This window comes from Arachis hypogaea, chromosome 19, assembly GCF_003086295.3.
Source record: "Arachis hypogaea cultivar Tifrunner chromosome 19, arahy.Tifrunner.gnm2.J5K5, whole genome shotgun sequence".
NCBI classification, from domain to species: Eukaryota; Viridiplantae; Streptophyta; class Magnoliopsida; order Fabales; family Fabaceae; genus Arachis; species Arachis hypogaea.
In genome coordinates this window covers 1,817,955-1,890,043 of record NC_092054.1, presented here as the reverse complement: position 1 = coordinate 1,890,043, position 72,089 = coordinate 1,817,955, and the positions used below count along the sequence as shown (strand labels likewise).

The following is a 72,089-nucleotide window of genomic DNA, read 5'->3' as shown; positions in this document are numbered from 1 at the left end:
GAAGTTAGGTTATATATATTAGAGGGTATTTTGAAAATTTTAAATAATTGTTTAGGATTCGGTTAGTTCTATTAGCAAAAGTCCATTTTTTATGTGTAAAAATAGTAATTTTGTTTATTTGTAAGTAAATTTGTCAGCATTTTAAATTTTCATAGATAGAAATGATAGTTTATTTTTACTCAAACTTAAACTTAATAATCTTAGCTAAACAAAACAACTTAAATTTAAAATAATAACAAATTTATTATATATATCTAACAGATAGAAGAAATACAAATAATTATATTTCAAATGGTCTCTTATGCTAAAAGTTTTTTTTTTTAAAGATCAATAAGGATTAATTTTTATAATTTTTTCTTAATTTTTTTTTATAAACAATGGGGGTAGAAAACGCCTAAGAAAAAAATAGGTTACATAATCACTATTTTAGGAAACATGATTTCAACGAAATTTACAAAGAAATTAAGAGAAATAATATTGGGGGCAAAGAAAAAAATTTGAGTCAACTTTTATTAAAACTGATATTCAATGTCAAATCCAACTCCAAAAGAATGTCCCAAAACTCAGCAAATATCACTACACAGGTGGTTAAGCACTATAGGTTGCTAAAATAAAATTTTCTTTTGTAATCCATGAAGATTATTCCACTTAAATAAATAAATGATTATATTTCTAAGAGATATAATATTATTATTAGTTGATGAGAATATTTCAAAATTTTTTTATTCATATATAAAATATTTTTATAAAACATTAATAGGCTTCTGCTTATCTTAACACAATGTTAAGTTCAATGATTAAATTGCAAGTCATCATGACTTGAGTTATTAGAAAAATGTAGATTGCACGTATGTAAATAAGTTATGGATTCTGTTAACCAATTTTTTTAGGGCATAAAATTTGAAAATCCTTAAAGTTTTAAATTTTTCAGTAGATTGAACATTTTTTTTTTCAAAACTTTATTATTTCTAACAATTGATATTTTTTAAAATGTTTAAAGAAAGGTACTTCTAATAGAAATAGTTGGTAAAACTAATAAATTAAAATTGTTCTCTTTTGTCATTAGCTAATTATAATTAAGGCTAAGAACTACTTCTTTTTAAAAATTAGCTTCAAGAGAATGTTTGTCTTATATGATTGATTTAGTAGATAATTTTTATATATAAAATATATGTGAAATAGTACATATAAATTTATACTTATATGATTGATTTAGTAGATAATTTTTATAGAAATATATAATATTTTTTATTATACCAACCATTACCAAATTGCTAGAGAGATTGGAATAATAGTATAATACCAAGAAGTGCGTGGGCCTGGCTATTTCAATTAATCTATTTAATTTTGAGTGTGTTATAAGCAACAAAACTTTCCAGGTTGTAAAGATAACATTATTATATACATACTGAATCCAAAATATTTTTGGATTTATATCAAATTTTTGAGTGTCGTATACATGACCATTGAGAAATTAAAAATTAAAATGATATAATCACATAGAAATTGAAAAAAGACAAGTTTCCTTATTAGAATGTTAAAGTATATTATTAGACGTATTAATTCGTTATACTGATATACTATTACTAAATAAATAAATACTGTCACTGATGAGCCAACACTATATTATTATGCATAATATATATATAATATAACTAAGGTTTATGTACTCTATTAGTCTTTATAATTTTATCAAATTTTTAATTAAGATTTTATATTTTTTTAATTAAATTCTTACATTATATTAAATTTTATAACTAAATTTTTATCATAATAAAAATATTAAAATTAACAGAATATTTTGTTAAATTATACAGAATATTTAATTAAATGTTAGACATATTTATTTTGTTTAACAGAATATTCAATTAATTTTAATATTTTTATTATGACAGAGACTTAATTATAAAATTTAATATAATATAAAAATTTAATAAAAAAAAAAATATATATATATATATATATAAATTTAATTAAAAATTCAATGATTATAAATACCTGACAGAATAATTAAACATATAACTAAGTGCTTGTATAGAAAAAGGAAATTAATAAACACTAACATATATAGACATCGTGATCAAATTCTTTCTCTTGGTGAAAGACAATTTGAAGTATTATATATAGCCAAGAAAGAAAAACATACTCTCTATCTTCCTCTTTTATGTTTAATGCACTTTCTCTACTGAAGTATTATTTTTAAATATCTAGAAATTTTTGCTTTTAATTTATTTTTACTTGGAAACAAATATCTAAAAAAAATTTAAATTTATTTACCTGAAAACAATTTTTTTACTTTTAACACTAACTTTTCCTAAAGGCCTAAATAATGCACAAATTTTTACTCTTAATTGAATGGTCTAAAACTTGACACGTACTTTATTTGATTATATATATATATATATATATATATATATATATATATATATATATATATATTTAACTAATAATAAATTTATTTTAAATAATATAATTATTTAAAAATAAATTCAATTAGATAACAATATAATCTAATTTAGGTTACAAAAAAGAAAGGAAGAAGAAAGCGTTGATTGTGTAGTTAATTATTGTAAACGGAAATGTTTGGTAACAAAAAAAATCAGCAAAAAACAGCTATAACTTACTTTATTTAGCATTCATTAATTGTTACGATAATTAATTAATGCTAAATAAATCAAGTTCTGACTGTTTTTTTCGTCTATCTAACGTTCAACATGTACTATGTACATGCAAATGTAACATGTGACTGCACCGACACTGTACAACACAATATGTTAAAAGAAAAAATAAATAAAAAATCAACAATATGTTATAGAATTATGGGATGTATAAATTCTGTTTTTTCCCTTTGCAGATGATAGGAGGTAGGATTTTTTTTTCTTTAAAAGGAAAGTTCAACTATATTTGGCAAAATCTATTACGAGTGATGGTGTTGTTCATTACAATTTTTTTATTTAGGTATAAATATTTATAAAAATATTGAATTTAAATTTTTATCATTATTTTTATTTGTTTGATTTTTTTTATTTTTTTATTAAAGTAATAAACTTTTTCATAAAAGTAATACATATGTTTGACTTCTATCTATCTTCTCGTAAAAAATTGTTGTATATTTTACCTTTCATGAATTTAGGAAAAAAATATTTTATATTCTCAAGCGATTTTAGTTTTACTTATAAATTTTATTTTATTTTAATTTATTTTTAGCATTTTATTTCGTTTTAATTTTATTCATTTTCTTTCACTTATTTTTATTTTTTTATAATAAGACAGAATATATGTAATTTAAGTTCAGTACAATTAGTAAAAATACTAAGGTAAAAGTGAAAAATTTTATGAAAATACATCCTATTCATTACAAGTAAAGAGATTTAAGTACATTGAGTGAATTGTAAAAAATAATGGAAAATTTAAGTAGGATATAAAATATAGCTTGCTGCTGTTGTTTCAATTTTTTCTAGTAGTAAAAAAATTAATCAAAATTTATTTTTACTTTCATCCTTCCTTTTTCATCATCATTTTCGTTAACTCTTATTTCCAATCTCCTCCAAAAATGTTTTCTAAAATAAAATAAATATAATCTTTAAATATAAGGCAACTTAATTTAATTTTATTTATCTGAATTTTTTTTTTGGAATTACATGCAAAATTAGGATAATCTAAGATACAAATAAAAAACTTCAGAAACAAAATTGAAATAAAATAAAATTTAAAAATATTTTTAAAAGTTTTAACAAATTTTAAAGATAAAAAATATACTTTTTTTTTATAAAACTATTATTTATATTAGTATCCATAAATACTAAAATCTTTTAAAATTATAGAATTTTAAATTTTAACGATTTAACATTAAGTCAAAATTATATTTAAAATTTGAATTTTTAAATTTTAAATGTAAAATAAACTTTTATTTAAAAAAAATTGTTTGAAAAAATACAGGAAGCCAACTTTAGTTTAGCCAAGATTAGTCAATTTTAGAATTTAGGATTAATGGCTTATAATTTAATATTTAAATTTTAAAATAAATAAAATAATTTAAAAAGTTGACTAATGTTATGATTCTCAGCCTCAAGTATTATCTCGTCTCTTAGAAACAAAGGTTCAATACTTTATATTTTCTTAATATCAATATTTTTCTAAACAAACGAATTTTCTTCTTCTATGTATATAAAATTATTTTTCTGACATAAATTTATTTTCTCTTTTTCACTAATTTAGTAAACTAAACTCTATTGGAACAATAATGCATAAAATAAAATAAAATGATGAAAACTGTAACAACGTCCTCGTGGTTATTATTGTGGAGCCTCTTAAAAAGTGGCAGGTAATAATAAGTGGTGACAATATAGTATACTTATGGCATAGCAGCCTTTGATACTCAGAAATCACAATCGAGTTTGAGAGTATATCATCAAATCTCTGGGAAAAAAAAAATTGTCATACAATGTTGATTATATTGGGAGAGAAAAAAAAGAGGGGGGGGGGGTGTTAAAAAATCCAACAACAAACTCCCACAAAATTACTGGGTTTTTTTCTCCTCTGTGAAGCGCAAGTCCAATTTTTCTCCAACAACAAACCGGTCTAATCAGATTTTTTGAGATTTTTTAGGTGAGAAAGTGTAGCCACAAAGTCAGAGAGAAGAGAAAAAATATAATTTCTATTTTTATGTAAAACAGTAAATTTCAAATGACAGTCTCTCATTCATTTACCGTTGGATCGGCTTGAAATTTGAACTGTGTGTTCCACTCATCTTGTTCTTCATTCTGTCGGTGAAGATGTTGATTGGAGGTTTGCAGTGGGAGAAATTGGCTTCGCAAGAGAGAAAATAAGTTTTCCGTTTTTACACAGGGCAACATTCTTTGAACAGCAGTTTCTCATTCTTTCACCGTTGTATCGACGTAAAATTCTGACTGCAGATTCTTCACATCTTGTTCTTCATTCTGAATGGTGGAGATTTTAATTGGAGGTCTGCAGAAGGAGAAATAGGCTTCGAACAGTAGCTTTATTTTTGGGTATTTTTCATCTTCTTGCTTCTCATTTATAAGCTTTGGTGCTTTGATGTTTTAGCTGGTTATATGCACGTTTTTGTGTTTTGTTTGAAACTTTCTTGTACCTCATTTGATTATAATGAAACTATTTCATTGGTTTGGACGATACGTGGTTTTTACCTCTCATATTGAGAGAGGTTTTTACGTTAAAATATCGGTGTGTTCTTATTGTTGTTTTACTTGTTATATTTACTTGTTATAATTGCTGTCATATTATGTTGTGAGTGCTTTTATATTATTTTTGTATTGGACATTTGTGTCATTTCTACTGCTAGGCTGTTCAAAAATTTCGGTTCCATCTAATACAAATATAGACTTGTAGGGGTTATGATTGTGGTGTACCTGGGACACAACATGGTCTCTCAAACTTAAAAATTAGATTATTTTAATAATATCATAATACATAATTAAATGTTTGTATAAATTTTTTTATATTATTAATGTATAAAATTAAATTCTAATTAAAAAATGAAATTCAAATATATATATAGACACACAACAATTTGATGATCAAATTAAATGAGATGCATGAGAGTAAATCATCACTCGTTTTTATCAATCATTTAATTTTAATTGTTCACATATAGATTAAAATTAATTTTGATATATTGATATATGATAGAAGTTAAAAGATAGTTTATATATTTTTATATTAAAAATAATATTTTGTATTGAGATTGATTAGAGCACGTTGATGAAAAATATGACTCAACTGTTTTTAATATTATATATATATAAATTTATTATCTTGCTGGAAAGTTATGTATAAAAATATTAAAAATAAATAGTTAATGAAAACCAGAGGAAGTATCAAACTATCAATATCTGAAAATCTCTAAACTATTATATTCCCAACCATATTTTATACCGAATAAATTACTATTTTGATGAAAAAATGGCATTTGTTCTCGTCTAAAGATTATTATCTTAGTTTAATAAAATGCACAACTTTTTTTATAAATGGCAAATAATTCACACTTGATTCTTTTTTTTTTTTTTTGGAAATATTTACAAAATCATTTAAAAGGTACATAAAAAAGGTAAGAAAAAAATTGGATAACTAGACCCTTTTTCAATTTTTTATATTTTTGGTAATTAACACAAAATCATCAAAGTTTAAAAATGAAAATATCTCATTTTTTAAGTAGAATTACAAAAAATTAAATCAAAATTTGATTTTTAGAATCCATATATTTTGTCAAATTAATATTTTTAGTTGATAAAATGTTTATTTAAAAAAAATAGAGAAAAAGATAAATAGGTTCTGACTTTGTGTCCTGCAGACATTTTCGTTCCTGACCATTGAAAAATGTTTTTAAGTCTCTGACCTTCACAAAACTTGGACAGATCAATCCCTCCGTCAGGGACTGATCCGTTCAAATTTTGTGAAGATCAGAAACTTAAAAATATTTTTTAATAATCAGGAACGAAAATATATATCTACGGGACAAAAAGTCATGTACCTATTTGTCCTTTTCTCAAAAAAATATTTTGTCAATAATTAAATTCCTTAGAGCAAACAAAATAGTTTTTTTATGCCAAAAATTTGCACTTATTGCGAAGAAGCATGTGGCCCTTTAATTTCCACACTACTTAATATATATTGTCAAGTCTCCGAGACAAACACTAAAATATTAATTATAAGATTTGTCATATTATCATATAAGCTAATTAATATTTTTTAGTGTGACTGTCCTCTTAAGTCGTTAAATTTTAATAAACATCTCTTTAATCGACACTTTGCAAGCTGGTACTGAGCCTAGGAAAGAATCATTAAGACATATAAAATTACTATATACCACCGCCAAGGAATAGAACCGAATCTTATACGAATTTAAGTTAGAATTTTCTATTGGTAATATAAAAGTTAATTTGGTAATTGATTTAATTTATAATTTTTTAGAATAAAGTATTATTTTAGTTCTTAATATTTGAGTCGACTCCTAATTTAGTTTTTAATTTTTTAAACGTATTATTTCGGTCTTAAAAACTTTCAAACATTCTATTTCAATTTCAAAAAAGTTTTAAGTGGATTTATGTTGTTCTACTATTAAATTTGATACAAGTAATTTGTATATTGAATAGCATTAAATTTCAGTATATGTAAGTAAAGTTGATTCACCAATTATTACTAATATAATTTTTTTTTAGTTTTAAAATATTGATGATTGATTGTTTAATTTGGATTTGGAGTTTTTATTAAAAAAATTAAGAAAAAAAATATTTATGTTTCTTTTAATATATAAAAACAATAGGACTTGATTAATAATGTTATTAATATTTACATTACTCACTCTGTTAATTATTACTATTAAATTTAACGGTAAAATAATATTAAATTTATTTAAATTTTGTTGGGACAAAAATAAAACTTTAAAATATTAAAAACCAAATAAAATTTGATATAAATATTAAAAACTAAAATAATATTTTATTTTTTTTAAGAACTAAAAAAACAACGCAACCTAGTTTTAATAAAAAATTATCAGTATCAAATTAAAAACTTTTTGTTGAGAAAAAAAAAAAAGCGATGCTCTACCCTACTTCAATAATATATTTATATAAATAAAAAAGTGACACCAGATAACAACGTCTGGTTTTTTGGGAAAGATATATATAAAATAAAATTTTATTTAACTGAGTAATATAGTAATATACTAATATTTATTTAAAAGTATTTAATTATATATATGTCTTGTGGAATGTGCATGAAATGTGTCTTTCGTGTTTTTATGTTGAGGGTTCCCTCTCATGCATCATATATATCATATCATATATATGCAAAAATTATATCTGCTACAACGTTATGTTTTCAATATTTAACTATATTTACACATTTTTGTAGCATAAACCGAGCTATTTGTCAGCTTTAATATATATTTTTTTTCCAGTCTGAAAGAAAAAAGTGGGTCCCACTCCGAAACTGTTTTAAAATTTTCCACGTGGCATCATATGATATGTGGACAACTTTAACTGCCATTCTACCATTTTCGTTATTCAACCACCATTCTAACTTTAATTTTTGGTGCATAGTTTTGGTTTGGTCATATAGTAGTAGCCGTGGTAGTTGTTGTTTTTTGGTTTTTCAGATTTGTTTGCAAGTTATTTTTAAAAAAATATTTTTTAATAATTTAAAAAAAATTTGTAAAAATAAAAATAATTTTATATTTAATATTTTTATAAAAAAAATTTTATTTATTAATTATACTTAAATAAAATAAAATAAAAATAAAAATTATAATTTTTTTATAAAGATTTTTTTAATATTTTTATTTTTATTATTAAAAATGTATTAAATACACTAAAAAATAAAAACTTTTTTTATTAAATTTTTTTATCAATTTAATAACACCTAAATAAACACAAATATACACGCACAACAACATTAACTTAGCTTATATTTAGATATGTGTTTGAAAAAAGATAAATTGTTGCAAACCTCCAAAGGAAATAAGTTAAAAGAGTCTATATCTTTTTTCATATGGTGACCACCATGCATGTATATAGTGACATTTAGATCCATCCATATTCCTAATATCCGTACTGAAATTATACCCCACCACTACTAAAAGGTAATGATCATAGTAACACAAATGTTATCTTTTATGTATTTTTGGTATTATATATTAAAATTAGTCACTAAAATTAATTATTAATATAAAATATATATTAAACTATAAAATATATATAAAAATAAGTTAAATAATAAATATATTTTTTATATAAATATATAATAATTAATTTTAGTATATAAATAATATTTTTATTTTAATATATATTCTAAAGTTTGTGAGTGGATGAAAATAATAGTAAAACAAAACAAAATAAAATATTCTTAGTTATAGTTTTATAAAATTATTTCTTTTAAAAGTTTAAACGAACGAACGATAGGTAGAGTTATATTCTACGATTATGATGAGTCTCATCACATTGAGTAAATAATTACATGGACTTAATTAATTTGATATTTAACAATATTAAGTTCTCAAACTCTCCTACTAGAAACTTAGGATTTTACTAATAAATTATAACTCAAATGACATAGTCTTTTTATACTCAATTAAGAGGTTGCGGGTTCGAGTCTTCTATCTTTGGTAAAAAAAAAAAAAACACTAGGGTTTTAGATTATATAAGCTCGATGGCACTTAATTAAGTTATTATAAAACTTTATCCGCTAATTAGTTAACATTGTAAGGTGAACTATTTTATGGGTTCCAATCAAAAGAGAATATTTTATTTTTGATATTAATGTTTGGGGAAAAAGTATTATTATTCTCGCCGAAAAACGTTGTCATGGACTGTGGATATACAGTTGGCGGGGTAGTTTCGGTCTTCGGATAGTGGTTTAACGAGGCAAAGAGGTTAATATTTTTTGTCCTCATATTTATTTTGTCTATTATTCTGACTATAGTTTGAAGGTACAGAAGGTAAAAGAAATTTCTAGTTTTCGACCCTACCATAACGCTAGAGTTGTCAAATATGGGGTTCGAATTAGTTCGTCGCGAGTAGCGAGTTAAGATTAAAAAGAATAAATGTCCATTTCGATTCCTAATTATTTAGATGACGGACAAAGCGTCTCTCAACAAATTAAAAATTATTCTTCAGTACCTAAAAAAAATGGTTTTCGCATCCCTTGTAACTGGTTGAATAAACTTATTGAAAATTTTAAACAAAAACAAAGTTCATGGTCCACTCCTCCACCATTTCGTTCTTTCTTTGTCACCTCCGACGACTACTTTTACTTCTGGAAGGTTTGCAAATTTTATACCCTTTTCCTCTTCAACAATAACAAGACTAACGAAAGTATACAATTAAGATGTTCGTAAAAATGTCTCAATTAAATTTGATGGATCACGCGCCATCCACCTCAAAAAAAAAAAAAATTAGAGAAATCGTCATACATTAAATAGAGAAATTGGCGACAACTCTTTTAATTCCTTCAGCACCTCCCTGGAGCAGCTTTGACTAGGAGAAGCGCATGAGCAGGTCAGTGCGATGTGCCTCCCCTTCCAGTCTCGCTTTTCTTTTCACTGGTGCCGCGAAATTCGTTGAAGCGCACGTTCACACACGTCGTTGGTTTGTGAACCTTCTAGAAGCATGCAAAACAGTGAATCCTCAACCCGCTATTGTTTGGGCCTTGTCGAGTTCTATGTACGGGATCAACTCCAAGATCTCTTTCTCCGAGTTTTGCACCCTTTTCATTATGTTCAATTGGAATGACATTAATCCCAAATACATCACTTCAAAAATCGAGACCACCTGCACAATCTGCACAATCGAAGAGAGTCTTGACGGAAGATTTGCAAACCTTCCAGAAGCAGAGATAGCGCCGGAGGTGGCGAAGAAGGGAGGAAAGGGTAAAGGGGTGGGGTGGACTATGAACTTTGTTCTTGTTTAGGATTTTCTGCAGGGTCGATTTGTCCTAATTTTAGAGGAACAAAATTCTTACTCCACCTTTTACTGCAGGTGGCGCTTAGTCCATCGTCCAAATGATTAGGGACGGAAATAGACATTTACTCTATTAAAAAAAGATATTGATCTTTAAACTGAGATGAAGAAGTAACATGAATGATTATATTTTTAAATAAGATCTTTTTAAATTTGTTTGATTTTTATATTTATCTTCTTTTTTTCTTTTATTTGTCTTATTGTCACCGGGACATCGCTTGAGTCACCAATCTTAGCGAGGTTAACAACCCTACTATGGTGACATAGTTTAGATTCACCAATGTTGGCAAGGTTAACAACCCAACTATAGTAAAAATAGTCATAAACTCACCTTGGTTGGCCAAACCAAAAATACACATCTTCCTTTCAAAGAGCCTAAAGAAAACCAAACCAAGAATACACCTCTTCCTCTCAAAGAACCTAAAGAAAAATAAACACAGAGTTTATTTCATATTCAAATCAACTTCAACTCTATTTCATAAATAAAAGGTACATGAGTTATTTATACTAGTAGGAGAAGGAAAAGTCTTCATAACTTAGACGATATGAAACTAATACATAACACAAAGTTCACTATTCTAAACAATATGAGACTTATATTCCCTTGTTACAATTAACTAATATAATTAACCTACTAACACTATTTGCTCTCGCGTCACTTATGCTATTTTTCTTTATTTTTAGAATTTATCAATAATTGAGTTCTAAATATTTTAAATATAAAATTATAATATCATGTTATAATATTATTTTTTTATTTTTTTAATATTATACATATATTCATATAATGCAAGTAGTTTCATATTTCATGAGAAACTCAATTCTGCACTTCAGCCGAGTCATCAAACTTATCTCATCCCCCAAAGAAGTCGTGGAATTTTGTACATTTTCATGTCAAATTAATTAAAATACAAAAGTCTAGTTAACAAATTACAATAACAAGTCTTCAAGTCTAGAATATTAAGAATAATGCATAATATAAATTCATCAACTTCGATTATTGGAACATAGGATCGTTAAGTCACGATCATCATTTTCTCTGTGTATTACTATATTGTGTGTCTTAATAATATATAAATAATGTGATTAGTTTTTATTGTTCAAATGTTTATATATTTAAAAAAACAAAAAAAAAATAAAATAAAAAAGACAAATGATGAGCCAACTTGTAAATGTTTGTTCCTTGGGATCAAATTCGCTTAACTCGCGAGTTATTGAAATTGATAAAATTGACTCACTTTAAACGAATCATATTTTTACTTACTCATCAACTCGTATAAATCGATTAACCGAATCAATTGTGAATTGTGAATTCTAATCTCCGCGTTTTTAAACATGACAATTCTTTAAACCGCTGATAATTAGTTTTGCGACGATTTATAAAACTCTAAATAAACCGCAGCTAAATTATACCTCCTTTATAGTTAAAGACAAATTCGTCACAAATAAGAACTTGAACTTCTATCTATATCTCTTTAAAAAAAATAATATTAGATCAAATAATTATTATCGTTAACCAAGTTAAGTTGGTTTAGTGGTTAGTTTATTAGTCTGCTCAAACAAGTATCGAGAGTTCGAACATTGCCTTGTGAATGCAGTAATCTATTGGTCATCGACAAACCCTTAAATAGAGCTCCAATCCACAATAAATTGGTCATTGTCCTGCCGGATCAAAAAATATCTTGAAAAACTAAAAAAAAAAAGGTTGTCGTTAGGCCAAAAATTACTATTAACATGCACTAGTGTAATTTTAGTTTCTTATAATTTCTTTTTTTGTTGCCCACGGTATCCCCTAACCCGACAGGTCAAGGACTAATTCATCGCAAATCAGAGGTCTATTTAAGAGTCTGCCGCTGGCCAATGCGTTGCTGCATATATAAGACAGAATTCGAACCCCTGACACTTGCTTAAGCGGACGAATAAGCTCACCACTCTACCAACCCAAGTTGGTTAGTTTCTCATAATTTCTTGATACAGTATTTTAACATAAGAAACTCTACCCATTACAAATCTACGAAGTGATGTTGTTATGCATGGAAATAAAGGCCTTATAGTAAAGCTAGAAAAATAAAGGAAAAGTATGAGGAACCAATGAAATATTTGTACAATATATACAATGGAGGTTTAGGGAGTATTAGAGATATAACCATTAGTGTTACTTTTTTTTATCAGCTGAAGCTTTTGGGATGAATGGTATCATGACATGGTATTAGAGCTCTAGATCCGAAAGGTCAAGAGTTTGATCCTTGGTGAACCCAAAAATCAATTTAAGTTTTTGGGAAGATGTTTATTATCCCTAGTATTCGAATGATTATTCTAGATAGTACGAAGATGTTTGACTCCCTAACGGGACTCAAAAATAAAATAAAAAGAAACAAAAAACAACAACAAAATGCACAAGAATGAAGAGAAGAGTGAAGAGTGAAGAACAACCAAACTATGTAGCTCCCAACTCACTTTCGTTATAATAAATTTTAGTTAGTACATAACAAGGAACACGCGAACCACGCTCGGACTTGTCCCTCTCTCTCAGCTCATGCTCCCGATTCTTGACACGTGTCAAAAACAGGATTTCAACGGTTGAGATTCAACTTGCATGTTTAGCGAGTATAATAAGGATATATATTGCTACTGCTCATCCCTTGAAACTCATCAATAATCAGTTTTGTTTTTTTATTTTTCCCTTTCTTTTTTTATGTCTTCTTTCTTCATCTTCATTGCCCCCTTTTTTTTTTAAATATTATTTACTTAGATATATATAAATATATCATATAATTGTGCATTGCACGCATTACTTCACACTACACACCCCACACTCTATTATACTATCATCTCTGCTCTTAGCTACATAGAACCCCAGATCAAAATCTTAGTTTTTATTTTTATTTTTTTAATTTTAATTTGTTGATCTTGTAAACCCCACTTCTTTTCACATCCATTCATTCTTCCTACAACCTTATCTTCTTTCAATAACCCAACTAATGGAGGAGTCAGGGGAAAATTGGCCTTCGGATTCTGATTTGGTAAAAGCAAATTAATTAACATAAATTTAGTGCTTATATGTGTTATATATGATATTATTATATGGTATGATATATATGTATGTTATGCTATATAGTATGTGGAAATTAAATTATATTATTGTTTTGGTGATTATTTGAAATATATATGTAAAAATAGGAAATGGGTGATGATGACAATAATAATGATTATTGTTATGATGATGAAGAAGAATTGGGTTGTGATGAAGAGATTCAATATTTTGCTGAAGAAGAAGCTTTAGATCCTATTATGGATGAGACCCAAAGGAAGAAGAAACAAAGGGAACTTGAAGAGAGATTGCTTGCACTTTCAGCCACCATACCCAGTAGTGGCTTCAAGAATAACAAGGTTAGAAACTTTTTTAATTAAAATAATACTTTAATTATTCAAATTTAATTAATGGGTTTTATACTTTTATGTTATTTCAAAGAAAAATATACTTCTAATAATAAGCTCTATAGGATTTTCTGATTTTGTCCTTAGTTTTTTTTTTATCAATTATTATTTGACTGTTAAATAAATTCCTGAAATTCAATGTTAATTTATTTATTTGTTAGAATTTTAGTTATTCAATTAGCCAGCCATCCAATCTTGTACAATGTGGCTGCTTTTTGGAAAAGGTAAAATAAAATAAAATTTATTGGAAACATTTTAAGTGCACTAGAAGTACCGGTGTTCTCGTTGTTTTAATCGTTGATTTGAATTATAAAAAATATATATAATATATATTAATTGAAATTAACGGTTAAAACAATTGGTGCAGCCGTGATTTATTATCATGAAAATTTATTATCATGAAAATTTATGTATCTTAGTGCATTATTCATGTTTTACATAAGAGTGAAAGTCAACTTGCTAAGATATATATACTCATAAATGGATAAATAATTAAAAATATATAAATGATTATATCTCTGATAAGTTAGTTTTATATTATTTTTTTGGATAAACAAAGATCGAATTTTAAATTTTTAAATAATAAAAATTTTGATACAATATTATAAAATTACTTTTTTAAAAAAAAAAATACTCTCACGGTTCACACCAGTGATTTATTATATTTTTTAATGAAATTGCTTATTAATTGCTTTTACTTATCCAAGAAGCAATTCAGGTTGTCTTTATTTGAAAATTTCTAACAAATAATTTTTTTAACGAAAGAATAAACTTCAACGTATTTGTAAATATTTTAAAAAGTATAAAAAATATTAAGAAAAATAGTTTTCAATTTTTTTTTGGGAAAAAATGTTTAACATTCTAATTTCTTATTGAAATCAATTTTGAATATTTATTTTAGTTGTATAAAAAATCAAGTTATACAATCACATTTTGTATGCGGTATGCCCCATTCAAGTTGTCGTGATTTTAATTTTCTCTTCTTTCAGTTTTTGAAGTTACTTATGGATCTCCTCCACCTATTCAATTATTAGTTTTAGATATACGTCATCAAATTATTGAAGATTTTTTTGTTTTTAAGTTTGATTACTTTATAAAATCTATAAAATTATAATTGACTATCTAATTTACAAAGAAATAATTGGAGCAATATTATTATTAGTAGTTTTTGTATTTTTTAACAATATAATCAAAGACATTGCAAAAAGAAAAATGTTACTATCAGTGAATAAAGAAGAAAGACACGGGTACACTCTTTAGATCCGACGTCGTTTTCAAAGACGGAATATTATTAGATTGAATCAAGGAGACTATTTGAAGATATTTTATCTTTGAATTCTTAAAAAAATTGATATGATTTAGTATAATATATATACATATATTTGGTTCTCAAAAAATTATTATGTGAACTCACAAGTTTTTTGTTAAAAAATATAGGGTACTAGATCCACAACTTACAAAGCAAAGCATTATTATAAAGTTTTGAAAAAAAAATATAACCATCGTTTATCCTATCAATTTAAATTTTTAAAAGAAATTTAATATAATATCAAATTTTTTTAAAATAAAAAATATAAAATTTCAGCTATCTTAAATTTTTTAAAAAAAATGTGATTTCTACCGTACAAATAGTAAAAGTCGAAACCAATATTTTTATATTGAAGTGGTCTTTCATCGATAAATGCTAAAAGACCATCAGAATTTATTATTTTTGTCATTATTTAGTCGTCAATACAATTTATTTAATTTAGTAATTCAACAACATACTTTATCTCATATTTTTAAACACTGATAGCTAACTGGTGATAAAAAATAATAAATTCTGATGATTCTCTATTATTACGCGTCTTTCATCTATCAAAACCTAAAAAGATCATCTTCACATTTTTTTCCATTAAATTATAATTAAAAAGATAAAATTAAAAAAAAAATATTTTCACAAGTTAAATATGCAACGAAGTTTTTTTTTTTTCTTTTTCATTTTAAAATGAAGGTTCTATAATAATCATTAATTAACATGAAAAATTTTATGTATAACGTTGTAGATGGACGATAGATCAATCCTTGACAATGCTAGCAACTACGTGAAACAACTCCAACAACGTGTGAGGGAGCTAGAACAAGAAGTTGGTGGTGGATCCAACAACAACAAAGGTTCCACGTCTTATAATAACGAAGAAGTAAACTCTTATAATAGTAATAATAATAATTGTGATGAATTCTATTATGGAGAAGGTGGTGGCAATAATATTAATCTTCCTGAGGTCAAAGTAAGAGTGTTGCAAAACGAAGTGCTCATCATAATCCATTGTGAGAAACAAAAGGGTTTGATGCTCAAAATTCTAACAAAGCTTGAGAATCTTCATCTTTCGGTTCTCAATAACAGTGTCTTGCCATTTGGGAAATCAACCCTCGACATAACCATTGTTGCTCAGGTAATTAACCATTATTATTAATCACCTTATTGTTTTAGTGTTATGTGTTATTTGAATATATTAAACTTTATAAATATTTGTTTTTTTTTACATTCACTAAGCAAATTATTTTACTAGAATATTTTTCATATTATTTGTTTTATTTGGTTTAGGTTTTTTCCCCTAATGAACGGTTATTAATTAATTATAAACATATTATTGCATTTTGTCTATTAATTTTTTTCATAATATTTAGTCAATTATTTATTTATCGAGGATTTTACATCACTAAACGCTTAAAAAACGATACTTAATCAAATGTCGTGAATCTATTTAACGACGGTTTAAAACTGCTGCAAAATCTTTAAAAAACAATTTCGTTAAGTAATTAATAAGGGGTTTAGCCAATAACAAGCCAACAAGTATTTTTAAATTGCACTCCGTATTAATTAATTATCATTAATTAATAATTATTTAAATTTTATTTTTTTTAAATTAACTGATTACAAATTATTTACTTATATATATTTTTTTACTAATAACTGCATAAGTAACTCAAATTCTGAATGAATTGCTATATTAAACTATTTATAAATATATGTGGTGCAGATGGGAGATAGATACAGCATGACAGTGAAGGAATTAGTGAAAACCCTGAGATTAACTATCTTGACACAATAGTCATCAGTTAATTATTTATATATATATTTGTATGTATGAGATCATGCATTCAGAAGTATTACTTATGATTATTTCTATATGTTTATATATGAGACATCCAAATTCAAGTTGTGGTTTCATTCAATGGAGACTAGTTAATTATTCATCTTGTAATGTTGCTCAAAAAATGCTACATATATATACACTACTGGTTTGGTGAGAACTTTTCATAAACTCAGCTGAAATAAAAACCATATATAATATAATAACTAGGATTTTTTTATACATATATATTTTCATATATAATTTTTACCTAAGATCTCCAATTTTTCTAAGTTGATTAGAACACGTTTATGGCTGCTGATGATAAATAATTATCCAGCACCATTCCCAATACAAGAAAGAGAATATATAATTATATACAATGTCATATCAATTAATTATATGTTGGTAGGAATACTTACCAAATTAGTTAGTGGATCCCGCTGGAGACTATTTGTACAATATAACGGGCTATTGGATTATAAAATAAACATCTCTTATACTATTTAGAATAACTATTCGAATACTAGGGATAATAAATATCTTCTTAAAAGTTTAAACTGATTTTGGGGTTCACCAAGGATTGAATTTTTCACTCATGATTGAAATCTTGACCTTTCGGATCTAGCGCTTTAATATTATCTCATGATACTACTCATCCCAAAAGTTTCAGCTGATGAAAAAAGGTAACACTAATAATTATATCTCTAATACTCCATAAACCTCCATTGTATACATTGTACAAATATTCCATTAACTCCTGATACTTTCCTTTAGTTAAAATCGTATAAATCGGAGGTGACTTGTTGATTGACTTCCAATTTTCATGGTATTTAATTTGTGAATAAATATTTTATAGATATTTTATTTTAATAATTTTAAAATATATTTATAAAGTACTAAATAGACTTAATTATTCTATCAATTCTAATTATTTTGTTAAATTTATAATTGCATTTTTACAACTTGTTTAAATGTGACATATTTTTAAAATATTGTTTTTTGTATTTGATATACAATATTTTGTGAAATATTATAAAAGCAAATATTTAAACATATTACAAACTAAAGAAGAGTAATATATATACGTAAGGCTTTTATTTTGAAAAGGAAAACAAGATCAATGTAAATACCCTTAAAACATTTGTTAACATACAAGTTACAATTTTTATTGGAAAAATTTGATAACCACTTTTTTCCAACAAATATTTAGTTAATTTTTTATTTTTTAACCAATATAATGTGCTTTTCAAATTGGATTATACATTTTTTAGATCGGATCACACATGAAATATTATTTGATCAAATAAAAAATGACTTAATTTAAAAGTTACTTATCTCTTAGTGAGTTTTTTGGGCTGGATTCATATTCTTGAGTTCAAATATGTATTTTATTTATTCATAAAATAAAAAATAAAATTTTAAATTATTTTTTAATATTTATTTTAGATTAATTAGTTTCTAAAAATAATAAATTAGTCTTTAATATTTTATAATATTATATATATCTAATAAAATAAAAAAATAAATCGTATTGTAATACTTTTAGAAATGTGACAAATTTTATATTTTTTAAAAATAATATGATAAAGTAATTAAATTACCTAAAATTTGAAAAGACAAAAATAATAATATATCTTCTTATATTATTTAAAACTAATTTATCTAATTTTATTATAAAATATCATGAACTATTATGTCAATACTATTTATTTATTAACTACTAATTTGCTTTAAGCAAAATTATTACATACTAATTTGGAGTATTAATATTGCATGCTTATTTGCTAGTTAAGATAAAATAAATTCAGTTGACATTAAAAAAATATTATTTTCATCAATTATTCTTTTTAAGTTGTTCAAATAAATTTAAACAATGTCTTAATTATCTTTTTTAAAAATATAAAATTTACGTGTGCAGTTACTTTGTTCTAAAAATACAAAATATTTTATTCATTTTCTCATTGCAATAAAATAATACCTGATTTGTAAAGAAAAAACTACAAAAAACAATATTTTAATAAAAAAATTTATATTTTAGATACAATACCAACAATAATTGTAACATAAAAAGATAACGTTAAATATAAAAAGTGAATCTAATATTAGACACCGTGTTTTTTTTTTTCTACCGAAAATATAGAGACTCAAATCCACAACCTCTTAATTGAATATGGAGAAACTATACCATTTGAGCTATTGCTACGTATTATTTAGCTTATGAATAAAATAGAATTTCTATAAATTCATATGTATATTTACATTTGTACCTTATAATTCTCTAATTATATAAGGGAAAGTATGAGGAGCCAATGGAATACTTGTACAATGTGTACAATGGAAGTTTATGGAGTATTAGAGATATAATCATTAATGTTACATTTTTCCATCAGCTGAAGTTTTTGGGATGAGTGGTATCATAATATAGTGTTAGAACGCTAGATCCAAAAGGTCAAGAGTTCAATCTTTGGTGAACCCCAAAATTAATTTAATCTTTTCGAAAGATGTTTATTATCCATAGTACTCGGATGGTTATTCTAGATAGTATGGGGGATGTTCATTTTATAACTCAATAACCCATTGTACACATTGGTACCGATACCTAATCAATTAATTAAGACAATACTAAATCAGAGGTAATTTGTCATTGTATTTAATTTTTTAATAACTATTTTTATTTTAATAATTTTGTAATATATTTATAAAATACTAATTAAATAGACTTAATTATTCTCTCAATTCTAACTATTTTACTAAATTTATAATTAAATTCTTATATTTTTGTTTTTAAAAAATAGCATATTCTTAGGGTATTCTTTTTTGTATTTAATATACACTATATTGTTAAATATTATAAAAATAAATATCTAAAATTATTATAATTTTTATAAGAAATACTAATAGGAATTTAATTAATATTTTATTAAAAATAATAAATTAATTATAAAATTTAAAATCGTAAAATTTGATAAAATTACAGTGAGTGATAGAATAATTAAATCTATCAAATCTATTAAATATACTGATAAAATTATATCAGATTTACAATATATTTTCAATTAAAAGTTTACTTTAACTAATTAAACCTATAGAATTATCCACATAAATTGGTGTAGAATTGTGCATTAAAAAATATTTTAGAAAATGAAAGTTAAATTAAATGAAAGAGACAGTGACAATAGCTATGTTGCGCTTGGCAATAGTTTCTCTTCCATATTTTTATTTACTTTTTTACTGTTACAAGTCTCCTCTATAAAAAATATAATTTTTATTATATTTATAAAGATTAAGATAAAACATTTTTTATCTCTTGAATTAATTTTTAGTGTTAAATTAGGCCTACTCAATTTTAATATATATGTTATTTGGTAAATAATTTTAATACATATTTTATAGAATTATCTTTGATTTTTTTTTAGTGTTTAAAATTATTTTTATTTTTTTTTAGTCACCGATACGGGATAGGCTGGGAGAAACCAACCCGTACCAAACACAGAACGAGATGGGTACAAGACTAATGAAAGTTCGACTCTCTTGACTAATTTGAATTGGTCGAGTGACCAACTCACTCATTTTAAATATCGGAAGTATGAATTTTACCTTGTGTATGCAGTAATTTATTGACTAGTGACAACAACGAACTAGTCCTTAACCTGTAAGACTAAGAGATATTGTGAAAAAAAAAAAAAAAAAAAACACTCAACTCCTTTTAACACATATCCCATGATAAATTAGCCTTACCCTGTAGAATAGAGAATACGTGAACAACAAGAAAAAAAAGGCTCAACTCCCTTTAACACGTATCCCCTAATACTAATAGCATTCAAATTTAGGGCTGCACACGGATCGGATCGGATCGGATATAGGCTAAAATTCTATCCGATCCGCACTGCTCCCATTGGATCAGATCGAATATCATATCCGCGTTTTTTTAGGTCGGATCCGATCCGATTCTATCTGCATATTTGCGGATCGGATCGAATATCGAATATCGTCGGATATATCCGTGTAATAAAAAATTTGTTTCAAGGCCCTGTTTTTGGCTGTTTTTGCAAAAGATGTCTATAAATATCATAAAATTAAAAATTAAAAATAAAACAGCAACTCAGTAATTAAAAATTAAAAATAAAACAGCAACTCAGAAATTAAAAATTAAAAATAAAATATCATAAAATTCATTACAACACTTAGTGAAACAACACACTAAATCATTATTTTAACATACTAAAATATACTAAAACAGTAACTTAGCACTTCAGCACACTAAATCATACTAAAATAGCAATCCCATCATACTAAAAATATTAAAACAGCAACACTAAATCATACTAAAACAGCAATCTCAGCATACTAAAAATACTAAAACAGCAACTCAGCAAGTTCCAATTGACATATCTCTTTCAGTCTTCCAATTGACACTATATATCAGCAAGCATTCATTCATGTTAAGAAATAACAAGTGAGAAAAATTAGTAAAACATGTTAGAATAATAAATTATTATATACTAATACAAGCACTATTGAATACCTAAAATGGTTGATGAGATTGCATTTCACTTTGAACTTCAGGATCTCCGACACTAGTAACTCCAGAAAATTCTATTCAATTCAACAATAATAAAATATGTCATGGTATGTCAATGCTCTAAAATGAAAGACGAAAAATGAATAATAATTAAAAAAATATAAATGAACCAATTCATTATATACCTGAATCAACAGCGGCATCTCCTTCGTCAAGCTCAACCAATATCTTAGCAGGCTTCAACCAATTTTGAGTGCAAATTAATGCCTCTATAGTGGTGGGACTCAAACAACTCCGATAAGGATCAAGGACACGACCTCTCGTGCTAAAAACTGACTCAGATGCCACAGTAGAAACAGGAATGGCTAATATATCTCTAGCCATAGGACTGCACACGGATCGGATCGGATTGGATATAGACTAAAATTCTATCCGATCCGCACTGCTCCCATCGGATCGGATCGGATACCATATCCGCGTTTTTTTAGGTCGGATCGGATCGGAAATCGGATATATCCGTGTAATAAAAAATTTGTTTCAAGGCCCTGTTTTTGGCTGTTTTTGCAAAAGATGTCCATAAATATCATAAAATTAAAAATTAAAAATAAACAGCAACTTAGCAATTAAAAATTAAAAATAAAACAGCAACTTAGAAATTAAAAATTAAAAATAAAATATCATAAAATTCATTACAACACTTGGTGAAACAACACACTAAATTATTATTTTAACATACTAAAACAGCAACTCAACAATTCAGCACACTAAATCATACTAAAACAGCAATCTCAGCATACTAAAAACATTAAAACAGCAACACTAAATCATACTAAAACAGCAATCTCAGCATACTAAAAACACTAAAACAGCAACTCAACAAGTTCCAATTGACATATCTCTTCTAGTCTTTCAATTGACACTATATTAGCAAGCATTCATTCCTGTTAAGAAATAAAAAGTGAGAAAAATTAGTAAAACATGTTAGAATAATAAATTATTATATACCAATACAAGCACTATTGAATACCTAAGATGGTTGATGAGATTGCATTCCACTTTGAACTTCAGGATCTCTGACACTAGTAACTCCAGAAAATTCTATTCAATTCAACAATAACAAAATATGTCATGGTATGTCAATGCTTTAAAATGAAAGACAAAAAATAAATAATAATTAATAAAATATAAATGAACCAAATTATTATATACCTGAATCAACAACGGCATCTCCTTCATCAAGCTCAACTAATATCTTAGTAGGCTTCAACCAATTTTGAGTGCAAATTAACGCCTCTATAGTAGTGGGACTCAAACAACTGCGATAAGGGTCAAGGACACGACCTCCTGTGCTAAAAACTGACTCAGATGCCACAGTAGAAACAGGAATGGCTAATATATCTCTAGCCATGCAAGAGAGAACACGATACCTCAAAGTCTTTCCTCTCTACCACCTCAATATATCAAATTCACTAAAATCTTCCACCACTTCATCTTCCAAATACATATCCATTTCATTTTTCTTCAACTCACTTAATTTGATCCTCTGAGTTTGCTTCCACCTGCTCATAGGATCTTCAACCGTAATACTATCATTCTCACTCATCTCTACACTAGGATTTGTTGTAGTATCCGAAGAAATGCTAGCATCTTGAGTGTTTTCAGGGGGTCGCAGATTCCATATGCTATATTGCTCAAATAATTTAGCAATGATATCCTTTAATTTTCTAAAGATCCTTGAAGATTTCTCACCTTGACCATACATCTCAGACAAAGTAAACTGAATATATTCCAATTTATACGGCAGATCAAAAAAAATAGCAACAAGTAATAGATAGTTCAGAGATGGCTTGTTCGCTGAAGTCAAAGGAGTAGAAGTATAAGAATGATTAGAATTATCCCAATACTTATCAAATTTAGCCTTCATCGTTGATGCCATTCCATTCAACACCAAATCATCACTCGTAATCCATTTATTCAAAGTGCATAAAATCTTACACAATACATGGAAAAAAGTATTTGAAGTGACATTCAAAGAACTAGAGAATGAAAGTGTTGCATGATAGAAAATTTGTAAAAAACGTATAAAGATACGAGCTCTACTCCAATCTTCATCTCATGGAGGCCCCCCATCATCTTCAAGGTATCTCTCAAAATGAGCATCTTTCCTAGCAAGACGAGCAAATGCCTTTTTAAATTTTTTGGCCACTTCCAACATCATATAAGTAGAATTCCACCTCGTCGGCACATCAAGAATAATCATTTGTCGACTCGTAATGTTTGCCTCATGTGCACACCTCCTAAAGGTTGCTAACCTAGACGGAGATGACTTCACAAACTTACAAGAAGTTCTAATCCTAGCAATAGATGACTGTAGATCTTTCAAACCATCACAAACAATCAAATTTAAAATATGGACAACACATCTCAAATGAACGAATTTCCCACCCAACATAGTACAACCATTCCATTCTCGCATGATTTTAACCAAAGTATTCACAGCAACACAGTTTGCACTAGCATTATCCATAGTTACAGTACAAAGTTTTCGAATACCCCAATTTTTTAAACATTTCTCTAAAGCTTTTCCTATGGTAACACCAGTATGATCAGCAATCAAATTAAAAGACAAGATCTTCTTATTCAATGCCCACCCATCATCAATATAATGAGCTGTTACACACATATAGTTCATGTTTTGAACAGACGTCCAAGTATCAGTAGTTAAAGACACCATCTGATGATTCAGCTCCAAAAGGGACTTAAGTTTGGTTTTTTCCTCTACATACAACTGCATACAATCCCTAGCAACTGTTATACAACTCGGAATCTTAAATTGAGGTTGTAATTCACCACAAAAACCTTTAAAACCTGTATTTTTCACAAACCTAAATGGAAGCTCATGAATTATCACCATCTTACAAAGTCCAAGCCTACACCGATCTTGATTAAAGTCTACTGCCTTTAATTTTGTGGTTCCTCTAAATTAGAATTTGTGAACACAAGAGTTTTCTGTTTTTCATCAACATAATTTTTCAGGTTCTTCGCACAACTTCCAATATGTTTTTTTTAGGTTAGAGGTCCCATCCCTACGACTATGACATTGTAACCATTTCAAACAATGTTTACCTTGAGTCTTAGTTTCCTCATCATTTTTTTTAAGTGGTCCCAAACAATAGAAAGGGGTCTATTAGACTTTTTTTTACCTGACTGGCCAGATTGTGCTGCTGTTGCCAAAGAAGGAGCATCACTTGAAGCTGGATTGGTAGTTGTTTCCCTCCCCTTGTTGATTCTTCTGGTGTAGATCCAACGACACTTGGTGGAGTAGGAATGCTCCCAACTTTAGACCCACTTGCATTGTTAGTAAGCCCTTGTTTATCAGCCATTCTAATTTTCCAACACAATCCTACAAATAAATAAACCATATCACTATATTAGTTTACAGACAATAGACCCTCAGTGCCATATGACTGCAATTAAATAAACCATCTTAATTTTCAAACAATTAAACCATATAAACCATATATCACTATATCAATTTACATATCAGATTATGAAGGAATACGAGTAGCCGCTCAACAATCTATGTTGTGCATCATTGGGCAATCTATGAACTATAAATTAGGGTTCTAACTACAAGATTTTCATCATTCAAACATAGCTTCAAGTAACTGGTCAGAGAACAATATATGCGTCAAAATTTAGGTACGGATTTCATTTTTCTTTTGAAAATTTCAACAATCTAAAAACATAATAAAGTAGCAAAAATTTAACACACAGAAATATCACAAATAAGAAAACACCTGAACAGATAAAAATTTTAGCGAAAATATGCAGAGAGCCAGAGAATGAAGAATATGATTTAGATTTTAGCAGCGGAAACAGATTAGGGTTTAAGGGATTTACAGCTTTGCATGTGCGCTATATATAGTGGGAACCAGATCTTTGCAGGGAAGAAGAGGAATGAGAGAGATCCTTCACGTTCAAGGAGAGCAATGCGGGAACCAGATCGGTTCCAAGTTCTGGGAGATCGTGTGCGAGGAGCACGGCATAGATCCAACTGGTAGGTTCGTTGGAAACACCGATATGCAGAGAGCGCGTCAATATGTACTACAACGTGGTAGAGCCGGTTAGAGAGGAGAGGGAGAGCCTGAGAGAGGTGAGGAGAGTCTGAGAGTATGAGTGAGAGTCTGAGAGAGGTGAGGAGAATCTGAGAGTATGAGTGAGAGTCTGAGACTGAGAGGAGAGTCCAAAGTCCAGAAAGTGAGAATCTAAGAGAGGTGAGGAGCACCGTAAGGTAACATTAGGGATTTAGGGTTAGGTCAGAATAACATTAGCTATTTATATGATGTGCGGATCTTTCGGATCTGCAGATCGGATTCGCGGGTATCACTTCCAAATCCACGATCCGATCCTACCACAGTGCGGATCAGATAATATCCACGAAATTCGGATCGGATGCGGATAATTACTGCAGGTATGCGGATATTATCCGATCCTTGTGCAGCCCTATCTAGCCATGCAAGAGAGAACACGATACCTCAAAGTCTTTCCTCTCCGCCACCTCAATATATCAAATCCACTAAAATCTTCCGCCACTTCATCTTCCAAATACCTATCCATTTCATTTTTCTTCAACTCACTTAATTTTATCCTTTGAGTTTGCTTCCACTTGCTCATAGGATCTTCAACCGTAACATCTCCTTCATCAAGCTCAACCAATATCTTAGTAGGCTTCAACCAATTTTGAGTGCAAATTAACGCCTCTATAGTGGTGGGTCTCAAACAACTGCGATAAGGGTCAAGGACACGACCTCCTGTGCTAAAAACTAACTCAGATGCCACAGTAGAAACAGGAATGGCTAATATATCTCTAGCCATGCAAGAGAGAATACGATACCTCAAAGTCTTTCCTCTCCGCCACCTCAATATATCAAATCCACTAAAATCTTCCGCCACTTCATCTTCCAAATACCTATCCATTTCATTTTTCTTCAACTCACTTAATTTTATCCTCTGAGTTTGCTTCCACTTGCTCATAGGATCTTCAACCGTAATACTATCATTCTCACTCATCTCTACACTTGGATTTGGTGTAGTATCCAAAGAAATGATAGCATCTTGAGTGTCTTCAGGGGGTCGCAGATTCCATATGCTATATTGCTCAAACAATTTAGCAATGATATCCTTCAATTTTCTAAAGATCCTTGAAGATTTCTCACCTTGACCATACATCTCAGATAAAGTAAACTGAATATATTCCAATTTATACCGCGGATCAAGAAAAACAGCAACAAGAAATAGATAGTTCAGAGATGGCTTGTTCGCTGAACTCAAAGGAGTAGAAGTATAAGAATGATCAGAATCATCCCAATACTTATCAAATTTAGCCTTCATCATTGATGCCATTCCATTCAACACCAAATCATCACTCGTAATCCATTTATTCAAAGTGCATAAAATCTTACACAATACATGAAAAAAAGTATTTGAAGTGACATTCAAAGAACTAGAGAATGAAAGCGTTGCATGATAGAAAATTTGTAAAAAAATGTATAAAGATACGAGCTCTACTCCAATCTTCATCACAAGGAGGCCCCCCATCATCTTCAAGGTATCTCTCAAAATGAGCATCTTCCCTAGCAAGACAAGCAAATGCCTTTTCAAATTTTTTGGCCACTTCCAACATCATATAAGTAGAATTCCACCTCGTCGGCACATCAAGAATAATCATTTGTCGACTCGTAATGTTTGCCTCATGTGCACCCCTCCTAAAGGTTGCTAACCTAGACGGAGATGACTTCACAAACTTACAAGAAGTTCTAATCCTAGCAATAGATGACTGTAGATCTTTCAAACCATCACAAACAATCAAATTTAAAATATGGGCAGCACATCTCAAATGAACGAATTCCCCACCCAACATAGTACAACCATTTCATTCTCGCATGATTTTAACCAAAGTATTCACAGCAACAAAGTTTGCACTGGCATTATCCACAGTTACAGTACAAAGTTTTCGAATACCCCAATCTTTTAAATATTTCTCTAAAATTTTTCCTATGGTAACACCAGTATGATCAGCAATCAAATTAAAAGACAAGATCTTCTTATTCAATGCCCACCCATCATCAATATAATGAGCTGTTACACACATATAGTTCATGTTTTGAACAGACGTCTAAGTATCAGTAGTTAAAGACACCATCTGATGATTCAGCTCCAAAAGGGACTTAAGTTTGGTTTTTTCCTCTACATACAACTGCATACAATCCCTAGCAACTGTTATACAACTCGGAATCTTAAATTGAGGTTGTAATTCACCACAAAAACCTTTAAAACCTGTATTTTTCACAAACCTAAATGGAAGCTCATGAATTATCACCATCTTACAAAGTCCAAGCCTACACCGATCTTGATTAAAGTCTACTGCCTTTAATTTTGTGGTTCCTCTAAATTAGAATTTGTGAACACGAGTTTTCTATTTTTTATCAACATGATTTTTCGGGTTCTTCACACAAGTTCCAATATGTTTTTTTTAGGTTAGAGGTCCCATCCCTACGACTATGACATTGTAACCATTTCAAACAATGTTTACATTGAGCCTTAGTTTTCTCATCATTTTTTTTAAGTGGTCCCAAACAATAGACGAGGGTCTATTAGACTTTTTTTTACCTGACTGGCCAGATTGTGCTGTTGTCGCCAAAGAAGAAGCATCACTTAAAGCTGGATTGGTATTTGTTTCTCCTCCCTTTGTTGATTCTTCTGGTGTAGATCCAACGACACTTGGTGGAGTAGGAATGCTCCCAACTTCAGACCCACTTGCATTGTTAGTAAGTCCTTGTTTATCAGCCATTCTAATTTTCCAACACAATCCTACAAATAAATAAACCATATCACTATATCAGTTTACAGACAACAGACCCTCAGTGCCATATGACTGCAATTAAATAAACCATCTTAATTTTCAAACAATTAAACCATATAAACCATATATCACTATATCAGTTTACAGATCAGATTATGAAGGAATACGAGTAGCCGCTCAACAATCTATGTTGTGCATCATTGGGCAATCTATGAACTATAAATTAGGGTTCTAACTACAAGATTTTCATCATTCAAACATAGCTTCAAGTAACTGGTCAGAGAACAATGTATGCGTCAAAATTTAGGTACGGATTTCATTTTTCTTTTGAAAATTTCAACAATCTGAAAACATAATAAAGTAGCAAAAATTTAACACACAGAAATATCACAAATAAGAAAACACCTGAACAGATAAAAATTTTAGCGAAAATGTGCAGAGAGCCAGAGAATGAAGAATATGATTTAGATTTTAACAGCGGAAACAGATTAGGGTTTGAGGGATTTACAGCTTTGCATGTGCGCTATATATAGTGGGAACTAGATCTTTGCAGGGAAAAAGAAGAATGAGAGAGATCCTTCACGTTCAAGGAGAGCAATGCGGGAACAAGATCGGTTCCAAGTTCTGGGAGGTCGTGTGCGAGGAGCACGGCATAGATCCAACTTGTAGGTACGTTGAAAACACCGATCTGCAGCAAGAGCGTGTCAATGTGTACTACAACGAGGTAGAGCCGGTCATAGAGGAGAGGGAGAGCCTGAGAGAGGTGAGGAGAGTCTGAGAGTCTGAGACTAAGAGGAGAGTCCAGAGTCCAGAGAGTGAGAGTTTGAGAGAGGTGAGGAGCGCCGTAAGGTAACATTAGGGATTTCGGGTTAGGTCAGAATAACATTAGCTATTTATATGATGTGCGGATCTTTCGGATCTGCGAATCGGATCTGCGGGTATCACTTCCAAATTCGCGATCTAATCCTACCACAGTGCGGATCGGATAATATTCGCAAAATTCGGATCGGATGCGGATAATTACCGCGGATATGTGGATATTATCCGATTCATGTGCAGCTCTATTCAAATTTAAAAAGACGTGCTTTTTTTTTTAGACGTGTCCGGTTTGAAAAACCAACCGAAACCAATCCTAAGCCCATAAACAATGATCCCGCAGCCCACTATCTACTCTAACCCCAATTGAAATTATATTCCCTCCACTGTAGCTAGTAATAAGGCAATTGGATTTAAAGGATGAGCTTCTTAGGTATAATTTTAATAATCTCTTCTTAATATTCATTTTTTTTGGTCAAGCTCTTCTTAATATTCATAAGGATATAGTTACTGATTAATGGCACAAGGCCCAAATTGGCTGAAATTATGGGCCCAAATGTAAATTAAACGAAATAGTCAAAATATATACATAATTCATTTCAAAAACCCAAAAAGTATAACTAAAGTAGTGAACTACGAGGGATTTCTAGTTTGCACACTTTACAAAAAATTCTTTTTTTTTTTTACTTTAATATTTGATTATATAAACATTCAAAATAAAGAGGTTCGCCAACTAACTTGGACTGGTCGAATAATAAGTTTATTTGTCTACTTAAGAAAGTATCATGGCTCGAATTTTATTTTGTATATACTGTAATTTACTGACCAGCGATAGACTTTTAGATAAAATTTAGACCTATAACAAATTAATGCTTGATCTATCAAATTGAAAAATATCGTAAAAAAAAAAAAAACTTGACCGGTTGTTGACAGCAGGCGATGGCAGACGATTGACTTTTTGTCGGCAGCAGTTAACCGGTGGTACATGCAACAGAACCTTCTAATTACTACAAATATGAAGTATGAATACGAAATCGCCAACATTTAGGGGTGAGCACGGATCGGTTTGGTTTGAGTTCAAGGTAAAATTAGAACCGAACCAATTAAAATGTAATTGGTTTGGTTTGGTTTGGATTTGTTTTTTTTGTGTATGTACCCGAACCAAATCAAACCGATTAAGAACGGATTGGTTCAGTTCGGGTAATTGGGTACCCGATGACTTTGAAATTCATAAAAAATTTCAAATTTTTATCTTAAAAATTCAGCAAATACAATAAACATGTAACATCAATAGAAATAATCCAAACATGTTAAACACCAAATACATTAAAAATTAAACACATTAAAATCCAAACATATTAAACACTAAACACATTAAAATCCAAACATATTAAATACCAAACATATTAGAAGCTAAATACAAAAGTGTAACAGAAATATATATTTTTTATTTAATTAATATATGATCAGGTTCACGGGTTGGTTCGGGTTCCGCACCACCAGAACCGATATCCGAACCAATCACTAGAAATAGTCATTGATTTGGTTCGAGTTGGACCCGATTACCCGTTGGTTCCAGAACCAATTTAATTGGTTTGGTTCGTATTCAGACGGGTCGGACGGATAATCAGGTACCCGCTACCCGTGCTCACCCCTACCAACACTACCGTGGGATCGTCATCTTCTATGGCACAACACCATTCCTCAAGGCTCAAATCCTTTCTTTCGTTTTTTTTTTTTTTTTTGGTTCAAATTATATCCCAAATTCTATACGTGAATGCTTGTATATGGGTTTTTTTTTTTGGGCTTAGCTTTCGACTATTTGGGCTACATTGTTGTTTTCTTTCCAAGATTTTGTATCTGACCCTAAAAAATTTGCAGTCAATAAATATTTTGAAATATTAAAAAAATATGTATTTGTATTTACTCTTTTAAAAAGTTTGAGGAGTTTTTAAAAACAGTTATAAATATATTTTAAAAATTAACTTGTATTTATTCAAATTCTTTTTAATTTGTTGAAGGTTTTTTATTCTCCTAATTATAGATACCAAAAATATAAAAGAATTTTGATGATCAATAATAATGTCTTGCTAATAAAATATTATATTTTTAAAACAAAAATATTTAAAGTTTCATACATTAAAAAAAAAATTAAAATTTTCTTATTTATAATATTAAAATCCATTTTCACTGTAGAGAGGAAATAAAGACTATATCCATATGTCAGGATTTTTCTAAGTTACCCCACCAATAATAAATCACATGTCTTTCTCTTATGAGTTGTCTCTTTCCATCTTTACTCTTCATCCACACATACATACCTCTCCCCTAGCTTGAAGCACCGAGTGAAAAATAAATAAATAAATTAAAGTATTTAATAAAAAATAAGAGAGGAAGAAAGAAGAAAAGAAACAGAAGCTACTTCAGTTTTTTCCTAACATGGAAAATTGGCTCTCTCATTTGGTAATTATTTTCTTCTTATTATTATAATAATAATTACCATTATAGTTATGCTAGTTCTAAATGCTATTATTATTTTTGTTAAAATTAATTTGCATTTTTTGTTCTAATTTTTTTGTGGAAGGAAATAAGTGGTGGTGGGAGTGGCTCAAGCAGTGTATCATTTGAAGAGATTTTAAGCTTCAATGGTGGTGATCATAGCTCCAATAATAAGGATAATAATATTATTATTATTGGTGATGAGGCTAATAAACAAGAGAAGAAGAACTCCAAAAGGGGTAGTTTAGGGAATAACAATAATAATAAGAGAACAACAAAGAAGGCAAGAAATTCAATAGAGGCATTGGATCATATAATGTCTGAGAGGAAAAGGAGACAACAAATGGCTGAGAAGTTCATAGCACTTGCAGCTGCTATTCCTGGCTTGAAGAAGGTAAGTAGTATTTTTTTTTTTTTCACTTAAAATCTCGATTTAACTCTTAAAATTTGATAGTATTACGATTTTAAAGGAGTTAATCGATTTTATAAATTATTATAAACATTTATTTTTATAATTATCCATACAAAAATGCTATATAATCAATAATTTATCAGTCTTTAATAAATTTTTGAATTTTAAATATTAATGATATTATGTGATGATAAAAATGTTAAAATTTATTATATTAAAAAATAGAGAAAATCCTAAACAGCTTTGACAATTATTTTGAAAGACAACGAGACTTTTAAAAAAAGGATTTGGATCTTCTAAAGTTTGAATTTTACTTTAGAGAGTAAAGTGTGATTTTTTACCTTTGAATAATTTCTCTTTTATATTTATTCTTGGTCCCACCTATAAAATCAATGGTGAGAGATCACACTTTACTCTCTAAAATAAAATCCAAATTTTAGAGATCCAAATCCTAAAAAAAAATATCCAATCCGGCTCTTGAACTTTACTTTTATGGGACTGATTAGCTCTTGTATCAGTGTTTTTGTTTTTTTGTTTTTTTACACAGAAACTAATCAGTCCCATAAAAATAAAGCTCAGAAGTCGAATTGGATATTTTTTTGTTAAGGGTCTCGTAGTCCTTTCGAGGTAATTGTCAAGGACGGATTCGATATTCACTCTAAAAAATATATATTATATTGTTATTATTGTGATTTGAATAAACAATAAATATCACTAATTTACAATTTTAATTAAATAGATTAAAAATATATTTTAATCTTGTAAGAGAGAAAAAATATATATTTTGAAGAAGAAAACAATGACATTTTTTCTCTATATATATTTATTCTATATAGATAGACAAGGCATCTATACTTCAAGAAGCAATAAATTATGTGAAAGAACTTCAAGAACGCATAGCACTGCTTGAGAAAGAGAGCAACAACAAAGAACAATTGATTGTGAAAAAATCACAATTTTGTTGTTCTTCTCTGCCGTGTGACAAAAACAATAATGACAACAACATTGGTGGTAATGAAATGGTGCTACCAGAAGTGGAAGCTAGATTGTTAGAAAAGGAAGTACTAATTAGAATCCATTGTGAGAAACGAAATGGAATCATGTTGGAGCTCTTGGCATTTTTGGAAAATAATAATCTCTCTCTGGCTTGTAGCAGCTTCTTGCCATTTGGAAACTCTACTCTCAATGTTATCATCATTGCTCTGGTATGGTAATAAATAATTATTTTAGTTTTTAATAAATTTTAATTATGAAATTAATTTTTTAATATTTTATTTAATTAAATTAATTAATTAATTTTACATCAAATTCTTCTATTAAAAATTAACAAGTTTTCTATTAAAAATTAACAAGTTCAGGTTAGTTTGAATTAGTTTTTGAAAAAATATTTATTTTTTTATTTTTTTTTAAATTAACTGAAAAAAATTATTTTACATTTGAATGGATTTTTTTAAAAAAAAATTAAATATTAAAAATGTCTTTTATTTTTGTTTTTTTAATAAAAATACTTTTTTTAAAAGACGAATCCAAATAGATTTTAAATTGAATAAAAATATTTTATTTAAAAAAAAATTTCTCTAAAAAAGTCAATCTAAGTTTTTTTTTTTAAGTCTTCAAGTAAATTTGTTCATATAGACTAATTTAGTAATTAAAATTGGTTAGAAATGAAAGTGTCCAACTAAATATTTTCTAAGAATTGATTTGAAATATTACTTAAAATTAAATTTATTAATTTGACTCAAATAAGATTAATTCCATTATGAAAATGATATTATTTAGATTAGGGCTGGCAATTCATATCCTATTTGCGGGTATCCAACGTGGTCTAACTTGTTTGGGTAGGGTAGACTACCCTACCGCTACGGGTAGGGTAGGGTACGGGTTTAGGGTGTACCCTACCCTACTCTACCCGCACCTCATATGTAATACATACTTTATAAAAATTAGGTATATAGTGAAGGAATTGAGAGTTGAACCAACAACCTCCTTTATGTAATGACTTATAATAAATGAACAACCACTAAAACTAGTTAGTTAATTTAGTAATTTAGAATTTTTTATGTTATTAATATGTATAAAATTCGAAATGATTGAATTTTATATTTACTTTGAAAAAAAATTTGATATTTCTGCGAGTATGGTAAGGTAGGATGGGTTTAGAATTTTAGGATGCGGGTAGGGTTAGGGTTGAGAGATTCTCAACCCGCGGGTAGGGTTAGGATAGGGTCCAAACCCTATCCTATCCTACCCATTGTCAGCCCTAATCTAGATGCTTTATTTATTATAAACTTAATATATTGCAAGTCATTTGAGTTAGATAATCGAGTATGTTGTAAGTTGTTGTGAATTTTATTGCAGATGAACGAGGAATTCAACTTAACATTGAACGATCTGGTGAAGACGTTGAGGGAGTATCTTTTGAAGTTTATGAGATGCAATAATAATAATGGTGGTCCATGCTAGTGTATCAATAATCAAACCAATTTTCTTCTAAAACTGTCTTTTATTATCGCCTTGTTTGAGAAACTAGCTAGTAATTGTCAATTTTAAAAATGAGGGGAAGGATTTTATAATCTTTCTCGAATATATATTGCTTTTGTTACACAAACAAAAAAATATAAAATTCTAGGCTTAACTATTGATTTCTGATCTCTAATTTGCAGTTTAAGATAAACATAATTTTTATTTAAAGAAAAATAAATCATAAATCAGAACCTCACTCGAATGGATAAATTATTAGATATAAAATCATTTATCTTATCTCTTTCTGTCTATTTAAACTTTAAGAATGAGTAATTTTATAATATAATATCAGAATTCTGTATCTAAAATGTTTAGAGTTCGATCTTTGGTGAATCTAAAAAAAAAATAGTATAATGCAAATAAAAAAAAAGAATTCCTATGCAAAAAAAAAAAAACAAATCCAAAAAAGACTCTTACTTAAGAGAACGTATTAGAGATATAATTATTTATATTACCTCTTTCTATTAACTTAAACTTTTAAAATAAATGATTTTATGATATATATATATCTTTATATATAACATCAATCTTTATCAAGTCTTCTAATAAAATAAAAAGAATGCTAGAGAACTCGTAAAATTTATTATTTTTGGCTAGTAATAATTAATTATTAATGTTTAAAAATATGAAATAAAAGTATATGGTTGGATTAAAAGAATTTGACTAATAGTTAAAAGTACTAACAAAAAACAATAAATTTTGTTTGCTCTTAAATTTTTTTCATAAGATAAATATTGTGCCATAATTTTTAAAAAATACAAAATTACAAAATAAAACTAATTATTTATTCTTCCAATATGTAAAAAGTTTTTCTTTCTCATAAATTAGTGTTTGGCTAAGTCCTGATCCTTTGATACCAATTTCTTCAATCACTTGAGTACCCAAATCAAACGAAACCAATTCATCATCATTCTTTCTTAATAATATATGACCCTTACTCCCAATTCCCATGACACCCTCAATAGAACTTAAGGGTCTAAAGATGAATAATTTGGCCCATGATTCATTTACACCAACTTCACCTAAAATTGATATATCAAATTAGTTTATATTGACTAAGACAAGTTGTACCGTCCAAGAACTTGTAAACGTGGTGGCACAAATCTAGACACATTAATATTTAACCCCTCTCATAATATTAACCAATAACTAACCAAGATAACCCTACTTGTTGGTGGAGATAAAATGTGTTTTTTGTTGGTGATATAGACAGGGATGGCAACACTATCTAAATTCGTGGTTAATCACTTTGCCCCTATTTGTTTGGGACGAAAAACTACTCATTCTGTATCGAAGTGGATTCTTAGGGATGGATTTAGGTTGAACCCTTCTTTACTTATTTCGGTATATATAATATATATAAAATAATTAATAATATTTATCATATTTATTTTTTTAATTTATATTATATATGTAATGATAATTATATATATTTTAAAATTTAATTTTATTATTAAATTTTAATAATTATAGAAATAGATAAATACCTATAAAAATGAATTAGTGTTTAACTTTTTACTATACACAAGTAAAAACAGAATAAGTTCAATACGAATTATTGTAGGATAAAACTGGGTTGGATAGGCAAAAATCTACCCCATTACCACCGGTAGATATGGGTGATGGGTGGCTGTTCCTTCTTTTCCTCTCTTGCTCACCCAAATTAGAACAGAATAAAAGGTGTTTTGTGTTAGCCCTATTGGAGGGAACATTGAGAAAGAAGAGGTTGGGCCACCATGGCCCAAGTCAGTGCCCAAATGGATGAAGGACTTTGTTAGCAAGTAATACCTGTATAGCTTGATAAAAAAAAATAGACTGTCCAAAAAAAAAAAATAGCACTTGCATAGTAAATTAATTTAGATTAGTCAAATAGTTAACTCATTTGAATTCTTGTTTATGTTATAGGCAAGTGATTAATTTAGATTCGTGATAAATTAATCTTTGACCTGTCACCTGTCGAGTTGTGGGATATTCTGAACCACCAAAAAAATAAGAATCATCAATCTGCTTCTCATCACCACCCACTAACTAACTTCAGGTGATAAAATGGAAATGGACCCATTTTTTGTTGATTCAAAACTTCTATATCTATCATAAATAAAGTATCATGTAAGATACATGTGAATGCTGCATAGAAAAAAAAGAAAAATCATATCATCGAGGTTTTGGGGGTAAGTTTATATGATATAAAAGAAATTGCTTCATTTATTGCAATATATGTTAACAGATAGCAATAATTGTAATTGGTTTGTAGCACATGTTGTGCAACATATTTATAATAAGATTAATATAAAATATATAGTTACTAAATAAACATTTAGTTTACGTAACATATATTTGATTGTCTTATACAAAAAAAAAATATTTAGCAAGTTTTGAAGATATTCTTTTCATTTTATTAGTATTCAGATTGAATGTATCTAATTCAATTCGAAAAATTAACTCATAACAAAAAAAATATCTCGTATTTATAAATTATTTAAAAATTTTATTCTTCGAAAAATATAAAACTTATAATAATCATATCGGTTTTTTTAGATATTTCATCTGATTCGTTAACATAATAATTTAGATATATCTATAGATCGAAATCTAAATCAATTAACATGTGAGATTAGCTAGAAATTAGGCTAACATGTATACTACCCATGAATTTTTACATATTCGTAACTATTTAGCTACGAACATAATAATTTTATAAATACAAATAATTTTATTAGTTACAGATATGTTATTCAATATCATTGCTATTGTCTTATATACTCTTTTTAATCTGAGCGTTAGAATGTCTTTGTAGGACCATCACTGTTCCTTAAAAAATTGACGTATATTTTGTTTCATTCGAAAATAGACGAATTCAAACACTAAATAAAACGAACTATATCTTAAAACCAGTTATGTAAGTAGGAATATCATCCAACTCTCAAAGTGCTTACAATCAATAATCGTTATCAAATCATTCCTTTGGCATTGCCACTAAAATAATAAGATAATGATCATTCCTATCCAAGTACTCCTATAGACAAGAATCATCAACACCAAGTTATTCTATTCGAATTTTGCTCCTTTTCTATCAATAATCTCCAATCAACTCTCCTAAAAACACAATTTATTTGCATTTTCGCGAGTTGAATCTCTAGTGGTCCAGTGCTTTGTAGGAGGTTCATCAGCATGCATGTTTCTTTCAAATTTTTGTCTCCAAACCGTGTTATTCCTTTGTCTTTTGTCCATCTTAAAATATTGAATTTAATTTTAATATATTATTAAAAAAATTATTTTACATATACATCTAATTATATAATATTATTTTTAAAAAAATAATTACATTTTATATTAGTTATATAAATAGTTATCTAAAAAATAGATACAATTAAATAATTATGTAAAATATTTTACAGTGTTAATACATTAAAATTAAATTCCATCTTATAATTATGTAGAGTTTTTTCTTTTTTCTTTTTTTTTTTTCAGAAGTCCTCATCGGATTTTGGTCGAAGTTGATCTTTGTATGGACACCTCATTTTATATTAAACATGTGAAAAATAAGGTTCAAACAACCTAAACAGTTACCACTCGTATTACGTTTTACGATTTTTTATCATATAAAGTTTATTGCTAATTGATTGCAGTAATAGGAACACGTTATAAACTGAAGACAAAATGGACACTATCGATGGAATTTTCTTTAATTTGTTGATAGAATGGAAAACACTATCGATGACTCCAGAAAAACCACCTTAGATATATTTTCGACCACATAACCATTGTAAATAATAAACATATAGATAAGTAAATAATAACGAATAAAAAGCATCATATATAAAAATCATGCTTTATATTGTATATCAAAGATGTTTTATATTTGATAATCTTGCTTTATATTTTCAAAGTTTGTGTTGGCTAACCTGTAGCTAGGGTTATAAATAAGTATGATGGGGTCTACAATTTGGGTTGGTCGAGTGGTCAACTCACTCGTCCGCTTAAACAAGTATTAGGGGTTTGAATTCCGTCTTGTGCATACAGCAATCTATTGACCAGCGGCAGACCCTTAAATGAACTCCGATTCGCGACAAATTAGTCCTTGACCTGTCGGGTTGGGAAATACCGTGGACAACCAAAAATAAAATAAATTCAAATTTAAGTTATTATAAAAGTCTAAATATATTAAAGACTAAAATCTGATTTATTAATTATATTAGTTTTATTGACTAGTTAGATTTATCTGGACCCAACCTAAATCTTTTAAAATATAAATAATAAATATATAAATAATTTATTATCATTAATAAAGTTATTAGATATTTTAAATTTATTATATTTTAGTATAAATATTATTGTATATTTTAAATATCTTTTAAATTTATTATATTTAAAATATACTTATGAATATATAATTCATGTTTAATAAGTTTGATCTATACATACTAATTATTGGATTTGAACTCATGACTACCATTATTTGAATCCATGACTACCGTTATATAAAAGTAATACTCTAACCGCTTAGTTAAGTGGGTTATTTTTTATAAAATATAAAAAAAACGAGAATATCCAATAAATAACCTACTAAATTAAGTTTTTTTATATTTATTATTCATGCATTTTTACCTAATAAATTAAGTTTTTAAAAACTAATTTTATGATATTTTATAAAAATTACATGTAAATAATCTACTAATCAAAGTCTAAAAAAAGGCTATTACATGAAATTTCTTAGTATATAACAAAGATTCTATATGTAAAAGGTCATATTTTGAAAAGAAATCATTCATCAATGTGAAAAGCAATTTTTTTTTCTGTTTTTTATGTTTTTATTTCTTTAAGAAAGTGATTCGTAGGAACGGTGACATCTAAAATTTGATAGCAATAAGGAAAACGCCAGCTAGAAAGTTATTTTCGTTTTTAGCATAGTGTCATCATATGTTCTTCATTGCTTTTTATCTTAAAGAGTTATTAGAGCCTTTCATATTATCGCGAATTATCCCCTTAAAAAATGGAAAGAAAAATAAAAGTGCATATTAAAAATAAATTAATAAATTATAAATTATTATTTCTTAAAAATGCTTTTTTAAGTAAAATAACATCTGTTTTTTTTAGTGAATACTATATCCGCCTTCTGACAATTATCTCGAAAGGACAACGAGGCCCTCAAGAAAAAAAAACACCAAATTCGGTCCCTGATATATTCTTTTTGGACTGATTAGCCCATGTGCAAAAAAAAATAATATTGATATTTTTTGGCACAGGGGCCTCGTTGTCCTTTCGAGGTAATTGTCAGGGGTCGAATTGAAATTTTTTTTTTGTTAAAAGCCTCGTTATCTTTCGAGGTAATTGTCAGGGGTTATTTTAGGTTTTTCTTTTTTTTAGTAAAAAATTGGAGAAAAAGATAATATATTCATAGACTAACTATTTAGTTATATAATTTTAAAGAAAATTATAAATATTACACTGGGTTAAATTACATAATAAATAAAAAATAGCCGTGCGTAATAAATTAAACGTCATTGACCTATTGGTTTATGACATCATAAAAAACACTGCTAGTTTTTTAGTTTTAACTTTTAACTATCTAAAACGACATCACTTTAAAAACAAAACAAGAATAAAACGACACATATCATCGTCAAATTGTCATGGATTTTGTCATTTTTAATAAAATAGTTTACAAAAATAATAATTGGTAATAAAATTACTTCCTTGTCACAACTCACCACACATCAGCTTGAGGTGGTAGATAACTGGATATCTTGATCATTTTGTCTTTTATTATTTACACTCAATGATATCTTCTTACTTTAATTTATGTGATAATTGTAATTTACTCCATTATAACATAATATTAGAATTTTATATTTAAAAAATAGTGAAAACTCAGGTGCAGTCGACTTTACGTGAAGTTGATACTTGAGAGCTGTTAGATGATTTGATTGATTGGACTAAATTTTCATCTAACGGCTTTGAGGTATCAACTTCACGTGAAATCGACTTTACCTGAGTTTTTACCTTAAAAAATTTAAAATTCAATCTTTAATAAATTCTAAAAAAATAGCATAAAATAAGAAAAGTCTATAAAAAACTAAACAAATCTAAAAAAAACTCTTATTTAAAAAATATTAAAAATATAATTATTTATCTTGTCTCATCTTATTAATTTTAACTTTTAAAAAAAATAATTTCATGACATTCTCATTTTTTCTAATTTTTGCTTTTGATGATTATACGGAGAGGGGCTATTGGGCTTATAGTCAATAAATAAAACTTTATAACTTAAAAAATATCCATTGTGTGTGTCTATATATATATATATATATATATAAAAGTTACAATAAAATAGAAATGAGTGGTTATAGGTATTTATTAATATGTTTGTCCTCACTCTATTTTAAAAATTCTTTTTATAATTTAATAATATTTAAAATAAAATTATTTATATTTTGATAACTAATTTTTCTCAAATTTTGGTAAAATTAAAACAGCTCGACTAGTATAGAAATTAAATATTAAACTTAAGACATGAGAAGTAGAAGTCTTTTTTTCATTAATATATATAAAATAACATTAAGTATAAATAATATTAAGAATAAGTTTAGATTGTATAGTTTAATTATTAAATAAAAGAAGGACATTTTGGAAAATTAAGTTAAACTACAGTCTAAAAGAGTGGCACTACTAAAAAGTGGAATGGCAATATCAATTTTTCACAAATTTTTAAATTGGTGGAGTTCGGCCGCTTTAATAAACAAAACAATCTGTGGCGGTTTTAAACTGACAGAAGATGTAACGAAAAATTTATAATATAATCATTTAGCCAACATCTATAATAGAACTCAATAAAATCAGAAAAATGTTTGATGATTAATATTGATTATTATATTTATTTATCCTCTCTTATTTATTTTTTAAAGGATATAACTAGAAAAATAAAACTAATTATATTAATTTATTAAATGAAATTGTGTTTATAAAAAATAATTTTTCAAAGATAAATACTTAATTAAGAACGGAGAAAGTGGTATTAGAATTTGAGAGCATACAAAAAATTTAGGGTAAGTTACTGTATTAAATCAAAAATATTTTAATATTATATAGATCTCTTGAAATATAAATGGTTATCTAAATGTCTTAATTTTTATCTCTATATAAATCGAAATTAATAGATTCGATTTAACTAAATATGTACTAAATCGAAGTGAATGGATTCAAATTGCATGTATTTGAATGTTATATATAAATTGAACCTAGTAAAATCGATTTAGATCCCTAATAAATTGATACAAATGGATTCGATTTATATATACATAGTAAATCAAATCCATTCAATTCGATTTATTCTTATACCTAATTTTTAAAGTCATTATAGTTGATTTAGTATCCATGGCACCATTTATATAAATGGAATGCATTTAGTTCGATTTAGATATTTTTTACGTTTATAAATACGAATTCAACGTGATTTTTTCACTAAAGTAAGATTCAAATATAATGCTCTTTTATATAATTAATAATTTAAAAATTAAAAAATTATTTTATTCTATGCATTAAAAAAAATTAACAAAATATTTATTATTATTGTGTATTGTATAACTATCGTCTAACTAATTATTTAGTTGGCATAGTAAATAATAAATATTTTGTTAGTTTATTTTTTTAATGTATAGAATAAAATAATTTTTTTAATTTTTAAATTATTAATTATATAAAAGAGTATTATATTTAAATTTTACTTTGGTGAAAAATTCACGTTGAGAAGTGTGTAAATCTAACCAAGTGAATTTGATTTATATAAATGGTGCCATGAATACTAAATCGATCCTAACGGTTTCGATTTATGTAAAAAACTACGTATAAGAATAAATCAAATTGAATGGGTTCGATTTACTATATAAATATAAATCGAATCCATCTGTATCAATTTAGCAGAAATTTTAAATCGATTCACTAGGTTCGATTTATACATGACATTTAAATGCATGCAATTCAAATCTATTAACTTCAATTTAGTACATATTTGACTAAATTGAATCTATTAAATTCAATTTATATAAATATAAAAGTTAAGACATTCAGATAGCTATTTACATTTTGAAAAATCTGTCTAATATTAAAATATTTTTGGTTTAATACAGTAACTTACCAAAAATTTAAGACTAGAAAAAATTGTGTCCAAATTGATGGACAAATGATGAAATTACTACGAAAAAAAGATGAAAGAAGATAAAATTACTAAAATAATATTTCAAAATTTATATTACTGATATCAATAACTTTAAAAGATAAAAAAAAAATAAATGTATCTCTAAATAAATTAAAAAATATGATAAAATAACAAAAATAATATTTTTATAACTAAAAAATGACTTTGACATTTGTGAAACGGTCTATACTTTGATTCAAATTATTATGAAAATATTAAAGTAACTATTTACAAAATGAATGCAAAAAATCAAGACAAAATTTGATTTCTATAAAACACTTTTTTATTTTTAAAATTATTTTTCAGTAATCTAAAAGAATTCATTTGATATGAAATTATCAAATTTTAAAAATAAAAATATTTTTATTTTTTAATTTAATTTATAAAAGATTGTAATAAAATTTAATCTTTAATTTTTTTGTAAATATATATTAATAACCAATTATTTCATTTTTATTATGTTTTAAAAAATTTTCAAAAATTTATTTATTATTTATATCTTCTAAAACTATTTTATTAATGATATAAACTTTTAAATATTAGTTTAGTAATTTATTCGAATAAGACATTATATATAGGAACATTACAGTATATATTGATAGAGCCATGTGAGGCTATTAATTAATTTTCAGTGTTCACCAATCTCTATGAAACCAGCAGTTCCCGCATGGCCAGGGAACAAGACATTATTTTAGGAGATTAGGAGATTCGCCTTATTGTGAAATCCATGCTACAAAATCAGAAATGTTTGGTAACTAAAGAAATTATCTTATTTAGTATTCATTAATTATTGCGATAATTAATTAATATTAAATAAGATAAATTCTGACTATTTTTTTGTCTATTTAACATTATCCAAAAATATAGTCAAAATAATTGAATTATAAAAAAATAACATAGAAATCATAAATAATTACAAAAATACAAACATCAGTAATTAATTATGCTTTTATTACATAAATATATGAATTTTTTATAAATATTTTCATAATTTTAGTTTATTTAACTATTGATTTTCTTATTTTTTTATTAAAGATATCATAATCTTATGGTTCAACTCACAAAACATAATTATATTATTGTTGTTTATAATACAGTCCGTCAAATATAATTATTTTTGTTATATTAATTATTAAGAATAAATTTAGAAGCTAACTATCAAAAAAAGAGCCCAAAAAATATTCTAATAACCCTAATTCTAACCTAAATTATGTTCGCTCCTCTACTTTCCTCTCAAAGCTCTTAGCCTCTCAAGAATATGATCTCCTTCACTCTTCACTCAACACTGCAATCATTTCTATCGTTTCGTTTATCACAAAACAATCGTTTTTATTATCTGTTTGTTGTTATTTTTTTCTTTTTATCATTTTTTATTGTGTCGTCGCTCTTTATAATACTTACGTCTTTTGTTTCTTCTTTCTATTTATCTTTTTTGACGTGATTATGCTTAAAAAAAAATCAAGAAGATTTGATGTAAAATCGAAAAAAGTAAATTAAGTACATAAAATATAAAATAATAGCGTCTCGTCTATCACAAAACAATTGTTTTTATTATCTATTTAGCGTTATTTTTCTTTTTTCATCATTTTTCATTGTGTCGTCGCTCTTTGTAGTACTATCATCTTTTATTTCTTCTCTTGTTTATCTTTTTTGACGTAATTGTACTTAAAAAAAAATCAAGATTTAACGTAAAATCAGGAAAAAGTAAATTAAGTACCTAAAATAAAATAAAATATTTAAAAGTTAAACTTAAATCGAAATTCTAATTCCTATATATAGCTGCCACACTCTGATATGCTTGTTACAATAGTTATTGTGCTTTTGTTTAGAATTTGATAACTTTTCTTCTTCTTTTTTTTTTTTCTCTTTTATTTTGGTCCCAAAGCATGATGTTGTTTTGTCTTCTACATTTTTTTATGGAAATATTTGGTAAGAAAAAAAAATTAGTTAAAAACAGTCATAACTTGCCTTATTTAGTATTTATTAATTATTGTGACAATTAATAAATACTAAATAAGATAACTTCTGATTGTTTTTTTTTTTTTGTCTCCCTAACATTAACCCTAAAAACCGTCCGGATTTCAGTTTAGTTTGATTCAACGCTTATAACCCTAACAAGAGATTTGGTCTCCAGTCTCCACCATGCAATCTTGGCCTTATAGCATGCTCCAAGGTGGAGTGGGAACAGATCTAGAGAGGCTTTGGCCGGTTTAATTTGTCCTTTTTTTTTTAAGTATTCTTTGTCTTTGGAAGTGTGTGAGAATTTGTGACGCTGGATTGTGGGGGAGGGAAGCTAGCTTCCAAGTTCCAAGATAAATATTAAATTAATATTCAAACAAAAACTTACAATTGAAAATAACATTTTTCGAGGAAAAAAACAAAAGAATTTTATCCATAGATAGATTGAACGATACTTATAAAAATTGAAGAAATCAGATAGATATACTAAATCTATATCAAATAAAAAATGAAATACATTTAATTTTATATTCTGAATTAAACAAATAATTCGTGTCTCTATCTGTAATCTCTACTTTTTACTGATGATGAAAAATATTAAGTTTTTCTTAAAGCACTTTTTGAAAAAACACTTTTATAATTATTGTACATATAAGTATTAATAATTCCCTCCAATTTAGAATATATCTCACAAATAATATATAATAATTTAAACTTCTTTGGTTAAATTATCTATCATTTTTCTATTTATTAAAAAATAGTTACAAATTAAATTTTTCAAATATTTTATATTCTTCATTCAATATTAAACATAATATAAATAATATAATAAAACTTGACATATATAATAATTAAATTAATTAAATTTTTCTTATATAGCATCTGTCATTTCAAGAACTAGTCACAAAATCACAATAACAAATAGTATATTGTGTTAACATTTCAATGTATACTATGTTTCTTATCTAGACTAGTGTAGAAGATGAAGTAAAAAATACTTAATAAATAAAGATATTATAATAAATTAACTAGCGTAGGGTGTCTTTCTAATTTGTATATATTAATATATAATTTTATTTCCTATTGTTTAGTAGGATTTAGTGGAATTAGTTGATTTGTGAATTGTAAAAAATCAAGTATAGTTATAGAAAAAGAACAAATGTAAGAGAGATTAATAATTTTTATCACCCCAAATTCTCTTCATAACATGTATATATAGATGCATAAATATAAGGGTAAAAAATAAAAATAAACCAAGGAAAAAAATAATTTACGTAAATAAGCCAAAATGAAAATTGCTTCATGAATCCACCAATGCACGTTTATATATAGTTCGAACCAGCGTGGTTCGAACTCCATTTCTACATAATTCGAACCAGTTTGGTTCGAATTATACACAAACACATACACACATAATTCGAACCAGCTTGGTTCGAATTATGCACAAACACACGCACACACATAATTCGAACCAGCTTGGTTCGAATTACACACACAATAATTCATGGTATAATTTGAATTATGCTGTTAAAAAATTAATAATTTATTAAAAAAATTTATTAAAAATTTATTAAAAAAATTAATAATTTAAAAATTAAAAAAATATATATTTTATTTCATACGTTAAAAGAAAGCTAACAAAATATTTAATTACGAGACTTCTTTACAATATTAATGAGCTATCAATTCGAATTCCATACAATACTTTTCTGTCCATTTTTAATAGTTCATGAATATTTTTTAATAAATTTTTTTAATAAATTTTTTTAAATTATACTACAAAAAATATTTTATCCTATGCAAAACAATTTAAAAAAAATGGCTTAGAAAATGTTAGGAGTACTATAAAAATTTGTAATGTTATAATAACTTAGGTAAATACATGCATGTACTCAAATTTTAAATAAAATATTCTACATAGTCAATAATAATTTAGAAATGAAAGAAAATATTTTATTTCATACAAAATAATTAAAAAATATATTTTATTCTATACAAAATAATTTTAAAAAATGGCTTAAAAGATGTTATGAGTACTATAAAAGTTTGTAATATTCTAGTGATTTAGGTAAATATATGATAAAAATATTTTTTCTTTAATTTCTAAATTATTAGTGACTATGTGGAATATTTCTTTAATGTCTTAAGTCATTAGGACATTACAATTAGATTGTATAGTTTAATAAATAATATTAATTATATAAAAGAGTATTAGAATTTGAGAGCATACAAAAAATTTAGGGTAAGTTACTGTACTAAACCAAAAATATTTTAATATTATGCATATGTTCCAAAATATAAATGGCTACCTGAATGTCTTAACTTTTATTTTTATATAAATCGAATTTAATAGATTCGATTTAGCTAAATATGTACTAAATCGAAGTGAATGAATTCAAATTGCATGTATTTAAATGTCATGTATAAATTGAACTTAGTGAAATCGATTTAAGATCTCTGTTAAATTGATACAAATGAATTCGATTTATATATACATAGTAAATCGAATCCATTCAATTCGATTTATTCTTATACATAGTTTTTTAAAGTCATTATGGTCGATTTAGTATTCATGGCACCATTTATATAAATGGAATGCATTTAGTTCAATTTAGACACTTCGGAATGTTTATAAATACGAGTTTAACGTGAATTTTTCACCAAAGTGAGATTCAAATATAATACTCTTTTATATAATTAATAATTTAGAAATTTAGATTCATGATATTTTTTAATAAAATTATTTAAATTACATGGTGAGATATTACATGATTCGAATTACGCATAGGGAAGTTCAAATTATTCTGATTCAAATTATATGGTGAGCAATTCGAATTCTATACAATACTCTTCTGCTCATTCTTGATAGCTCATGAATATTTTTTAATAAATTTATTTAAATTATACCACAAAAAAATATTTTATTCTATGCAAAATAATTTAAAAAATGGCTTAAAAGATGTTAGAAGTACTATAAAAATTTGTAATGTCCTAATGACTTAGGACATTAAAGAAATACTCCACATAGTCACTAATAATTTAGAAATTAAAGAAAAAATATTTTTATCATGTATTTACCTAAATTACTAGAATATTACAAACTTTTATAGTACTCATAACATCTTTTAAGCCATTTTTTAAAATTATTTTGTATAGAATAAAATATATTTTTTAATTATTTTGTATGGAATAAAAATATTTTCTTTCATTTCTAAATTATTATTGACTATGTAGAATATTTTATTTAAAATTTGAGTACATGCATGTATTTACCTAAGTTATTATAACATTACAAATTTTTATAGTACTCCTAACAATTTTTAAGCCATTTTTTTTAAATTGTTTTGCATAGGATAAAATATTTTTTGTAGTATAATTTAAAAAAATTTATTAAAAAATATTCATGAACTATTAAAAATGGACAGAAAAGTATTGTATAGAATTCGAATTGATAGCTCATTAATATTTTAAAGAAGTCTCGTAATTAAATATTTTGTTAGCTTTTTTTTTAACGTATGAAATAAAAATATATTTTTTTTTAATTTTTAAATTATTAATTTTTTAATAAATTTTTTAATAAATTTTTTTAAATAAATTATTAATTTTTTAACAGCATAATTTGAATTATACCATGAATTACTGTGTGTAATTCGAACCAAACTGGTTCGAATTAGTGTGTGCGTGTGTTTGTGTGTAATTCGAACCAAGGTGGTTCGAATTATGTGTGTGCGTGTGTTTGTGCATAATTCGAACCAAGCTGGTTCGAATTATGTGTGTGAATGTGTTTGTGTATAATTCGAACCAAGCTGGTTCGAATTATGTGGAAATAGAGTTCGAACCAAGCTGGTTCGACCAAGCTGGTTCGAATTATGTGTATGAATGTGTTTGTGTATAATTCGAACCAAGCTGGTTCGAATTATGTGGAAATAGAGTTCGAACCAAACTGGTTCGAACTACATATAAACGTGCCTTGGTAGATTCATGAAGTAGTTTTTATTTTGACTTATTCACGTAAATTATTTTCTCCCTTGGCTTATTTCTGTTTTTTGCCCTAAATATAATATAGGTATAGGTATATTATCAGTTAAATAAAAATATTTTGATATATATTTAGAATAACCTAATTATATATATTATTGTTTCTCATAAATACTTAAATAAGTTATTACTTATTGAATAAAATAAAAAAATGGAGACGGATCAATAAATTTAGGTTTAATATTCTGTCGGTCTTATAGTTTTACCAAACTTTCCATTAAATTTTTATATATATATTTTTTTAAATTGGGTTTCTATACCATAACAAAAACGTTGGAATTAACGAAATATTTTATTAAACTATATAAAATATTCAGTTAAGTGTTGGACGTATTTAATTTGTTTAACAGAATATTCCATTAATTTCAATGTTTTTATCACGACATAAATTTAATTATAAAATTTGATATAATATAAAAATTCAACAACAAAAAAATATAAAAAGCTAATTGAGAATTTAATAAAATTATAGAATGGACACAATAATTAAACCATAAATGTATTGTTGTTAATATAGTCAAATAATGAATGTTACTTTAAATGATAAACAGAATTATCAACTTCTTGAATGATTTGAATACAATAAACCTAGAAAAAACATGTACACGACTAATAATAAAGTGTAATAATTCTCCTAATTAATCATAGATCGATCGATATGCGATACAGCTTGTTGCATTGAGCCTACCATTGGTCCTCTACTGTATGTCTTCATTCAGTTATTTTTCTTTTGGTGACACACTTTACTCATATTTATAAAAACTAAATATTTATCATGTGACCATAATTACGGACACTCATCAATAATAAAGATCAAACAAGACATAAAAAAAAGTGAATTATATGGTAAAGATATAAGTTTACAGATTTTTTTTTTATGGAATGAGAGAGAGATTGAAAAAGCTAGGACCCACATTTTGAATAATAAAATAATAAAAAATAACTATAAAAAAATTTATATTTTCTCTTTATACAACTTTAATCTGTATAGTAGAGTGTCCCATAAAAAAATTTCTAACTCTATCACTTTGTTTAATTATGACCGAAAATATTTGGTAACCAAAGAAAATTAGCCAAAAACAGCCATAATTTACCTTATTTAGCATTCATTAATTGTTGCGATAATTAATTAATACTAAATAAGACAAGTTCTGACTATTTTTTTTTGTCTACCTAGCATTACCCAATTATGACAACATTCATCTTATCTTCTATATTCTTAACATTAAACTCCTAATTATCATACAATGTATATCATTTTTCAGCTCATTAAATACATGTAATTAAGAGATTAAAATTAGAGGTAATTAGAAATTAATTAAAAATCTATAGTATCAACTATTAATAAAAATAATAAAAAAATCAGAATAAATGATGAGCTTATCAATGACGAAAATATCCTACTTGATGAGCTCAAAAAGGACTTTTTCTTCAACAATTTATGAATGAAATTTGTGCTCATAAAAGTTTAGAATGGGAATGAAAAAGTTGAAAAAGATAACTGTTTTTTTCTATGATCGAATGTGAGAAAGTATATGAATGGCAATATTTATAATGAGCTATTTAAATGAAAATGTTAAAAATATTTTTTTATGAAGATGTTTTATATAAAAGTGTGTTTTATTTATTTGGCCACATTTTAAATAAAAACAACACTTTTATAACATATCAAAATCTAATACTTCAATTCATTATCCAAGTGTCAAAAAAAAAATTTTTACATAAAGATAATTATAAAATTTTCATTGGAGTATCCATCATATTTATAAACAATAAAAGATAGAGACAATATATTGCCTAACATTTTTTTCTATTAAAAAAGGGAATATATTGAGAAAGGAATGACTCAAATGGCTCTTAGGTATATTTAGATTGTGATAGGATAATCTTATTCGCATTTAAGTGTAGTTTTTAATTTGAATAATCATTTTACAAGTCCTACTTTAAAATTTGGAAATAATTAAGACTCTATACAATTGTCTTAATATAAAAGAATAAATGATCATTTGTACCCATAAAAAATGATAACGTTGACATATGTATCTATGATAGATCGAAATTAATCTTGTACCCACGAGAGTTGTCCTCCGTGTGACAAAAATACCCTGTTTTAGTTAAGTGCTTGCTTCGTTATTATCCGAACCTACATGGCACCCCAACCCTCTAAAACCCTATCCCTCTTCAATTCCATTTCTAATTTCAACCACCTATTCCTCTTTCATGACGGCAGCTTCTTCCTCCTCTGTCGCCACTGCTGCTCTTCCGTTATCGCTTCATCCTCGCGCTTTCCTTCCCAAATCTCAACTCTCCCTCTTTTTTAAACCCCCTTCATCAAAGAGTGAGAAGCTCTAAACAATCACAAAACATCTATGGGGATGGAAAATACTATGCCATACTTCCATCAAAAGCAAGTTTTGGAATTACTTGGCACTTTTTATCCAGAAAAAAAAAGCACAAAGTGAATATGAATAATATTACTCTCAAGAAAAGCACTTGAACTCCAAAAGCAAAAACTCGTGTATAAATAAAAGTTGGTTCGGAACAACACAAATACGAACACATATCCTACTACTTTTTCACTACTCTAGCAAATAATAATGGCTTTGCTTAATATCTTTTCCATCTTCATGCTTTTACCCTCGTCATTTGAGGCTTCACTTTCATCAACATCGAAACCCAAGACCTGAACTCTATGATTGCACAAGCTTGCATGAACATCAAAAACCAAAACTCAAGCCTCACCAACATCCAAAACGAGCTCATCAAGATCGGCCCCCAAGTCCCACTTCCGTGTTGAGCGACGCACTCGGTGAGCAAAGTTCACCATGTTCTCTGTGAGTAACTGCGAGCAACTAGACATAGAAGACTGTAAGGAGCTTCTAGACTATTCCGTTTCGGAGCTGGCATGGTCTTTGAGAGGGATGAGAAGAATCCGTGGCGGAGATACAAGCGCGTAATAAGGTTGATAGATGGTGTTGATTTTGCAGAAAGTCGAGCACCAGCAATGGAGAAGAGTTTGAAAAAGAGGGAGAGTTGGGAAAGAGAGCGTGAGGATGAAACGAAGGTGCAAAGGGACAGAAGAGCAGTGGTGGCGGCAGAGGAGAAGGAAGCTGCCGCCATGAAATAGGGATGGATGGTTGAAATTAGAAATGAAATTGAAGAGGGATAGGGTTTTGGAGGGTTGGGGTGTCACGTAGGTTCGGATAATAACGAAGCAAGCGCTTAACCAAAACAGGGTATTTTTGTCACATGAAGGACAACTCTCGTGGGTACAAAATCAGTTTCGATCTATCATTGGTACATATGTCAGTATTATCATCTTTCATGGTATAAATGGTCATTTATTTTAATATAAAATTAATAATAAAAGTGATTCGATATGTTTAATTAAATTGTTATTTAATAATTTTTAATTATTAATTTTATATAAAAAAAATTACATGTGGATTTACACCTTTAAAAATATCTATTGGAGACAAAATTATAAATAATTAAATAAGCTTTAAAATAAACTTTAAACCAACTCCAAAATTATAAATAATTAAATAAGTTTTAAAATAAACTTTAAACCAAGTAAGATATGATTTAGTAATTTACCAATATATTATTTATAGAACATTTATTAAGAATCTCATCATGTCTGTTGTGGGGTCCACCTAATCTATATCATTAATGGATCCAACGGCTGAGATTAAAGTCGCATGATAAACGAGCAATTTCTTGTCTTTTTCCCACACCTACACAATTCACCATTCACACAAAATCCCACAACTTCAAAGAGTTAGTGTCTTATATTATATCTCCATCCCCCTCCATTCTTATATATGACCAAAACTCATTACTCCATCATTAAATTCTCCTTCCCACAAATTAAACACATCACGTCCCATTAAAATTCTTCCATCATTAATTCCTTGTTTTTCCAATAATGGATGATTTTTCATGGGAGCATTTGCATCTTCAATTGGTAAGTCTATATAAATCATAAATAGCACTCTTTAATAATTAATTACATGCCATCACACACATATATATACATAGATAGTAATTAATTTTTAATTATTACTTTCTTTCTTTTTTTTGTAGGAAATGGATGATGAGAATATGAACAATAATAATTTCTTATTATTAGAAAATGAATATGGTGATGGTGTTGATGATGATAATAATGAAGATGATGAGTTCTTAAGAGAAATCCTAATGTTGCAACCATCTTTCTCTTCTGAAAATAGCGAAAGTGATAATCATAATCATCATGATCATGATCATCACTCTCTTCTTCATCATTCTTCTTCTTCTTCCACTCTTCTCCAAAACACCGTTGGATCATCATCACCGCAAGATCTGACGGCTGAGAATTCAAAGAAGAATAACACTATGAAACAACCTCGTAGATCATCATCATCATCGTCACTACGTTGTTCTTCTCCGAGGAGATACATTTTGTCATTTGATAACTCAACCATGACACCAGCTACACCAAATCAATTACAAGAAGATCCTTATTATGCAAACAATAATAATAATAATAATAATAATAATAATAATAAGAACAAGAAGAACAAAGATCCATCATCATGTGATTATTCTTCTCCAAAAAGGGTGGTGCCGATTTGTACAAATAGTGAGAATAAAAAGGAGGAAGGTGCAATAACAACAAAGAGGGGAAGAAGCTCTTCACAAACAATGGATCACATAATGGCAGAGAGAAAGAGGAGACAAGAACTCACTGAGAGGTTCATAGCACTCTCTGCTACCATCCCTGGCTTGACCAAGGTACTAATCCATTCTTTTAACATTTTTATTTCATTTTTTTTCTTAATTTAGTTTAGGTAAAAATTTACGTGTAATTATTTTCAAGCGAGATTTATAAATTATCTGATAATTTTTAATTATTAATTCTATATAAAAATAACGGTATGCTAATTTTTATTTCTAATTCATTACAGTAACTTAATAAAAATTTACGTACGATTATTTTTACGTGAAATTTATAATTAAAAATTATTTTATTCAAATATGTTAAATTATTTTATAATTTTTTATTATTGATTTCACATTAAAAACAACTATGAATTTTTACTTCTGATTTATTGTAGTGCCGCATGTTTTTAAAGAGTTTTGTAAAACTAAAATTGGCTCTTGAAAATATTTTAGAAAAATTTTAATTATTAAATTCTTATTTCATAAACTAAAATTACTAATTTAATGAGGCAAATGTCTTAGGAAGAAAATTTTGGTGGGTCATTTTTATGCTTTTACCTGCTCTCTTTTTTTTTTTCTTTTTCTTTTGTGTGGAGAAAAACTTTGACTTATGAGCATGTATAAAATTAGATGTGAGATACTATGTGTCTACTGTTATCTCATTTTTATATTATTATACTTAACTTTAACTTTATTTCTGATTTAATAATAATATAAGAAATTTGAGTCGATACTACCTCTTGAATTCGAAATTACTATTTCTTTTTCTACTAAGAAAATTGATGGGACTGTCATTTGTTAGATAGTTTTCTTTAATCACTATCCAACAATTAATGGGATCACTACTAATGAGTGTGCTAAAAGAAGTGTTTGTTTTTTTCTTTTAAAAAAACGTATCAAATGTTGTGTTGAAATGTTGAACGATTCATTTATTTTTATATATTATTATTATTATTAGGTTTAATTATTCTATAACTTTTTACAATTTTATCGAATTTTCAATTAAGTCTTTATATTTTTTTTAATTAGTTCTCTATATCATATCAATTTTTGTAGTTAAATTTTTACCGTAATAAAAATATTAAAATTAATAGAATATTTCGTTAAACAAAATGAATATGCCTCATACTTAACTGAATATTCTCTAGAATATTCAGTTATTTTCAATATTTTTATAACGATAGAAATTTAATTACAAAATCTGATATAATATAAAATTTTAATTAAAAAAATATAATGACATAATTAAAAATTAATAAAAAATAGAGAACGATAAAATAATTAAATTTTATATATTATTATTATTATTATTATTATTATTATTATTTTACTAGACTAGAGATTATTGATTCTCAGCTTTCAGTACCCAGCCATGTCCACCTGTTAACCAACCTGGCTAGTTTAGCATGCATGCACACACACCTACACATGCATTTTGTGTATATAATATTAGAACACCTCTTGCCCAAACATGATGAGTGTCACTAGTGCTTTTAAAATATTACTATACTTAATTAATAAGTTTTATTAAATTAAAATAAAATCAAAAGTCACATACTTTTGTCAATCATATGAAAGGCAGAGTTGTCCTTGAACATTATTATTAGTGTTAATTTTATCAAAATCAAATCAAATCAAATATAATCAATATGCAAGCGTCACCCAACCCCATATAAAAAGATATGTACTTTGTCTCTTCTTGTATTATTAAATATATAACTCCTACTAAAGTTGTAATTAATTAAGTAATTCAAACCTAACCCCTCCATAACAAAATACTTTGCATACACAATCATTGTATTATTATTATACTTAAAATGATGGTTTGGTTGACACTAATTTTGTTGCTATTTTTAATTATAAATTTTAAAAGTACTATTTAATTAAAGTCTATATTAGTACACTTTTATAATTAGTAGATTCAGATTTTCTCTGAGTCCCATATGACTTTTTAATGCGCCACTAAAAGAGGACGTGGAACTTTTGGAATTAGCAAGCAGTTGAAAAGGAAGATAGCTAGGGACCCAATGTATGCATTATTATTATATGGAGATAATATTGTTTTTTAATTTGGTTGATAAATTAAATAATTCCACTAGTTGTGTTATGAGCTCATTACTACTACTTCATTATGTATATTATGAATAATTGAATATTATATTATTCTATTTAACAATTAAAAGGTAATAAGTCAATTCAATAATTAAAAAAAAATAAAACTCACCTGCAGTAGTAGTTATCTTCGTATGAAATTGATAGTCGAAAATACTATAGGAAAAGAGAGCTATTTTAACATAATTTTTTTTAACAGTCATAGTTAAGTATAAAAATTAATATATATTTTTGACAAATATCAAATTCTCTATGTTTTTTTGATGAATAATTTGATTGTAGAAAATTATTCCTCAATTTTGACACTCATTTGTTTTTAACTTACTCTATTATTCCTTTTTTTCGTTGAGTTCCGTTAATTTTGGCATCACAGGATCACACTGCTCTGAGTTTAGGATCATACTACTCATTCTTCATCTTCAAAATCTTAGTTTATTCTTCAGTTTTAAGATCTCATCTCATTCTTTGTTAAAAAATTTTATTGAGAATTTTTTATGGTCAACAAGTGTCAAAATAAATAATATTTTTGATGGTTAAATAAGTATCAGAAAAAATATATTCTCAAATTTTTTTAATAAATTATTTTTGACGGCCAATATTTATCAAAATAAGATTTAAATTTTTTTTACAATTACTTATATGTTCAAAATACTATTTTTGACAAAATTTTTATTAACATATTTTCATAGTTAAAATAGTGTCAAAATTTGTTTTTTTGACGAATTTTAATTTTTTTTGACACATAATAATTCTAAAAAATAGTCTATATTATTATAGTAAAACTGATAAATAATTTAATAAATTTGACTAAATTATTATTTAATAATTATTAAATATCAATTTCATATGAAGACAAGTGTACGTGAGTTTTTACGATTATGATATTTAATTAATTAATTAATTTGAATTTTTTGGTGATGAAATTGTGATGTGTAGACAGACAAGGCATCAATACTTAGAGCAGCCATAGATTATGTGAAGCAACTTCAAGAGCGGGTGCAAGAATTAGAAAAGCAAAACAAGAAGAGGAGCAGAGAGTCAGTGATATTGGTGAAAAAATCGAAGAACATTAATAATGAAAAAATATTATTAGAAGAAAGTACAATAATATCAACAAGTGAAACAAGAAGAAGTGAAGATGGTGGAACAGGCCTCCCTGATATTGAAGCAAGATTTATGGGGAAAGATGTTCTGATTGAGATTCATTGTGAGAAGGAAAATGGCATTGAGATGAAAATACTTAATCAGCTTGAAAATCTTCATCTTTTTGTCACTGGAAGTAGTGTTCTTCCTTTTGGCAATTCTGCTCTTGGGATCACTATTATTGCTAAGGTATGCATACATGCATAAATTACGGTGAAAACTTAAGTTCAATCAATTTTACGTAAAGTTAATAATTTTATTTAATTTTATTAATTTTATTAATTTAAAAATTTGTAAATGAATTTTTGAGATAGATAAATTTTCAATAGTTATGTCATTTTAAATTATTTTTTTTAAAATAGAATTTTCTTTTGGAATATTTGCTTTGTATTTGATGCAAAATGAATTATGCAATATTTTAAAGTAAATATTTTAGAATTATATTGCGCTTTTTCTAAAAAATAGTAATTAGTAAAAATTTAATTAAAAATTTGATAATAAGTTAAAATGAATAATAGAATAATTAAATCTATAATATATATAGGATATTTTACTAATTTGTAACAATTTTATTTTATTGTAAATAAAAGGAAGAACAACCCAAAATAATAATAATAAAAGACTAAACAATTAGCCTAGAGAGTAAAACATACTTGATATCAAATTTACAAATAATGGTAGTAAAAAATTGAATATCATATAGCTTAATTTTTTTAATAAATTATTATTAATTTAAAATTATATTAATAAATTATTATAACGCGTGATACATGCAGCATATTTTTTTTTTATCAAAAAATGAAATAATTCTAATAATTGATGTATGCTATTTGTATTAATTAATTTTCAGATGGGAGATTCGTGTGAAATGACAGTGAATGATGTGGTCAGAAATCTTAGGGAAGTGTTCTTGAAGGCACATCAAAATTCACATGGCATTTAAAAAGTGATCCGTACTAGTGTATCAGACAACTCTGCAGCATGTTATGGTCGAACAGAAGTTTTGATTTCGTTGCTTTTTTGAGTTCAAGCACTTTCCATGTTCATAACATCTATCTATAAATAAATAAAAGTAAAGTACACTTTGTAATAAATTATGCTGTGGTTTGATTCTTGTTATTCATTTAATTGATATTTGACTGTTTGTCTTCACTGTATTATATCATTAAATTTTTTGGAAAGGTAGGAAGATTTTTAAGTATACCGTCGTATTGATGTATCAGTGATTTTCAACCGTTGATCTTAATTATATATATTATATATATTTTTTATAATTAAAATCAACGGTTAAAAATTACTGAAATACCTGAAATATCGGTATGACGGTATACTTGAAAATTTTTCGAAAAGGTATTATATTATTACAGAAACTATTTTAACGAAGGTGTCAAAAATATTTTTTTTATGATAATTTTGGTTTAAAAAGTATGACATACTTATTTTGTCACACTTTAAATAAAAATAAGATTTTTATAATATATGAGAATCAAGCCTTAAAATTTATTATTTAATAGTCAAAATAAAATATTTTTATATAAAAATAATTATAAAATTTTTATTAGAATATTTACCTTATATTATTTGCCTATATATCTTGATTTTAGTTATATATATAATGCATTTTAATAACTTTGTAACAATTGGTAATTAGTAATGAAAATCAGAAAATTATTGATTCTTAATTGAGAAGTTTAATATAATTCAATTTTCGCAACACTTTTAAAATCAAGATAATATTTTTTATCTATTTCACAGTATTTTAAAATTTTAAAAATAAAAATAAAAAATATTATTAAAATATAAAAATATGATTTTAATTTTAATAATATTTAATTTTTTAATGAAAAATATTAGAAACTTAATAAAATTTATTTTTTTATCATTATTTTTAATCATTAGTCTAATTTATTTAGTCTAATAATCTAATAACATATTTTTAGCCTATATTTTTAAATAATTTAATAAATAATTATTGAATAAAATAATAAATTTTATTGATCTTCTGATATTTCTCAAATTATATAACTACTGTACGTATTATAATGATAGCATTATTAGACTACTCCACCTTAATATTTATCTACCAAAACATGAGTAATAATTTGTTAGTAGGAGAAATAAGGGGAAAAAATGATAAAAAGAATATATGAGTCACACATCATTATTATTTATGTTCTCTTATTATATATACAAACAGAAGTAACATTATTTGTTGTTCGAATTGTTTTATTTTTCGTCTTTTGTTTTTTTTGGTCTTGGCATTGTTTAATTATATATACACCAAAGAACGCATTTAAGGGATTTCTTTATATCATTGAGTGACACTAATGGATGCCAATACATTATAATTCAAATGGCATAATTTTTTTATATTTATCTAAAAAATTACGAGTTCGAAACTTCCTATTTTCAATAAAAAAATGGACCCGACAGCTAACTTTTTTGTTAGTTTATTAGCTAATCTGTTTAAACAAATGTTAAAGATTTAAATTTTATTTTACGATTTATTAGTCAATAACAAATTTTTAAACAAAATTCGAATTTGCAACGGATTACTTAATTTTTAATATGAGATTCAAAAAATATGGTGAGAATTTGTCGAACTTAATTTTATGGTAAGTTTTTAATATTTAAAATTATTTCTCTAAATTAGTTAAATTAATCTTTAAAAAAATAGATGATAAAATTAACATGATTAATTTTAAATTTTTTAAAGACAATTTTATTTAATTTAATCTTTTACAGACCAATTTAATAAATATGTGATCTTTTAAAAATTAATTTGACTATTTATTCTCATAATGAATCTCATTTTATAAAGGGTCAAGTCATATAATAAAACGCCAAAAGGTTGAGTATTTTAATGCATGTAACAGTATAACTCTACATAAGAACTGAAGATATAAAGTTGGAATTGCCAACACTTTGCTATGACACCCTTTTTGTTCTGGGGGCCAATAAGAAAGTGAAAATATGTGTATTATTGGATATCATGATTATTAACTAAATGAAAAAGTTATCAAATTGTTAACATGTATGTTATGGAGTGAATTATAACCATCACCATAAATCAGAATATCAGATGAAGTTATAATACTGATCCTTTAAGAAGAAATTAAAACTCATGAAAATTTGAGAAAAGAAAACAAAATGAAATACAAGTATATACGAATTATTATTAAAGAAAAAAGTTTAACTAGATATAATTATTTTTACGTCTTTTTTAATCTGATTTTATAATATGATATTAAAATGTTAATAATTAAAAAATTTAAGGTGTGTTTGGTTCACGTTTTTTATTTTTTATTTTTTATTTTAAATATTTTTTATTTTTTAAATTTTATAAAAAAATAAAAATATGAGATAAAATAAACAGAAAATAAAATTTTATTATTTTTTACTATTTTTATTTTTTCTTTCACAAATTTAAAAAAAATACTAAAAATAAAAATAAAAAATAAAAACTTAAAACAAAGGCATTCTTATAATATAATTCTATGGCAAGAGACTAATATATTCTGTTGGTATCTTAATTCTTACTGTAATAAATGCTTTTCTCACAACATATTAATAGAAGTAGAACACATTCATTCCCTGTTTTGTAAAAGCAATTATTGCACATAAAAAAAAACTATTGAAAATTGACTTTATGTTGTGTCAATTTTGACCGAACGAACGTGTATCTGTGCATGTGACGGCTGTTACATTAACAAACAGTTGAATTCATCACATTTTCTTTTCAAAATTTTGTCATTTTATCTCTACATTCATCACCATCAATATATTACCTAATCCCATCATGCATGGGACACTAGAAAAAGCTGAAATGGGTAAAAGCATAAGCATGATTCACGTTGCAACTTGCAACTCATAATTAACATATATATATATTCCGTATATTATTTCCAACATGTGATTAATAATTAAAATTCACTTTAATTCCATCTTTATTCAATATTTTATTTAGATCTCAAAATCCACATCATCACTAATAAAAAGGGCTACAAGCTAAGGCTATTTGTAGATAAGATATAAAATTAGTAGATTTTGAAAATGAGTTAATTAAAATAAGAATAAAATATATATTTATAGTTTATGGGATGTAAATTTGACAACCGTAAACGAAGAATCTATTGGCCGGTCGTACAAATTAAGTAATAAAAAATACAAATTAGCATCATAATTTGTGAAAATAGGTTGAGAAAACACTACGAGAAACATTGTTAAAATCGACGACAAAATCGACGGTTAAACTATCGATAATATTAAAAATTAACAGCAAAATAGACGGCGAAAATTGTCGCTATTAAGCTTGTCGTTTTTTCAGAATTTGAATAAAATCGACATCATTTTCGTCTATAATATGAGTTTGAAAATTTTATCTTCTTATTAAAATCGACAATGTTACTGTTGATATTATTATATAAAATCGACGTTATTTTTATCGATATTTAATCCAATAAAAGTTGATATTGTTGGTCCCATTTTGATAATAATATTACTTCTGTTTTTTATATGTTTATATGAGAATAAATGCAAAAATCTATATATAGAGAGAGTGATATTATGAAAAAAAAAATATGATAAAATCCTCCCACTAGATCAAATACCGACATCAACCAATCTGACGAAAACATGCTGAGCCAAATATTAATAAAATATAATCAAATAAAACATGAATTAAACGAATTAATGAATTTAAGACAACGATTCATAAAATATAGCAATAAAAGTGGTAATAGGACTACGTGCTTATTTGGGCATCATTATTTTGATAAAAAAAAGATATTTTTTTAATGAAAAAATATCTTTTTTTATTTTCTAGCGTGTTTGGCAAATTTCGAGTAGTAAAAGTAAAAGTAATAGAAAAATCAGAAAAATATCTTTTTTGTGAAGCTATAATTTATATCTTTTTTTAAAAAATCTTTTTTCCTTAAAAAAAATATATTTTTTTATGTAATAAATAAATAAAAAAGTACTTTTATATTGTTATATCCAAATATAATTGATAGATAAAAATATCTTTTTACATGAGATACCCAAACATAAAATTGTTTTTACTTTTTCATAAAATTTTTTATAAAAAGATAACTCGAAAAAAGATTTTTTTTTAGAAGGTCACCTAAACAAGCCCTATAACAGAAATTTAATATGTGCATTATCTAATACAACTTGTAAATTATTATGGATAATGATAAATTGACTGTAACTTTTTTTTTTGAATGACTTCAATTCTATTTTGTGATAATCAGAATGCATTTTATTGCCAATTTGATATTCTATGAGAAAACCAAATTTCTGAATGTCGGTTATATATTCCCCTCTTTCTTTTTCATCACATGTTTTAATTTTTATACATTCTTTTGAAAATAATGAGTCATCATATAAATATAATTCTATTGAAAAAGGCTTTTTCTTTATGTTTTCATTTGTCAATTTTGAATATGTTAATAACTTTTGTGGGTGTCATCAAAACTAAATAGGCTTTTTTATCAATAAAATAGAATAGGCTCAATTTTTGAGAGAGGTGAAATTTATAATATATTATTTTTAATTTACATCTTGGTGGCTTTTAAATAGGGTCTGATATTATATTATAATTAAAATTGAGTGAAGTGAATTTAATTTAATTCCAAAAATTAATTTAAAAAATAAAAAATATCTCATACTTATAAATTCTCTAAAAACTTTATTTTTGACTGATAAAAAGATTTGTAATAACAAATGAAAAGAAGAAAACATAACGAAATATAAGTATATATAAATTATTATTAAAGACAAAAATGAATTTTAAACTGAATAAGAATCTCCTTTTTACTTTCAATATATAAGGGTAAGGTTGTTAAAAAGATAATATAACCAAATTAGTTGTTCTTTTATATAAAACAGTTTAAACTGAATTTTAAAATTAAATTTTTCTTTTGAATTGGTTTAAACTAGTACATCATATTATAACCTAATTTAAAACCAACTGACTATGTGAAAAAGTAATTTAATATTGTTTTTGAACTATTTAAAATAATTTGGTACAAATTCAGTATAGTTTACAAAAAGAATTTCACTATAAATACTCCCACTTACAAATATAAATGATTAATAATTATAAAATATTTGTGCTTTTTTCCACAAGATATAGAACACGTTTATTCTCTGTTGACTAAAAGTAATTGGTGAATTCTATGGTGTTGAAGAAGTTAATGTGGCATAAGTTTAAAAGTGACACATATTTCTTGTTATTATTGTTTTGTTTAAATTTGGCAGACAAATGCATAAAATTTTAGATTTTGTCTTTTTCAATTAAATACATTGATTTTAATGAAGTGTTAATTATAGATAAATTTTTGTTGTATTGAACTAAAAAATATATTTTTTGGGCTATAATGGATTGCTACTAAAAGAATATATTTTATTGTGTTTACTTTATCAATAAAAATTAATTTTTATTAAATATTTTAAGTATGCCATAAATAATGTTAAATACTATAAATAATAAATATTAAAAAAATAAACATTTAAATTCAAAATTTAGTCTCTAAATTATTATGTATAGCACTGAACTTTTCTTACATTTTGTATAAGAAAATAATAGGTGTTATTTTTATTTTGTGAGAGCAACTTCAAAAATTTTTATCATTTGATTTATAAATGGTTGGTTTTTTTATATGGAATTATTGTTGTATTATTCTCGGTTATGAAAAAGTGGTATGTTTTAATTTAGTATAGAGGTAATCACAAATTAGAGAGTTCGATTTGTATTTTAAAAATTTTAAAAAATTAAAGTTCATCAATCGGAGAGTTAGATTTGTGTAAGTCCATAAATCGGAGAATCGGTTTTGTGTACGTAGTTCACAAATCAAAGGGTCGGTTTGTATTTTAAAAATTTTAAAAATTAAAATTCACAAATCGGAGGGTTGGTTTTGTGTTTTAAAAAAGTTAAATTTCACAAATCGAAAGATCAGATTTGTGATCTCCATATAAAAAAAAATACACCAAATTTCATACGTTATTGAAAAACACTATTATGAATTCAATATCAAATTAAAAAGCGTTTATGAACTAGTAAAAAAAATTCTTTAGTCCATCAATTATTTTTTTAATTAATTTATAATATTTTGATTTATAGTATGAATGATAATTTATTTAAAATTATAAATATAACAACAAAGTTAAATTTAAAAAGATGAGGAAAAATAACTTAAAGAATAAAACTGGAATCTGAAATATAACTAAAACTATTTGGTGCGTATGAATATTTTTTAAAATGTTCCATCTTTAAAATTATTTGAATATTTAAAATTATTTGGTGAGTATTTTTTGGTGACTAATTATTTGGTGAATATGAATATTTATTTATGTTCCAGTTTTACGTATGAATATTTTCTCATCTTTTTAAATTTAATTTTATTGTTATATTTGTAATTTTAAATAAATTATCATTCTTACTATAAATCAAAATATTATAAATTAATTTAAAAAATAAATAATTCATGGACTAAAGAATTTTTTTAATTAATTCATAAATCAAATGACAATTTTTTTTAAAGCTACTCTTACAAAATAAAAATAACACTTAATAGTTTCTTATGCAAAATGTAAAAAAAATTTAGTATTATATACAATAATTTAGAGAATAAATTTTGAATTTAAATGTTTATTTTTTTTTAATATTTATTGTTTGTAGTATTAACATTATTTATCGCATACTTAGAATATTTAATAAAAATTAATTAATTTTATTAATAAAGTAAACACAATAAAATATATGTTTTAATAACAATCTATTATAGCCCAATATTTTTTTGGCCCAATACAACAAAAAATATATCTGTAATTAACGTTTTATTAGAATCAATATTTAATTAAAAAAAGACAAAATCTAAATTTTTATGCATTTATCTTATCACATCTGAACAAAACAATAATAATAAGAGAGAAGTATCACTCCTAAATTTATACCACGTTAGTTTTTTTCATGTGTGGACAAAATTTTATTTCTATATCATAAAATTCACCAAAGCAATTATTGTAGACAAAGAAATTCTACTGAAGATTACATAGATTGATGTTGTGTCAACTTTTGAGAGTGTGATATGGTTGTTATATATCACGGCTGAATTCACATTCACATTTTCTTTTGAAAATTTTGTCCTTATACATTCATCACTTTGGATGCCTAATATATCCCACGAGCATAACATACCATATATTATTATTTCCAACATGTGATTAATAATTATAATTCTCTTTAATTACATCTTATTATTTAATGTTTTGTTTACCTCTCAACATTAACATCATTCTTTAAGCAGTGTTATAAGGCTATTTGTTGACGTGTGAATATAACCACTATCATTGCTTTAGCCTTTAAGGTAAGATTTAAAATTAGTAGATTTTGAAACTGAGTAAATTATTTAATGCTTTATTATTTACCTCTCAACATCGCTAAGAAGTGTTATAAGGCTATTTGTTGGCTTGTGAATATCTCAATGATCCTTGCTTTTGGGTAAGATTTAAATTAAAATAAAATCAGTAGATTTTGATGAAAAAATAACTTACAATAACAATAAAATGCTACTATAGTTTATGGGATGAAAATTTGACGAAGACAAACGACCGATGTATTGGGTATAGTACAAATTAAATATAAAAAAAAAAAAAAGCAAGGATCATATTTTATGGAAAGAGGTCGAGAAGTGTAAATATTGTCACTTTTTATTAGTATCGCTACTTTTATTTTCTACATATCTGATAAAATATTGACCAAAATTCTCACACTAAATTGAGTACCGACATCAATCAAATTGACTACTACCAACTGAGCCAAATATGATGATAAAATATAATCAACACATGAGTTACACTAAGTAATCAATTTAAGATAAAAATTCACAAATATCAACGAATATAAAGAAAATCTCATGTTTTAAAATATTCAAGGTGTGATATTGATATTTTGATGAATTAGAAAGGATCGAGATAGAAAGAGAAAAATAAGTTATTCTCATTTTAAAAAGAATAAAAAAATTTTTAAAAATATTTGTTAAGTTATTATACCTTATATATATACTATGTACTCTTTATGTATTTTTACCATAAAAAAATTACAATAAATAAGTCTACATCTACTATTACTATTAGAAAAAATCTAGAGGGCCAACACTTTTTTAATAATCTAAGTGATCTCCCACTATTAGATGTAATCTCACACCATTAAAAATATTATTAATAACCAATTAATAATTACAAAACACAAAATTTGATAGCCCCTAACACTCCTCTTATTATTATTATTATTATTAAATAAATGTTTAATTACTCTGTTGGTCTCTATAGTTTCGTAAAATTTTCAATTAGGTTCCTATACTTTTTTTTCTTTTTAATTGAGTCCCTACACTAATTTTTTTTTTCAATTAAATCCTTCTTAATAGTAATTGGCTTAATTTTATAGGGACAATTGGTATAGGGACCTAAATAAAAGGAAAAAAACTGTAAAGACCCAATTAAAAAAATTTGGTACAAAGACTCAATTAAAAAAAATATATATATATAAGGACCTAATTAAAAATTTTACAAAATTATAAGAATCAACAGAGTAATTAAACCTTAAATAAATTATTTTAGTGATTATACATATTATGCACTTATTGCGGAGATAAAAAAACTGATTTACAATGCCCTTCCATCTATTGGAATTAAGGAGTAAGATTGCCCTCCAATTTTTAAGGATATCCTTAGTGAGCACAAGATTGATCTTCCGATCACACTCCTTCTACGAGGATCTCACCTGGTTAGCATTTATTCATATGAAAATTTTTTTGAAAATATTTGTTAAGCTATTTTTATATTTTATATATTATATACTCTTCATGTATTTTCATTATAAAAGAATTATAACAAATAAATTTATATTCACTGTTGATAAAAAATATCTAAATAACAGAATAAAAATTAGTTTATCCAATTGTTAATTTTATTTATGAATAAATCTCTCAGTATTTTAATTTTCATAAATAGAAAAAGTAAAGTATTATTTTTCGTAAGTTTAAAGACAAATTTTATTCATCAATCAATAAATAAAATTATTAGCATTAACAGCTTTTTATGTATAAAAAGTAACTTTTTTTTAATATAAATGACGTAAAAGTTTATTTGTCAAAATTGAATAGGCCTTTACTTCTGTTTTTATTTGTCAAAATTGAATATGTTTATTTTTTTTTAAATGAAGTTTATCCATAACAGAATAGGCTTGATGTGGCCATGATTGCTAATAAAATTCTCAGCCCAAGTTTCAGCAGAAAAAAAAAAAAAACCGGCAACTATGAACTATAATTTCTATTTGTTAGTGGGGATTGTCTATGGTGGAGAAAATTAAAACTGGTCGTTAAGGTAGGTTTGTTTTGAGGTAATGAGACAGAGACTGAGAGATTGAGATTCAGTATTGTATTTGTTAGTTCAGAGATGGGTACTAAAATTTTTGTCTCTGTCTCTAAAATTTCAATATTTCAGTACCTCCAAAAAATAGGGACACAGAGGACTGAAACTTTTAGAGATGGAGACTGAAACTTTAATAACATTTTATACCTAAAATACTTTCATTTCAATTAGTTAATTCCAATTTTACCCTTTATGCAAATTAAATTAGAGTTTCATTCTTGTTTCAATTCCTGTCTCCCATTTTGCACCAAACAGAATACTGAGATTTATTTCAATCCCTGTCTCTTAGTCTCTGTCTCTCAGTCTCAATCTTTCTGTCTCTGTCTCTCCACCAAATGCTACCTAAAGGATCTAGGCTGTATATTCCAATTTAATGTTTTTTATTGGTACCATATAAAATAGTATAAATTTGTAAAATGTTGCTTTAAAATTATGCTAATTACAAAAGGATCTTTTGGATTAAGTAAAAAACTAACGATTTAGACAATTTTTTTAACATTACATTTAAAAAATATCAAAATATTCTTTATGTAATAATTTAAAATTACTATAATATTTTTATAGGAATAAATAACAAAAAATATTAGATAAATAAATTAATTTTATATTCAAATTTCACCAAATATTTTTTTTCTTCTTATGTTTTCTTTCTTCTTTTCCAACTGATTTTTATTGTGGCAATAAACAATTGAATCAATTTTGGTGAAACTTAATTACTAAAATAACTTAGTTATGTAGCAATTTTATAATTAAGTCAAACTAAATTAGTGTAAACTCAATAAAATAAAACAAAATGCTCGCATATGTCTTCACTTCATATTTTTTGTGCTTTTTGTAGCACACAAATTTTTATTGAAAAATACAAAAACTTATTAATATAGTACACAAATTTTTGAAGCATAGCATAAAAAAATTTTTAATAACAAACTTATTGATATAGTATAAAAATTTTGATATATAGCATAAAAATTTTTGCTACGAATATATTTAATTAGTTGGATTAGTCAATATTATTGATATATATTTAACAGAATAAAATTTTTGTTGAGTTCACTTCAAGATACTAAATAATTTTTTTAATATTAATTTTGAAGAGACAAAAATGTCCTCATAGTTTATATTTAGCATACTAATATACCTCCTAATAATAATTTTAAAAAGACTAAATTACCTTTATATGATTAATTAAGATTGATTGTATTAGAAATAAAAATTTTATATATAAAAAAGATTAAAATATTTTTATACTTAACTTTTAAAAGACTAAACTAAAATTTTAAGATAAATCATAAACGACTAAATACCCTTTTATAATAAAATTTGTTTAATTATATTAAAAATTATAAATATCAACTTTTAAATAGACTAAAACATCCCTATATGTTTAAGAGAATAAAGCAATATTTGAAGATTAATTAAAAAAAATCTAAAAGAATACCATCATAAGACTATATTATATTATTTAGTTGTATTGTAAATTGAAAATTTGAATATGATTTTAAAAACAAAAAAATATTCTTGTAATTCATATTAAGTACTAAAGTCCTTTTAATCATTATTAGCATAAAAAGAACTAAATTACTTTTATAGAATTAATTAAAATGATTTAATTATATTAGAAATTAAAAATTTAATATAAAGTTAAAAAAAATTAAATCCTTATATTTAACTTTTAAAAGATTAAAATAATTTTTTAGAATTAATCTTAGGAGACTAAAATACTCTTTTATAATAAAGGTTATTTAATTATATTAAAAATTATAATTTAAAAAAAAACTAACATGCCTCCTTAATGTAATTTTAGATTTATATTTTTTTATTGGATTATTAAATCATGTCAACATTTTTTTAAAAAAAGAATAAAGATTGCTGAAGGTCAATGATTCATATAAGTAAAAATTATTAATCGTTTAGCGTATGAAATTTTGCATGTAAAATTATAATATGTTGTCTACGTCACCAAATTTTTTGTTTTCATGAGTTATGATTAAAATTGGGTTTATATGATAAAAAAAAATTAAAAACCTGTATTTACGCAAGAACCCCAACATTATCACCAATTCTATTATTTATCTTGGTCCTTTAAGCACCTAAAGATACTTTCACCATGCTAAAAAGCTCCTTGTTAGTGTATACTATGAGATATAGATACTAAAACACAAATTAAAAAAACATAGATACAAATTAAATATATGGATATATATTTTAGGAAAAGTCTAGAGGGCCAGCAATTTTATTGCATTTTGGCCAGCATGTAACCAGCAGCGAAAGGTGAGCCATTGGATGAAATCTCATACCAATCTCACACCATCAAATCATCATTGATGGCTAGTTGATGGCTACCAATCACAAATGTTGCTCGCCCCCTAGCATTGCTCTATATTTTATATTTGGTAAAATAAATACACAAAATACATTAAAATATTAAAAAATCTGTAATATTCTTATCATCTATTTTTATCATCACTACCCAAATATTTTATCTATTACCATTTATTTTTCTTTTTCACCATCATTTACAACCAAAATTAAATAATTTAAATAACAAAAAATTCTAATAATTTTAACAACAAATTCAACTATTAATGGCAACAAGCTGCACTCCATGAGAAGCAAAGAGGTTGTGGTATAATTAGAGATGAAATTAGTATATGAAAAATTAATAATAATAATACTAATAATAATAATAATAATAACAATAATAATAAGAAGAAGAAGGGATAAAAAAATGTGTAAAAATTGTGTCTAATTTGTTGTATTTTTTATATTTTAATATTTTGCAAAACGCTAAATACATCTATTATATATGCATTAATGTGCTACTGGATCTATCAAAAATTTGTCTATCGACAAACAACCCATAAATATGCACCACCATATTTATATCTTTAAGGCTCTAATAATGTGGAAATTCTTGTGCATTCGATTTCACGTGAAGTTGATAATTAAGAATCGTTAGATGATTTGACTTTGACTAAATTTTTATTTAACAACTATCAGTTATCAACTTTATGTAAAATCGACTGTACCTGAATTTTCATCCTCTAATAAACATAAACACTAACCAAACGAATTCTATATTCTCACACAGTCACACACTCACACCTACAAGTTAATTAAATAAAAAATAAAAACCCTCTTATTCCAATAATAATAATAATAATAATAATAATAATAATAATAATACACCCCAATAAAAAAATCAACTAACATCGATTAATAAATACCACAATCAAATAAATTCACTCATTGTATGACCAAAAAAAAATCACTCATTTATTTTTTCTTACGTTAAAATCACCCATATGAAAAAAAAAAAAAAAAGCCACATAATTATTGTCCTTAAATTAAGTCATGAATAACAAAATAATAACAGCACCCTAATTGGCCAGGATCACACTCACACTCTCAAGCAAGAAGGATTTTCAGAAATTATTTTGGTTCATCAAAATTATTATCTTGTTTGACGCTCTAACATGAATCAATAACTGTTGTGTGGTTCTTCATCATCATTAGGGGACTCCAAGATAGACAGTCTCAGATTTTTCACTAAATCATTCATTGTCACGTTGAATTTGTCACCTATCTGCAGTAATTAACAGTAATAAAAGTTTATAAAAAATCCATAATAATTATTAAAGTTAGTTCTTTACTATCATTCATGTTTGATTTTATATTTCTTTTATTTTATATTGATAAGTCGTTTTAATTTTCAATGTTTTCATAAATCAATATATCCAAATGTAATTAATTGTATACGGAATACTGATTTATGAAAGGATTTGTTAAGAAAATTAAACGACTTATTAATATAATTTTTTTTGCCACTTATGCTCCAATCATGCAAGCCATGGTTATGTAATGCTTAGTAATTTTGTCATGGTTAAAAAAATTTTAAAAATTTGTAAAATAACTCGCATGTCATTTTGATAGATATATTAAATCACATCAAAGCTCAATTTATATCCTTAAAATTATTCAGGAGGTATATATGCAAATTGAAATATATATATATATATATATATATATATATATATATATATATATATATTTCAATCAAGTATGTAATAATAATAAGCGAAATTGTAATTGCAATTGGGTGATCATAATTTATAAGACATATAAATAATGGACCTTAACTATGATTTCCTTAAAAGATCAATTAGGACATTATAATGATGTTAATTTTTAATTAAAGAGTAAATATTTAAATTGATTTACATTGAATTTTAATTCAAACACTTTAATACATAAAAAAACCACTATTCTAAAAATTTTCGTGAATTATTTTTGACAGATTAGTCTTTTTATTATTTTTAATCAAATTTTTATTATATATATTAAACAATAAGTAAAGTTTTAATAAAATATATTATAAAATAATTAGATTTCAAAAAAATATAATGACAGAATATTCTATTAATCTGTCAAACAAAATTAATTCGCACAAACTTTTAAAGAATAAATTACCATTTGTATCCATGAAAGATACAGACACTGACAAATGTATCCATATAAGAATAAAACAACCATTATAATCACAGAAAATGGTTTATGTGTGCCAAAAGTACCCTAACAAACCAATTGCGTAACCAACGTACGGATACTTTTGGCACACGAAGGCTATCTTCTGTGGTTATAATTGTCGTTTTATTCTTATATGGATACATTTGTCAGCGTCTGTATATTTTATGGGTACAAAATGATAATTTATCCAACTTTTAAATAATAAATTTTGTTAAAAAACAAAAGATGATATCTAAAGTTTTTTAATATTGTGCATATATATATATATATACCTGAGCAATAATGGTG

At 25.9% G+C, this 72,089-nt stretch overlaps 4 protein-coding genes across 6 annotated transcripts in view; 3 read left to right on the top strand and 1 right to left on the bottom strand.

The window, feature by feature from the left end:
* Positions 1-13,147: 13,147 nt before the first annotated feature.
* Positions 13,148-17,174, top strand: LOC112779422 (transcription factor bHLH25). Of its 3 annotated transcripts, XM_025823688.3 has the most exons (5): positions 13,346-13,519; positions 13,677-13,886; positions 15,980-16,088; positions 16,170-16,369; positions 16,958-17,174. In XM_025823688.3, the coding sequence occupies exons 1-5, from the start codon at positions 13,478-13,480 to the stop codon at positions 17,027-17,029; spliced, it is 633 nt and encodes a 210-aa protein (XP_025679473.1). In that variant the 5' UTR covers positions 13,346-13,477; the 3' UTR covers positions 17,030-17,174. The 3 variants fall into 3 exon arrangements, with proteins under 3 accessions (XP_029151193.1, XP_025679472.1, XP_025679473.1); XM_029295360.2 differs by having other exon boundaries at positions 13,148-13,519; positions 13,726-13,886; positions 15,980-16,369; XM_025823687.3 differs by having other exon boundaries at positions 13,148-13,519; positions 15,980-16,369.
* A 14,323-nt stretch (positions 17,175-31,497) lies between these two features.
* LOC112779771 (transcription factor bHLH25) lies at positions 31,498-34,813 on the top strand. The gene is made up of 4 exons (XM_025824111.3): positions 31,498-31,719; positions 31,841-32,149; positions 33,004-33,372; positions 34,526-34,813. Exons 1-4 carry the CDS (start codon positions 31,696-31,698, stop codon positions 34,628-34,630), a joined length of 807 nt encoding a protein of 268 aa, XP_025679896.1. The 5' UTR covers positions 31,498-31,695; the 3' UTR covers positions 34,631-34,813.
* A 17,877-nt stretch (positions 34,814-52,690) lies between these two features.
* LOC112779544 (uncharacterized) lies at positions 52,691-57,934 on the top strand. The gene is made up of 4 exons (XM_025823843.2): positions 52,691-52,848; positions 52,968-53,657; positions 56,634-57,029; positions 57,691-57,934. Exons 1-4 carry the CDS (start codon positions 52,810-52,812, stop codon positions 57,781-57,783), a joined length of 1,218 nt encoding a protein of 405 aa, XP_025679628.1. The 5' UTR covers positions 52,691-52,809; the 3' UTR covers positions 57,784-57,934.
* A 12,592-nt stretch (positions 57,935-70,526) lies between these two features.
* The window catches only part of LOC112775145 (uncharacterized), a 4,484-nt gene continuing 2,921 nt past the window's right edge, over positions 70,527-72,089 (bottom strand). Inside the window, exons 4-5 of the mRNA XM_025818620.2 lie at positions 72,074-72,089; positions 70,527-70,860 (exon numbers count right to left, since the gene is read on the bottom strand). The exon at positions 72,074-72,089 is cut by the window's right edge and continues 377 nt beyond it. Of these exons, the coding sequence (XP_025674405.1) occupies positions 70,756-70,860; positions 72,074-72,089 (121 nt within the window). The 3' untranslated portion in view covers positions 70,527-70,755. The remainder of the gene's footprint in view (positions 70,861-72,073) is intronic.

Bases quoted from the DNA above. Each gene is read 5' to 3' on its own strand.
- LOC112779771 (XM_025824111.3), top strand. From the start codon at position 31,696: ATGGAAAATTGGCTCTCTCATTTG. The intron at 32,150-33,003 runs GTAAGTAGTATT...TATTCTATATAG, and splicing joins CTATTCCTGGCTTGAAGAAG to ATAGACAAGGCATCTATACT. The intron at 33,373-34,525 runs GTATGGTAATAA...ATTTTATTGCAG, and splicing joins ATGTTATCATCATTGCTCTG to ATGAACGAGGAATTCAACTT.
- LOC112779544 (XM_025823843.2), top strand. From the start codon at position 52,810: ATGGATGATTTTTCATGGGAGCATTTGCATCTTCAATTG. The intron at 53,658-56,633 runs GTACTAATCCAT...TGTGATGTGTAG, and splicing joins CCATCCCTGGCTTGACCAAG to ACAGACAAGGCATCAATACT. The intron at 57,030-57,690 runs GTATGCATACAT...ATTAATTTTCAG, and splicing joins GGATCACTATTATTGCTAAG to ATGGGAGATTCGTGTGAAAT.
- LOC112779422 (XM_025823687.3), top strand. From the start codon at position 13,478: ATGGAGGAGTCAGGGGAAAATTGGCCTTCGGATTCTGATTTG. The intron at 13,520-13,676 runs GTAAAAGCAAAT...ATGTAAAAATAG, and splicing joins GGCCTTCGGATTCTGATTTG to GAAATGGGTGATGATGACAA. The intron at 16,370-16,957 runs GTAATTAACCAT...TATGTGGTGCAG, and splicing joins ACATAACCATTGTTGCTCAG to ATGGGAGATAGATACAGCAT.